Source organism: Rhipicephalus microplus, chromosome 3 (assembly GCF_043290135.1).
Source record: "Rhipicephalus microplus isolate Deutch F79 chromosome 3, USDA_Rmic, whole genome shotgun sequence".
Lineage (NCBI taxonomy): Eukaryota > Metazoa > Arthropoda > Arachnida > Ixodida > Ixodidae > Rhipicephalus > Rhipicephalus microplus.
In genome coordinates, this window is record NC_134702.1 from 59793436 (window position 1) to 59865524 (window position 72089).

At 43.9% G+C, this 72089-nt stretch overlaps 2 non-coding genes across 2 annotated transcripts; both read right to left on the reverse strand.

The window, feature by feature from the left end:
- Positions 1–49011: 49011 nt before the first annotated feature.
- Positions 49012–49084, reverse strand: TRNAT-CGU (transfer RNA threonine (anticodon CGU)). The gene has a single exon. It is a non-coding gene; the product is annotated as a tRNA-Thr (tRNA).
- A 383-nt stretch (positions 49085–49467) lies between these two features.
- Positions 49468–49540, reverse strand: TRNAT-CGU (transfer RNA threonine (anticodon CGU)). Its single transcript has one exon. It is a non-coding gene; the product is annotated as a tRNA-Thr (tRNA).
- Positions 49541–72089: the final 22549 nt, after the last annotated feature.

The window sequence follows — 72089 nt, forward strand, 5'->3', positions numbered from 1 at the left end:
TCTGCCTGAGACAGTGCACGTGGTCCGCATGAAACTTTACCACTCTCAGTGATGTAAACACCCACTGGCCGCATCTCTACCAGAGTGAGCATTGGGACGACGCTCACTCTGGAGGAGCATCGGGACGACGCTCACGGGAGGGTAATGCCGCGTGCATAGCTGCATCTAGCGGAGAGATAGCGACGACAACAAATAACGCGGATTTGCTCGAGAGGCGCAGCGCAGGCGACTGAAAAAAACGACAATCTTAGTGGCCTTCTCTGAGAGCGTCTCTACAAGTTCCACTCTCCATGTTTTTAAATTAACCCCCTGTAATTTATAACCCGCGACAATATATATATATATATATATATATATATATATATATATATATATATATAGACATCTTTTTACACTTTCTTTCACTAAGTTAGTGAAAGGGAACATACACAGACCGCTGACATCAGAAAGGTGAAGGGGAGAAAGGGAAGAGAGATGAAGGGGGACTTGGAAAGAAGAGTGGAAGGGGGGCGCACGGAGGGAGTCCACCTGATATTCTTTTTCTCTTTTTTCTTTCTTTTTCCTTTTTTCTTTTCCTTTCATTTTCTTTCTTTTTTCTTTTTTTGTATTTTTTCCTTTTTCCCTCTGATTTGAGATTGTATAAAGCTGAGCACCAACAAACTGTACCTCCAATCCTGATGATGGCCAGACTCTAGGCCGAAACGTCGAAATAATGTGACCGCTCACGGAGGAGCTACTTGACTATATATATATATATATGTTTATAAGCTTAGGTAGTGATCATAAACACATCAAAGTGAGTTTCGGAAGAGTAATGAAAATAGAAAAAAGGCGTTATGAGCAACCATATGGTAATGTTAATTCAGAAAGACAAATTGAAAAAGCAACTAAAGAAATTGAGAAAATATTCACCGAGAATACTAAAACAGAGTGGACGTACACACATCTAACTCGATTGTTTGAGTTAGAACGTGCTAAGGTACGAGTCAAATCAACCTGAAAAAGGACACACAAACCCAAGAGCTGGTGGAATGAGGAAGTTAAGAGAGCCATAGTAAGATGCCAGGAAGCCTCCATGGATTATAGGTATGCTAAACAGAACGGTGAACCGGAAGACGATGTCAAAAAGGGGGGGAAATCTTTTCGAGATGCGGAAGGGAAGCATCCGATCAGATCAGTGAAAAGATTAAAAGAAAGGGGACCGAAACAATGGAGGAAGAAAGAAGAAAGGGTAGAAACGCAGCTTCAAAGTTTTGGAACCATCTCGGACAAGCACGAAAGAAAGGTTATACCTACAGTTCAAGGGGTTAGACTGCAAGAGAATGAGACAATAGAATATATAAGAGCAATGATGACAGAAAAATTTAACCACCAAGAAAGCGCTGTATGCACCGTACATGATTATGATGTTTCAATCAGTGCATTGGCTCCACTGAGACAACGAAGGTGGGAAAGAGCTGAGAAAATGGTTCCTAATAGCGCATCAAGAGGCCCTGATGGCATCCGAATTACGCTAATAAAGAAACTAGGAACAAACTCTAAGCAGACATTAGGAGAGGCAGTGAGCAAAGCAATACTGTATGGGGAAGCTCCCAATGGGTGGAAACTAAGCAGGATGAGCATGATCTATAAAGAAAAGGGGGACAAAGCTGATATAAACAACTACCATTCTATAACAATGACATCGTAGTTTACAGGCTGGTGATGGAGATAGTAAAGCAAAGATTGCAGACATGGGTGGAGAATGAGGGGGTGCTGGGAGAACTGCAAAATGTTTCTGTAAACGAAAGCGGGTGAAGGACATTTTTTTCACTGATGCAGTGTATTGAAATAGCAGAAAAAGAACACAAGCTCTTGTCGCTGGTATTTCGAGATATCCAGGGAGTGCGATAATGTGATTCAAGAAGACTTGTGGGAAATTCTGGATCCACTAGATGTCGAAGATAGAATAACTAATCTTCTAAAAGATATCCTTAAAAGTAACACGTTAGTTGTTAATTGGGAAGAACAGGTATCTCAACCAATAGAGATGCAACGTGGGCTTCGACAGGGATGTGTCTTGTCACCTTTGTTATTTAAGCCATGTCTGCAAGGATTACAAGCCAAATTATGCGAGAGTCGACTTGGTCTCAGCCTCTCTTTTGCCAAGCAAGGAAAACACATTAAACAGTCATCACCAGCATTGATGTATGCAGGTGATATAGTATTACTAGCCGACATCAAGAAAGATCTGCAGGGATTAATAAACATCTGTGCCAATGAAGGAGATGGGTTATATTTGAAGTTCAGCAGAGAAAAATCAGCAGTTATGATTTTTATGATAACAAAGGCAGTAAGCATAAGATACAGGAAGTCACGCAATAAATATACGTTAATGTAAATAATTGGGCGTATGGATAAATAAAGGAGGTGATCACCTTAGATAGAACGAAAGATACGTAATAACTAAGGGTAACAGGAATGCAGCTGTAATAAAAAATGGTGCACTGTGGAATACCAATAGGCAGGACGTTGTGAGAGGGATTTGGAAAAGTGCCATGGTCACGGGTTTGACGTTCGGCAATGCCGTCTTGTGCATGAAAGAGAGGCTTAAGTAAGATTAAAAATTAAACAACGCGACATAGGTAGACTTGCTTTGGGAGCACTCGGGAATACCCCAAATCAGGGTGTACAGGGTGACATGGGATGGATATCGTTTGAGTGCAGGAAAGCTAGCAGCAAGATAGAATTTGAGGAGCGATTCAGAAAAATGGAAGAGGAGTGTTTGACTAGGAAAGTTTTTAGCTACTTGTACAAAAAGAATGTTGATACTAAATAGAAGAAGCGAACTCGAAAATTGGCAATCAAGTATTCAGGCAACAGCAGAATACCAAACCAAAAACAAACATCAGTAAGAAGAAGGTGAAGGAATCGGAGACGGACATATGGAATATTGCAATGCTTAAGAGATCATCCCTAGAGACCTACCGAACTTTCAAGCAGGAAATTGCAAGAGAAAATCTCAATGATCATTCTCGGGGTAGTTCTGTGCTGAGAGGACTGCTGGCGAGAGAACAGAAAGTTACAAACAAGCAATAGTGAAGAAAGTACTGGAGGCGGACGCGTTGGCACCACCACCTATATAACACCCCAAGGGGCACTGGTCTGGGTCTAGAGCGAGTGCAGCCGATCGAAGAGCAGAAAATAGTTTCAGGACAGGTCCTCAGAATCTTAACGCAACACGCCAGGATCTGCATATCAGACCGACCAGCATCACCACCCTGGGACTGATCCTCAGTAAAGAACAGAGCCGCAAGTGTAGAACAAAGCCGCAAGCGTAGGGTAGCAAACTAGGCATGTACCTGGTTAACCACCGTGCCTTCTCTCTGGTTTTTATTTCTTCCTTTTTACCAATCTTCACCTTCTTAAAAATACCTGTTACTGTCATACGAGGTTTAGGCTCATACAGGCACCAAGTAGGTGTCAAGATTTTTTCAGCAAGCGTGTATTCTGCTGGCACGCTTTCTCAGTAAGCCGAGATCTTTTGACAAAGGAAGCACACACAGGGCCAGTCTTCCGGAAAGGAAGCCAAGTTGTGGGCGGGGGCAAAGGAAAGTGTCTAATGTGTTCTCAATTTACATCCTGGGTGATGTGAGTTCTGGCACGATGGCCCTTTGTAATAGCAATGATCTTTGCTGTTTATGTGCAGCCTCGTTATTTGAGACGAACTCTTAGTGCCTGACACTGAGCAGTTTATATTGTATGTATGTCGCTTTTGCAGCTGTTCATTCGTACCAGTAAACTGCACCACATGTACCCTACAGATAGAGTTCGGTGTAATTGCAACATAGCCTGTATTGATACACTCCAAGTTTTTGCTCCAAGGATTTTCTACTCCAAAGAGTAGCCGCTGCACCTAACGAATGTGCAGGTGGCACATCGTTTGTCCCCAGAAAGGCTAATAACGGTGTAGCGGCGCTGTCTTAATTTCCGAAAGAAATATAATAATTTATTGCGTAGTATTTCGATTGCACAGAATTTCCACAATTCCAAATAAATTTAGCCTCCCCCCAAACAAAGCTGCTCAGAGAATTAGCGTTTGATAGAATAGTATTCGGTGAAGTTTTCTTTCTTTCTTCTCTTAATTTCTTTTTGTTTCTTGTATCTGTTTTGGGGCTCATTGTTTTCTATGTCTTTATTTGAGTTCCACTCTCTAGCTCTCTCTTTATTGAATTCTTTCTTTTTCTCACTGTTCTTATATTTATTCCCTTGCGTTCTTTATAACTTCCTTTCCTTTTTTTCTTAATTTCTGTTTTGAATCCCCATTTTTGTGCGTACTCCTTGCTTTCTTTTGTTTTCTACTTTTGTGCTTTTATATATTTTAAATCTTTATTCTTCTCGCTTCCCTTATTTTTTCTGTTTTTCCTTTTCCTTTCGCTAACTCTCTCTCTTGTTTCGCTTCCTTCTTTTCTGACTTCTTCTTAATTTTTATTTTCCCTCTCTTCCTTTCTGCTTCTCTCTCTTTCACTTGTTTTATGTGCTGAACTTCACCGAGTAGAGTTTCCGCTTAACGGTCGCATCTCCTGTATTCGGTAGTGGTTCTCGCCCAATTTCAATGGCGCACATTCACCTCTGTTTCTGCGGACACTGTAGTTCATAGGGCCGAGTAAAAAAATCAGCTTTGCCATTAAAACCACAGGTAGGAGAAGTTGACCGCAAGACTATTACTGCTGCCTAATAATCCCATCTTGCGCTATGTGCACATAAGTCTCCGCAACGTAAATTTATAGATAATCATCCTTCTGTTTTAAACAGTCATCATGAACGCAGTTCCGGTTTTTAATAAGAATAGAAAGATTCCTAATTGAATCAAGGTGACATTGATTGAAACACTCTCAATTAGTAAAATTTAATTTTTTCTGATTCATTAGACTTGCAAGAAATATGCGATCACCTCTATGTAAATACTCGTTTCTGGGTTAATCCCCCAGAGTGAGTGGGAGCCATGCATTGAGTCTATAATCATCATCATCATCATCATCATCATCATCATCGTCAATATTATTATTATTATTATTATTAATAATATTATTATTATTATTATTATTATTATTATTATTATTATTATTATTATTATTATTATTATTATTATTATTATTATTATTATTATTATTATTATTATTATTATTATTATTATTATTATTACAGCACCAGCAGCAGCAGCAGTAGCAGCATCATCATCCTCATCACGATCATCATCAAGAATCAAGTCAGCTCAATTTCTCTACGTTTTACAGCGGAAGCTTGAGTGAAGTAGAAAGCTCGTACCTCACCCAACACCATCTTTGAAAGTTTGCTTCCTCCAGGCCCTAGCTGTCTTACAGACAAAGTACGCTTTACAGGCACAAAAAAGTGTAGTTTTTTTTTTTTTTTGACGTTTTAAGTGGCCCTACAATGGTTTTGACAAACTTGTACAAACACATTGGGCCGTTAGACCAAGTTCTAAGGGTCAGCTAGAGACTGACTTAATTTTTTGTGTAAATTCTGCCATTTATTTTAATGTTTGGAGCTGCGAATCGCTGCAGATCACTGCTGCACAGCCAAACGCGTTTTCAACCGCCCATTCACAGTACGATATCTACTGGTGGCACACGTCACGCAGGCTGCTTACCACATTGACCGAAGAATGCACGTGCATAAGGTAAGCTGGTGGATGTGGGGCTGCACCTGCCGGGGGCAGATATCAACCGCTCCGCGATCTTCGTCTATTAGCCAGACGGCGTGTGGGCAGCCAGGCCCGCTGAGCTGTGGTCTCCGAGATTGCGTGCAACCTCTCGGCATGCAATCTAGGAAACCATGACTGGACGATGCTCGAATCATCAAGCGCACTCATGAGAACTCTGCGATCGCCAGTGGTGTCAGTGTGTTTCACGAGTTGAGGAGGCAAGTTAGGTTGGAAAAAGAGGGTACGATAAAATTGCCTGTAGCGGGCTTGGTACGTGACATGTCGCTAAATTTCTGGTGCAAATGATTTGATTATGTTTTAATGTATATGCTCAAAAACATCAAAAATCATTTCTATTTGAGAGTCCTAGAATGGCTTTGCTGTATAAACTTCAGCTGTTTCAACTTTCAATAACGAGCAGAAATTCGTTTAGGTACTTGATAAAAGCATGTGTACCCCATTTTAAGATTTTGTGGCTCTGTTCCTGAAAAGTGTACAGAATGTTTGAGAAAGAAAATTTCCATAAAATTAATGACACCACACACTAAAGCCAAACATATTAGGTTGCCTGAGGTGCTTCGCCAATGCGCTTTCCACGATAAAACTTATGCTTTGATGTTTTAAAATATGTCTCTATGCAAAAGATCATGCTAATCCAGACAACAAATAAATAAGAAAAAAATGTGATCTTCAGTATGTTATCATGTAGACTTTTATCTGTTGAAAACTTTTTCAATACAAAAATAAAGGCCCGTTTCTGATAGCAGCAGGCAAAATATTGCACCTCTAATGAGTTTTGTAGGAGTTCATGGTTCGTGTGCCCTGTATCAGCCGTCATTTTGTGTGGGGTGGGGAAAAGCTCAGCCATATAACGCAAATCATGGATTTGCAAAAAAAAAATCACATATCCACAGAGTTAATGATGATGAGTGGGGCGAAGTGTCCGTCACCCGTCTGTGATTCACCCATCCGTTCGTTCTTGCTTCCGTCCGTCCGCGCGACCATCCGTGCGCGAATCCATGCGTCCATCCATTTCCGTGCGTCCGTCCGTTCATGCGTCCGTACGTCCGCGCGTCGATACATCCATCCGTCCGCCTGCTAGTCTGTCTGTCCATCCGTCCGTGCGTTCATCTAGTGAACACCCCATGTACCGCCATCTCCCATCTCCCACCGGTGGCTACATACATACATACATACATACATACATACATACATACATACATACATACATACATACATACATACATACATACATACATACATACATACATACATACATACATACATACATACATACATACATACATACATACATACATACATACATACATACATACATACATACATACATACGAAGGAGCCATAGACCCCCGCAATAAGGAGTTTCGCTCATAAACCTGACGCAACGCTCTGTACGTATAGGCATAATTGAGTCGGTTGTGGGTCAGATTTACAATCACCGCCACGACCGACTGTGGGGCTACTCAACGATATCATAGTTGCGCTTTTCTCACTTAACAGTTGTACCTCTCGAAACTGATCTAGGATGCCATAGAAAGTTCGATCTCATTGCTATCGCTTAAAAGATGAAGAGCGGCAACGTATCGGGTATGGCATTTTTTTTTGCTTTTTCGGACATAAATGTCATTCATTAAAGTTTCAGAAAACAGTTGAACAATTTGCAGTTACAACGTGTACAGTGTACTGACGAGTGTGTCTAAATATAGTCTATATGGAGTAATAGAAACGTCGTCTGAGAAGAGTGACTGTGCATGTCAATTGTGCCCCGATAGGAGCCAGAGAAGCGCAAAGTGCGTGAGTTACACAAGCGCGCCTTCCCTGAGCTCGCCTCGAACACGACTAATGACGTGGTCACTTCGCGAGTGGACTTTATTAGAGCGCCAATCCCCCGCTGAGCACCCGCCGAGCCAGGATTGCCCGTGGTAACACGTCCCGTACCCGCGCTCACCAGTTGCAGTTTTAGTATGGCATCTAGCGCCATCTGTTGTACCAGAGACGAACTACCTATAACCCCCGTGTGGCAACATGAGCTTGATGTTGGTAATTCGATTTGTTTCCGGCGAGACCCAGTTATCGAAGCTTTCTTTATTTTTGGGGGGCGAAGCTCCCTAAAGCGGCAGCGCCATCTGTCATAGCCGAGACGAACACCTAAATCCCACCGGCGGCTACATCAGCTTGATGTAGGTAATGCAATTTGTTTCCGGCGAAACCCGTTTAGCGATGCTTTCTGTGTTTTTTGGGATGAAGCTCCTTAAAGCGGCATCCATTCGTCCCTAGTCGTAGTCGTAGTGCGTAACCAGTCTTACGTTTTGATTTGCAAGGAAGTGCTAGTGGGAGATTTCTCCTGTGCATGTTTGAACAATAAAAATTTCGCAGCGTGCACGTTAACTAAAAGTTGAATTCTCCTGTCTCTCATTCCCCATTAGCAGCCACTGGCAGGTACATTGAGCATTATCTGACAAGAAAGGGTTGGTACGTTATACTCGCTGGGCGTAACCTCCTTGGTTTTAGAAAGGTTCAGTGAGCGTTGGGCCGCAGTGCCGTGAATACAGTGAACTAGTATATACGATGAACTCGAGGGGGTTAAAGTTGGGAAGTAGACACGAAGCGCCAGCCGTAAGAAAGTGTGCGTGTGCCACCTCTCGTTTAGTGATTGGAATGTGCGCTGGATGGCGGTGCTTCTATATGCGGAATATATAATGAAAAGATGGAAGATGGTGGTACTTGGAGTGTTCACTAGATGGACGAATCGACACACAGACAGGTGCATTGACGTACTCACGGATGGGTGCACCTACGGATGGACACAAGGACGGACGCAGGGGCGGATGCATGGACGAACGCTGGGACGGAGGCACGGATGAACGTGCGGACGCACGAAGAGATGCACCCATGGTCGTGCTAATGGATGCACGGACGGTTACACAGACGGACGCATGGACGGACGGAAGCAAGAACGGATAGACGGACGGATGCTTCGCCCCTCTCTCTATCATTAACCCCGTGAATATGCTGTCATTTTTCCTTTCTTTTTCAAGTTGTTTTCTATTTATTGGCATGTGTCGCTTTGTGTTTGCTTGTTCGCGTGATGCCGTTCAGAACTATCTAGCATCCGAGTTGTGTTGGCTATCGTATTATTTTGCTAAGATCTCTCTTGAGTCACTGTCTACTTCTCTCATCTTTCCCAGCACAGTGTAGCCAGCCGGTCTGAGAACTGGCCAATTATCCCGTTCTTCCTTTCCTTCTCCTCCTCCTCTTCTTTTTCTTCACCCTCCTCTTCCTCCTCCTCCTTTAAGTGAATGGTGGATGTGCCGTGTTAGAAAAGGCTGCTGAGCTGGGTGCCGGTAACCATGGTTGATTGATCACCGAAAGCCTCTCGTTCTATTCTGAGTTCTGTTACTCCACAGTTTGTCGCATACAAAACGGCACCAAGAAATTTCTCGCTATTGGAAATAAGTGCGGTGGCTTAGCGCTTTGGTGTTTGGCTGCTGAGGCCATGATAGTGAGGTTTGATCACGACAGTGTCGGCGACTATACAATGAGAAGTAAATGAAGAAGAGCGCACTTGTATTTAAGTATAGTAATTGGGAGAGATATTGAGGTGCCTACACTAACGTTGAAATCTCCCCCACGCCCTGAAGCGTACATTTAGACTGACGCTGCTTTCGGAGGTATGATCTTGCATCAGCAGAATACGTCTGTGTTTATAGAGGTATGACAATAGAAGTTTATAACAAACATTGTACGTGCCATCTTTACGCGAGCATACTCAAATTACCGGTGAGCGATACGCAATGGTATAATTCCCTGCATAGGCGAGTTGATATATAAATGCGATTGCGTAAAATAGTTCGTTTCAATTAAATTCCGGCGTAGGCGTAGTCGCCGTTGATTGTGTGCGAAAATCATCTTGTCCATGACCGAAAAAACGAGAAAAATGAAAATAAAGTAAATAATGAAATATTCCGGGTTTGAGTAAGGATATAACTCGCACCGTATGCGAATCAAGCAGATGCTCTAACAAGCAGCCACGCATCTGCTTGAAAAAAAAATTGTCTTTTCCAAACACACGCGTTTTGCATACAGGCTTCACAATACAACATGCTAATCGCAATTTTATTGTGTGGTACTAGCGTAAATTGCCATCAGGCATCAGAAAATATCATTGTATACCTCGTGGTTCAAAGTGGGCTACCCCAATGTTACTGCGCCTATTCTCATAGGACTACGTTGTGGGTGCATTGCAAGTTTGAAAACATTTCACGTGCATAATACTCGTAGTTAAAAGCATGCTACCGATTACACAACATGCAGCAACATGCGAAGACTTCACTGACACCAGCCACTTTCCACCTCGTCAATTAAATTTTTCTAATCTACAACTTACCTTCCAGAGTAATATCACACAATAAAATACGCACTCAGTGGTTCAATTACGCGCTAAGCACACGATATTGCTATCGCGTTCAGCTCTTGAACGTGACGCTTAAGGAACCCTACCCCTTTTTTGTTGTTTTCATAGTAGTGAGTGATGTACCAGAGTAGCGCTACTTTGTTGCATTGTACGGTTTGTACGAGAGATAAAATGAGCGTGAAGGTGATAGCGTTAAAGTGCTCATTTCGCAGAAATTCTGGTGTTGGTAGCGGCGTCGTTGGCGTCATCGCTTATGAGCAAAATATCATAATCCTATGCGTGACCAAAAGTAAAAAAACGATGCAAATAATGTAAATGTTTAAAAAATCATGGGTCAGAGTGGGTCTCAAGTGCTCACATGCGAAGTCGGAGCTGTTGATGTATTTGGCCAAACGCCGGGGTGCCAAGCCCAAAGGGTGGAAACCTCAAGCGGAACGCAATATCACCCTCCACACCAGAGATGGTCGTACTATACCCAGGGTAGACACCATCAAGGTTCTCGGCATGATCATCGAGTCCCGCGGAACCAACACCCAAACAGTACACAAGCTCAGGAGTAAGACTGAGAATGCCATACGACTCGTACGTAGAGTAGCCAACAGGCACCATGGCCTCAAAGAAGACAACCTGCTGCGTCTCGTACACGCGTTTGTTTTGTGCCATTTTACCTACGTTGCCGCTATACACAAGGGGCTACGTTCTGAGCGCGATCAACTCAATGCGCTTATTCGCAAGGTGGTCAAACGAGCCCTTGGCCTCCCTATCACCACTCCAACGTACAAACTCCTCGAGCTTGGTTTACATAACACGCTAGAAGAGATCGCCGAAGCTCAGGAACGTGTGCAATTGACCCGACTCACTACCACCAAGGCGGGCCGCCATATTCTGCGCGAGCTCGGCTTCTTCTCCTCGAGGGCCAGGGACCCCCCAGAGTTGACTCTAATTCCCCGTGAAATCCGCGACCTTATCACGATCACTCCCATACCACGAAATGTACACCCCGAATACAACAGAGGCAGGCGCCTTGCGCGGGTGACCGCCATCCTCAAGCGCATAGACATGGAGGCGGACAACGTCTCCTTCGTGGACGCCGCTGCCTATCGCAACAACCAAGCCTTCGCCGTGGTCGCGGTACCATCCGCGCAGCAGACTGTTAACTCAGCCACAATCCTCACCCAAAACCCCGAAGTAGCGGAGCAAGTAGCTATAGGTATAGCTATGCTCGACAGCAAACGGGAATTCATCTACAGCGACTCCAGGCCGGCCATCAAAGCCTTCGAACGCGGAGTCATCTCCGACCAGGCGTTACGCATCCTGCGCAATGCGGACCCAAGTGCCCTGAAGCACCACACTGTCATCTGGTTCTCCGCCCATCTCGGCCAGGTGCCGGGTGCCCTATCCAACCTCAACGAGATCGCCCATGATGCAGCGTGCGCACTTACCGACCGCGCTGCCACAACTCAACCTCATCTAGCTGGGTTGGATACCCATCGGGATGCACCAATCACGTACAATGAAATTACAAAGTACTTTTACTCAGAACGCCGCATTTTTCCACCCCCACATCCGAAACCTAACCGACCGCAGGCATTAACCCTACGCCTATTACAGACACACACGTACCCAAACCTTGCCACGCTTCACATTTATTATCCTGATGCATACCCCAGCGACACATGCCCATCATGTGGACACACAGTGACACTCGAACACATGCTCTGGGAGTGTAGAACAACTCCTCCCGACTCTACCTCAAGCAAGTGAGAGAGGTCCCTCAGGAGCTCACTTCTCGCCGACCAGCAATGGGCTGTCCAGCAGGCCCACGAAGCGGCCGCCAGGTACTCCCTGTCGGTCCCTACGTGGGAGACGCCCGCTACGTGCTAAGCGCGTTCTGCAGGACCGAAATAAAGTTTTTTCATTCCATTCCATTCAGAGTGGGGACTGAACTTGGGTTGTTTGGGTCCGAGCCGAAATCAAACCTGGGTCTCTTTCTTGCGTGGCAAGCGTATGTTCTACCACACAGTCAAACTTCTGCTTGTGAATACAGTGAAAACAACTCCCTCTGCTTGAAAATGCAACAAAAGTAGCTTTCATTCTTTACGAACACGCGCGTCATGTATACATGCTTCACAATAAAACATGAAATATTGCAGTAATAAGGCGTTGTGCAAGTGACCATTGCCAGTGGGCGTGAACACAGGCTACTGCGCCTACTCCCTAAAGGCCACGTAGTGGGTGCACAGCAAGTTCAAAAAGGTTTCAAGCACTAAGTGTTAGAAGCGCGCACTAGAAACAGGATATCTCTATCACGTTCAACTGCTAAAGGTGAAGCTTTCGAGTCCCTTGATTTTCGAAACACAGTTGAACTACGGCATCTTGTCCACAAGCCTAATTTCACAAACACTGACAAAGCTCGTCCTCCTACTGAGTACACAGATCAGGCAGATGCCAACGGTTATTTAATAGCCATGGAAGTTTGTGGGCCGTAGGACTTCCCTGATGTACGGGAAAAAAATGGCAGCATATTTACGGAGTGAATGATGGAGAGTGGGGCGAGGCATTGGTCTGTATATTCGTTCTTTCTTCCGTCCGTCCATGCGTCTGTCTGTGTGACCGTCCATGCGTCCATCCACCCGTCCGTGCATGCGTCTGTTTGTGCGTCCGTCGCTGCGTTCGTCCATTCATCCGCCGCTGCGTCCGTTCACGCGTACATCCATGAATCTATCTGTGTGTCCGTTCGTCCATCTATTCAACACTCCAAGTACCACCATCTCGCATCTTTCCATTATATATTCCCCATATAGAAGCACCGCCATCCAGAGGACATTCCAAGGACTAAACGAGAGGTGGCAAATGCACAATTTTTTTACGGCTTGGGCTTCGGGTCTACTTTCAACCTTTAATCACCTCGAGTTCATAGTATATACTAGTTCACGGTATTCATGGCACTGCGGCTAAACGCTCGCTAAACCTTTCTAAAACCAAGGAGGTTACGCCCAGCGAGTATAACGTAGCAACCTTTTCCTCTCAGATAGTGCTCAATGTACATGGCAATGGCTGCTAATGCGAAATGAGAGACAGGAGAATTCGGCTTTTACTTTCTTACGGCTTGCGCTTCGTATTTACATCCCACCTTTAACCCCCTCGAGTTCATGGTATATATACTGGTTCATTGTATTCGTGGCACTGCGGCTCAGAGTTCATGGTATATATACTGGTTCATTGTATTCGTGGCAATGCGGCTCAACGCTCGCTAAGCCTTTCTAAAACTAAGGAGGTTACACCCAGCGAGTATAATGTAGCAACCCTTTCTTGTGAGATAGTGCTCAACGTACATGCCAATGGCTGCTAATGGGGATCGCAGCGTGCGCGTCAACTAACAGCCGAATGCTTCTGTCTCTCATTCCCTCTTAGCAGCCATTGGCATGTACATTAAGCACTATCTTTTATTGTTCAACAACGCAGAAAAGAAATCTTTCACCGGCACCACCTTGGAGGTCAAAATGTTTTACTTGTTACACACTACAACGGCTACAAGAGACGATTAAGTACCGTTATAAAAAGTTTTGCCCCTAAAAAACATTACGGATGCTGTCGTTCTTCAGTCTATGAGGTTATATCAAGTTGTTGCGCGAACTGCAAGAGCGTCAAACCTCCTTTACTTTTTGTGTACGTGTTTTGTGGCCCCTAGAGTCATATCGCGGAAGATTTGACGTTAGCTGTATAGACGAAATGATAATGTTCGTATACGTGATAAACCGTACCTTATGAGTGTCTTCCTAACCATCTCCCGCTCGCATTTCTTGCCCCGCCGCGGTGGTCTAGTGGCTAAGGTACTCGGCTGCTGACCCACAGATCACGGGATCGAATCCCGGCTGCGGCGGCTGCATTTCCGATGGAGGCGAAAATGTTGTAGGCCCGTGTGCTCAGATTTAGGTGCACGTTAAAGAACCCCAGGTGGTCAAAATTTCCGGAGCCCTCCACTATGGCGTCCCTTATAATCATATTGTGGTTTTGGGACGTTAATTCTCAAATATCAATCAATCTCCCATTTCTTGCCAAAAAAATCTTTTTCTTTTGAAAGATGAACCGTAAATTTTGGCATAATATGCTGACCAATGAATGTCTGTAAGCTTCATTCAGTATACCGTTGCTTAGAGCCTTCCCCGAGGCTTGTCGGGCCACATCTTGTGTTCTCTGATGCCCCTGAAGTTCTGAAGTTCTGTGTCCGCAAACGGTGTGTTACATTTTTCTCGAAGAAGACGGGGCCTGAATACATGGTCCAATGAATGAAAGCGAGAAAAGAAACACTTCGTAGGTACCCCGTAGATTCATTGCGCATCGAAGAGGTAAAAACAAAAAGCAAGCAGACAAGGCGTTCAAATTGGTTTTACGATTTCCTATAAGCTACATAAAATTCGCGCCGCTGTACAGAGAAGGATTGAGAGAATAAATGATAAAAAGCGGACCTATATTTGTTTCGTAAAACACATCCTCGATTTTACTGATTGCCGTTAAAGTGTCGTGCATCAGATATTTTGCAGCGTCGTAAAGTCTACGTGCCACGCACGGTCCTCTTAAATAATTAAAGGTTATGGGAATATAAGAGATGGCTAACAGGAGGATCACCATATAATACACCTTTGCATTGTCGGGAGTGCATATGCGCGCTATTGTTCGATGAATGCGCAGTTTCGTTCCGGAATAGCAATGGTGGTGGTAGAAACATTTTATTAGCAATGAAGAAACACCTATGATGATCTAGGCAGTATGCAAGAATAATAATGGTAGAGCCTTCGTGTGATGAAACTGAACTTAAAAAAAAAAAGATGGAACACTTATCTTTCACGCAGACTCCACTTATGCTTGGGGAAAGGTCTGCACATTTCCGGGACATGCGGAGATAAATTTTCGTGCCTTTTTTTGTTCCACCGTTAAGCCCATTTGTACTTGTCAGCCACTGTTTGCGGTGTCGTGACGTGTTGTGTCTGTGTTAGCAGACCCTGCCTTTTTAGTTGAAGTACTTACGATCTATCTATGCTTTCTGTTATTCTTATGTATATTTCTAATCGCGAAATTTGCATTTTTTTCTGCATGCCTTACTCCTCAGGCTCAATGCGGCTATGTAATATCTTTATTCGAAGCGTACTTTTATTATATACTTTCCAACTCTCCGAGTTTGCGAAGTCGGATAAACTAGATCAGAGGTTATTGATGTAGCCTTCCTAACCATGACCTATATGCCATCATTGGACTGACCTATTCATCCTCCTGCGGCTGCGGTGTCATAACAAAGGGAATGGTGACTAAGTCCGAACAGCTGACGACACGTTAGGTATCAGCATGTACTTTTGCCTACAGCATGCGACGTGAGAAATCGCTTCGGTATCGATGTATCGATCAAAACGCGCAGCTCCGTGCGACGTGCTCACTGGAAGTCAATCTGTTCTTTTCGGGGATGAAGTGAAGTAGTTAGTTGTCAAGGCTATCACCACATGCTGGATTCTGTGCTCCCACCAAACTTCCTTCAAGAATTCCGAAAATTCGAAATAAAACAAAATAAAATTGTTGCTTGATGATTTGTTTTGTCTTCGAATATTCCAAAACCACAAAACATCTAGACGTAGTTATTGATGTATACGCGACGTTCTTGAATAAAATTTAGTGTTAATATTTGCACATTGTTAGGTGTTTGATATTTTAGTGGAACGCTGACTTCAATTGCGTTGAGTATGAGCTACACCTTCGGGGCACGTGGCTAGGCAAACTGTCAGCTCGTAGAATATCACCGACCATGACATGTTTTCGAGTTCTCAGAAGAAAGCTTGGCTGTATACCTGCAAGTGTGCATCACCTCCACTTGCTTTTACCCTCTCCGTGGTTTTGTGTTCTGGGGATCTCAGCTTCCTTAAAAATGATATCTTACACTGTGCAAGCAAGCAATTGGGGGCTATGTGCATCCCCAGGTGCGACGAAACTCCCTCGCAATAACTCTAAAGTACGCCGTGATTGGCGCTACACTACAACTTTGCAGTCCGCTCGGCCGAGTGCTTCATCGCTCATACTGAGTGCGATAGTACCTCCAAAGTTTTTGAAATGGGCAGTAACTTGACTTCTTCAATAGGTCTTTCATAATGAAAGATTAACACGCCCACATATTGGCATCTAGACTGGCCGCATTATCTACTAAGTGTCACAGCTATTAGCAGAAAATTGCTCGTGGTACATTTTTCTAAAGCTACGTTTCATACGGCGCAAAAAGCTACATTCACTGGAATGAACCTGTTGCATACTCGTACACCAGTAGTAATAAATTGTATTTTCAGATGATTACACTCGCAATACCAAGATTTTGTATAATGTGTTGTTTGGCGTTGAATATAGTTTTATGTATTGTTCAGTATGCAATTTATTCAGTCGATATCAATATATTATTCCTCCTTCCACCTCTTCCAAAAATCGTATGTATCTAACGGGAATATGCTCTAGCTCATGTATCAGAGGCATCGCAACAGTCCTGGAGCCGATCTAGTTTTGCACTGCCTGCCTCCGTGATCAGTTTATGTATTGCCTGCCTCCAAGATTGAGGGTGTCATGCGGGGGCTGTGCCTTGAGACGTCTCAGCATGTAAAGTCACAGTGACATCATGATGGCATCATGATAGGAGATGGTCCGCGAGTTTATCATGACATCTTGTAGTGATGCTATCATGCGACGATGGTTTCTTGCATCGCCCGCGTGCACTTTTCTGCCGACGGCGGCTAACTTTCGCGTGTTATGGAGCACCTACCGTTATCGTCATAAAAAAAACTCTTAGCTTTCCTCAAACAATGAATACAAATAGTGTGACATGTTTGTCTCGCTAAGCGCATAGATAGGCAACTCTGCAAAGTGACTAGATGGTGTAGTACTATGATCTTTTTAAGCAGTCTTGCATGCACCTCTGCTAACGTGACAACGACGAGCTGAGCATCGCGGTTTCTTTATACCTTAGCGAATGTTTAGTCACGTGCCTATGAAGGTGCGCGTGAGCGGTGCATTCTCAGCTAACTTTTCCATTGAGCGCTTTAAGCATGAAAATGTATACTTTTATTATCAGGCTCTACGTCGTGAATTTACTCCCGCGATCTTGTTTTAAGGAGTGAATGTTTCGTTGCGATAACCACGGCGTTGCGGCTAACGTGCAAAGTTCACGGCACCCGCTATTCAGCGTAACCTTTTGGTGCCTATGTTGATTGAATAACTTGTACAATGGTCCTCACTTTTTTCTTTCTTCGCCGAAGAAAGGGGAGAGTGCCTTCCATCTGCCTAATTATTAATGGCTTCTTTTTTTATCTAGAGCGCAGTATTTTACAAAAGACAGACAATAGTATGGTTGTGTTACAGTGTTTTTCAAGAAAGGGGAGCATTTTTTTATGTGTGAGCGTATCTGTGGTTGCGCTTTCGATGTGTTTACAACTAACGGTGCCCTCTGTGCGCCACGCAGTGTTTCACTGTAAATGTGGTTATATAATGTCATAACACTGTCATTAGTCTGGAAGGGATATATGCGATTTCGTTTTATTTTGTTTGTTTTATTATTTCGTCACGTGCACTGATATCCTGCTGTGCTAGTGTTATGAAAACTATGGAGCAGTCGTGTACATACTTTTGCATACAAAACTTATTGCAACTCGCCATTGATGTATATAACAGATAGGAGTATTCGCTTTTCAATTATCGGGTGGGGTGAAGTTTAGGGGATGATTACCTAGTGTTTACTCGCTAATTTGCAATTTTTGATAGATCGGAAATTGCCTTGTTGGGTATCAGCTCTAGTGTCGCTGTTGCGATTACTCTGTTTCTATGAGCTGCCGATTTTGAACGATATTGTAACAGTCTTCTATGCTAAGTTATAAGCTTCCTTTTCGCCTTCAATACGGGAACAAAACATTAATTTTTTTTATGCTGAAGTACTCTTTACATGTTTGAGATTGCGCATATCTCTGAGAAATTTTGCCGTGAAAGAATTGAGATTGACAGTGCAGATGAAGCTGCTTGTAAATGTCGTTCGTGAATGATTTAACCGCAAACTTTACAGAGCAACTGTAATATTTTCGAAGGAAGTGCTATTTCACCAACGCAATCATTTGTGAGTCTCGATCGTTTGATTGCGTGATCATAATGTGCACGTCTGCAACGAAACATGAAGTACTAACACACGGTACCGTGTAACGTGTCCTAATGCAGTAGCATTGCAATAGCGTTAGCATCACGCATATCCTGGAGTGGGTAGCATTGTTTGTTGACGAAGGTAAAGCCATAAATAACCGTCCGAGTTCTTTGTGTTTCCTTCACATTTTTTCCGCTTGAGTTTTCCATGAGTTTTCTGCTTATTCCATGTGTAGTTCTTATTCTTCAGATTGACCTGCTTGTTTTAGAAAAACAAAAACGTTCGCTTGAAGCATTATTCACAAATGCAAACAAAGTTGTAGCCGCATTCTATATTTGCGACTTTCGAGTGAGTGCCGCGTCCGCTTAATGAGATGTTGTGCTTCTCAGTTTAGGCATCAATCACTTCGAGGTGCAATGAAAAATACCGTTTCTCCTATATTTATCTGTTTTTTGCATAGGTTTACTTCAAGTTTTTTAAAGCGCATACCTGCATCAGTAAATCGTCTTTTGCAAGGAACCGCAATCCGATTCCTGGGCGCATCCTTATTTCAGATGGTCTTTTAAGGGCGGCAAGCGCAAAATAGGCCAAAGGCTTCAGCATTTTGTCTCCAAGACCAGCCTTTTCTAAGATAACCCCAGGAAGTTGCTTACGGAAGGTTTGACGGCGTGCAGACGTCTGCGGTGAAAAGTGTGGGTGCTTTTAGAGAATAGTGGAAAGCGATACGCATGGATATCAGCGTATCCCTGTGACACCACAACAAAACAAGACAGCTCATCTGCAAAATATTCACGCCTTACAAGGATACAGTTTGAACAAAGCTACAAGAAAGGCAATAATAGTGATGACTTATAAAATTCTGGTTTAATTGTAGCCTACCGTCCTAGTTCCCAGTGTCTTTCACGTATGCATAATTATAGTCTTTCCTCAAGGCGTGTGTGCGCCAAAAAAAAAAAACAGAACTCTACCTCATTTGCGTCGTTACTGTTTGTCAACACTGTTCGCGTCATTTACTCTGTGAACATTTACTCTGTTAATAGCAGGTGGCTGCATTTAACGACAGGCGCTCAGCTAGGCCACCAACTTCTTTTAAAAGCCGGAACGGTACATTAAACGGGAAGTGTGCGAGAAAAATGTGACGCAATTTATTAGCCTGTTGGTGACAACTGAGCGCTCAATTCCCTGAAAATGGCATAGCGTTCAATTTCAGACGAGCTAAATTATTTAAGCCCATACAACAGTTTCTGTTCCTGCTCACTACTGCTCAAACTACCGGTAACACATATTTAAGTATTTCAACGATGCCACGACATACGTAGCTTGGCCGGCGAACCATTACACTGGACAAACAGAGGAACAAAAGCTACATGTGGATGTGATGAAGGAAATAAAACAGCCCTAGTAGATTGAGCTAGCACTGGTTGTAAATATGATTCATCGGCTTCTGAGCTGTAAACATTAGAGAAGCTAAACTGTAAAATGGCATACTGCACAGACAAAAGGGATACTTCTCTACCCTTTATCTCGCACAAGAAGTTAGAACGAATGATAAATTGCATCACAATGTATTGAAGCAAAACTAAACAGGTGAATGGTTATGTGAAGGTTGGTAATAGTGTGTATCTAAGGAACGCAAGATACAAATGGTATATTACACTCCCATGGCGCTTTACTGGTATGAACATCGCACCTCTTTTGGTGTGATTTTCGGGGCGAAACGAAATTATCTTGAATGGGGCACACACATGTACGTATTGCACTGCTGCTTTTCAGTCAGCCTTTGTTTTTACCAGGTGTAAGGGCGTAGGTGATTCTCGTAAATTGTAGCCATTCTCTGACCGCTTACTTTTGTTCAACTTTTCGCTGTTTTCAGGGCACCAATACTTTGTAAATTCTAAGGCCGCATTTTTATTTTTCGGTAAATCTACGACACCGAAGTTTGGCATGTCGTCTTTACCACAGTCGTAATTTGTTATAACGAACGCAGAAGATTTCTCTGTCGGGCTTGAAATCACCTTGACGAAGTTTCACGTGTAGAAGTATAGAAAGCGTGGACATTACCGGCTATTAATTTAATAATATGCAGAATATGTAAAGTTCCTAATCACAAGATGTGAACTCAGTGTAAAGTATTGCCAGACAGGATTCCTAGTTTTTTTATGTAGTCGGCCCTCTACACTTCCAAATACTGCCTTGCGCAAACCACACCCGAATACCTGCCATAGTAGTCTATGGCACTCAACTGCTGACTCGAAGGTCGTGGGATCGAATCCCGGCCGAATTTCAGATGAAGGTGAAAAGGCTCAAGGCGCGTTTACTTAGACCAAGATGGCCGTTGAAGAAACCAGTTGGTCAAAATTTTCGCAGTCATTGTTGTTTTAAGACCTTCAACCCCAACAACTGTTTCAAACGATGCGCGAACAGCCAAGAACCTTCTAGATGATTTTAAAACTCTCCAGTAAAACCACCCGCCCAACATGAGCATTATTCTACATTACACGCTTCACCACTGAAGCTAGAATCTTTGATAACACATGTATCAATACCGACGTGCTTTACCGCTTAATTAGCAGAAAACTCGTCACCTGACGACTGTTCTCGGTGCTATCAGTTTGCAATGGTAATTGCTTGTGCATTGAAATTTCAGTCTTGACACAAGTACGTCCCAATATATAATAGACTCGTCTTTAGGCCCACTGCCACCTTCAACATCATGACCACGTAAAAATTGGCTGCTAATCAGATTAACGCCAGCCGTCCTCTCAAAATAATTAAACACCACCAATTTTGCTCCACCAATTATTATTCACGAATTGCTACCGGTGAAGTTATATTAAAGATTAATTATATTGCTTTATATATTGAAATGAAGCCATCATATGCCTTATATTGTAGATACGATAATTCATTCTAGCCCCTTCCAAACAGATTGGCTTCAAGGTACCTTGAAGCAAGAGACGGATGCAAGTAGAACGTATTCCTGTTCGTCCTGCTTGCTTATAGGTTATTCAACAAGATCCTTCGTTCAATGTTTCCCACCTCTTGCTTCATCTACTAGAGGAGCTGGACAACTCAATTATTCTTTGAGTAGTTGAAACACTTATAATGTATAATTTGCTCCATCAGTCGAAGTCAACGTTTCGCACAGGCACGTTAGCAAAGTTTCTGACAAGTAGACTTTTCGGCTCCCTCGGTGATTCTTTGCAGCTTTGAAATATCAATATTTTAGCTATCAGTTTTTTTTTTTGTCGTGTTTGAATACAAGAAGTACAGCTCATGATTCGGGAAAGCTTGAAAAAATTCTCCTCGAGAGTGCATGTTCCCGTTCTTTTATAGAAAGAAAATGTTGTTTCAGCTCGATATGCACTGCCAATGTAGTCGCATGAAAAAAAGAAACACCATTTGCTTTGCAGTTTCCTCTCTTGTTTATTTTTCACTAAATGGATTAGGCGCAGTTTGAGTAATGTCTCTAGAGAAGTTCCACACAGAAGCTACTTGGGCAAAAGCAAAACATATTCATATCCAACTGGGTACATCCACCATTAGGAAAAGAAAATTAATTAGATTATACGCTGCGCTCGCTGCAGTTAACTTGAATATACACAGCGTCATGTGATATAGGACAACAAAAAAAGACAATAATTCCTCGCGCATTCAGCGAAGACGACTGGAGGGCTTAAGCCAACCTGCTTTTCCTTGTCGGTCGATATTGGTCCTTGCCCGCCCTCCTCTAAAACTTTTCGGTTCTTGAAGTCGTTTCGCACTGCCTCCATAAACGGCTTACCGTTCTTCAAGCGATGATGTCAACCTCATTATTATTATCACGGTTTCAAGCTTGAGATTGAGCGTTCGAGTCAATTAACTTCAATCAGCTCCGGTGGCTATTAGAAGAATTGGTGCTTTCCCAAATAAAAACTCATCTACATTTACAGTCGCATGTCTGATGGGCCGTTGTTTCACATTCCTTACTGCATCGCTATAGCAACAACCATTTATCCACCTATTTCTGACCCGTTCATTTGTTCATACAAGCTTCAACACTGCAGCCTGTTGCATAAATCCTTGAAGTCAATGTCATTAGTTAATTTACGACTATCCTTGCTGACCAACACTGCCACAGGGTCAAAATAAAAGCCCTTGCGACTACTTTTGTTGTCTTCAAGAGACTCGTTTTAACCCTGTGGCAGTGATTTCTTCGACTACCTGCTCTGCGTGTTTACAGTGGGTGGGTGGGTGTAAAGCTTCATTGTTGTCCGGCAAGACGCACGTTAGTGCGTAGTGAGCCACTTCCACGTCGTGACCATCAGGCGAAGCCTGTCAGCCGCTCCGCGGCCATGCGGCACGACTCAGAGTTGGTCGGACCGAAGAGAGTGGCGGAGGGCTGCCTCTCACCTGGTCGAAGTAGTATCGGGTTTAGTGTGCATTGCCTTACACTCCCAGAGCATGCGTGGAAGCATGAATACATGCCCGCACGCAGCTGCTTACGTGTTTACAGTGTTACATTATTTTATGCATGCTATCGTGATTGCACTCACTGTGTTGGTAAATAAAACTACGCTCCTCTTTTTTCCTTTGATAACACATAAAGAAAACAGAATTCACTTTTCACACAACATTTTTATATCAGGAAACTCTTGTGTAGTTGCCATACTGCATTGCAGATTTGTTTTGTACAATCAGCGCTGTGACAGCGGTCCAATGCTGGCCAGCTTCGCAGGGACTTTGTGCAGAGCAGTGTATACGGCTCTTAGGTTGTGCTGCCGAGATGAAATTCGTAGTATACAGTCTAGCCATGGCGGTCACCCCGGTGTCGGTAAGAGCAAAAACGAGAAACGCACACGTACATGAATTTAGGTGTACGTCAAAGAGTATTCCGGTGCACAACGCCATGGTATAGCTCTTAATCACAATTTTCTTTATTACTACGGTTGCTCACCGATTCTGAAAAGCGGAGGTATTCCAGTGAATCGTTAGTACATATAATGCGAAAATAAATGATTTACATCATGTACCAGCGCACACTCTCTTCCTCTTCATCGTCGTCGTCTTCATCACGCACTTCGCTCCCAGAACACGTTCGCAGTTTCTCTGGTGTTGTATGCGATAGCACTGATGGGTGAGACAAGGAGCAAAGAGATTGAGAGAAAGTATGAAAGAGAGTATGAGGAATAAGGAAAAGTAGAAGAGGGTAATGAGATAATTTCTTCGCGAGGCGAGATTCCAGCCCCCGTACTTACAATCTGAAAGCAAGCGTCTTAACCCTTTCAGCTATCTAGGCATGCTATACGAACATAGCAATAGCCATGTATAGCGCTTTTTACAAGGGAATGACAAAGAGAAGTGAAGGTGAGGACGACCGTTGATAAGAGTTCTAAAAAAGGAGAAGACATGAAAAAGAGAGAAAATAGACAGAAAGTCAAAAGAAGAAGTGATATAAATAAATAGACAGAGAAGGGCAAGAATGGTAAGAGACAAACATGCAACATTGAAACAAAACAGAGAAAGTACAGACAAGTAATTCATTAAATATCAGGGGTTAGGAAAGAAGGCGTCAGAGAGTAAATGTCTGTTCATGTCAGAACGAGCTAGGTGCCCACCAGCTCTGCTGTAACACGCGCTTGTGTGACTTAACGCCAACTGAGCTGAACTGTCTTTCATGCTACATTTTTCTGCGTTAAACTACTATTCTCTACTGCTTGTTCTCTCATTTGAAGCTCCATTGTTATGCTCGTTTACCTGAAATTATTTTATTTGATTCTTGGCTGCCCAATCCAAAACATGCCTTAACGCTAATTATTCAAAGAACCTAGAGTAGCTATGTGCGGCTGGCACTAGGTCTACATCTGCACCAGACATCTTAATAGTGTCTTGAAGCGCACACGCGAGCGCGCACGCACACCTCCACCCCCCGCCCCTCCCCCCCACCCACACGCACACATTACCCGCGCATTATTACGAGTTATTGACTAATAAAAATCTTCTGCGTATTTATTTTAGCAGGTGTCTGTAATGCGCAACTCTGTAATGCGCAACCCACATGACGCACATTAGCTACCCGCACTTTATAACGATGTCGCTTCATACGCCGAGTCACCACCGTTACTATCGTATATAGTTTATCATTATAGTTTTTGCGTAGATGCTCGTGATTAAAGTCGCATTTATGCCAACAAATGTGGTGGAAAACTCCTGCGACTGATAACAATAGCACCCCTGCTCCATTTTTCCGAAGTACATGAACCATGGCACCCGCAATGCTTGCGCGAGTAATTGCCACTGACTCATTTTTTTTAAACGCATGCCACAATTTTAACTGGTGCACTGTCTAAGTTCGCAGTGTCAAACAGGCTGCTCAAAGTTTTCTCTTTCATCGCTGGTTAGAACGACAGCCCGCCGTGCCTAGCTACACTGCTCCTGGTGAAAAAAGGAACAACTTTTGAGAGAGTACTGTTACCACACTCGTGCACGCTTAGCACATCCAGGCCACTGGATCGCATGCCACCTCGTCGTTTTGTTTGGACTTCACCGCATTGAACGGCAACGAATTTTAAGTAAACACGCAGACATACAGACACGCACACACACACACGCACGCACGCACACACGCACAATAGCACGAACCCCAAACAGTGCACTGAGGTAAATACACTACTGCTGCATGTTGACTTGCTCCTTCCTGAAAAGCTAATCAATTTATTGCTTGTTCTTCCATGCCGCACTTATTATGTTTTACCCTTGTTATTTTTGTTAACAAATTGACTCTATAAAAAAGAACTCACTTGGAAAAATTTCCCTCTTTATTTATGGTAAATTGGCTTGAGCACGTTATAATTCCTTGTGGTACGGGCTATTACCTTTTCTTTTTACTTATTTTCATATGTAGGGGGCAAAAAGAGCTCCCTCCTCCCCACGCACACGCACGCATACACACTAACATTTGCTGAGTGAGCTTGAGTCTTCCTTTGCTCTCGGCTTTTGCGTGCACATTTAAATCCGTGATGAATGAAAACCAACTCACCGAAATGGCTTAATAAAACCCGCCTTTTGATGTCCTCTTGTTTTCTTGCCTTGTTCAATCTATCTCGCTGCCTGAAAAAAAAAAACTAGTTGGATGGTGCTATTGCCCCCTGCTTTCACGCGTGTTGAAGTTTTGATCTAGTTTATGAGAACTAGAGAAAATGTTAACGCTTTCAGACTTAGAGGAGTCTAAAAATGAAAGTGAAAGAACAGATTGTGAACAGCTTAGGTTGGCTTTGACCTCTGGGCAACAATAGCGATTTCATTTAATGTCTCGCCCCCTAATACTGGCTTGTTGAATCAATTGGCGTTTTTTATTCAAACAAATTGATCGTTGAACTATAAATTCAAAAAAAGAAAGAAAAAAATTGCTTTGTGGAATACTGTGTGCGTTCCTTGCACCTACTTCCAGAATGACTTTTTGTGTCTTGTTCAACTTAATGACGCTGAGAGTTCAGTAAGCCATGCCGTAACACCCGCGCGACCATTCACACTTTACGAGATCTATTGAAAAAAAGGCAGAGGAACTTGAGGTCACATAAGGGCATTCACTTCAGTGAGACCAACGTACTCTAAAGCAAAATATCTTGACTCCCATTTTTCTGTCCCTGTTCAAGAAATTGATGGAGTAATTTTAGATATATTCTGGCATTGTGACGTTAAAATTTGGTTTGTTCCAATTTTGTGAACGTTTAATGAGGTTAGCCGCCGATATAATGAGCATCGATCAGCAGTCATTGTATCATATATCGGGAAAGCAACCAGATGTCGCTAAAGACACTTCTGGGTCGCACTAGAGACGGCACACACCATGCATGTCGGAGTACGTAGTCTGAATATTTTTTTCAAACGAGCGTTAGATGAACGTAGAAGCGATGACCCTGCGTCACGGTCATCAATGGTTTTAAAACAAGCTTTATGAAGCCTGCAAAGTGGGTTCCTGACCTGCACATGACCTTTTCAGGAGTGAACGAGATTCCGAAATTTGCATGTATATGTCTATTTTTCTGGTGGCAATCTGTTTTTTTTTACACACTGATAAAAAAAGAACCCTTGCTAGGCAATAAAGGTGTCATTGACCTGTGATGCAATGAACTCTATTGCGCCTTCGCAACGAAAGATTAATTTTTTGGCCAACTCTTGCTGTACAATTGCTGCAATTTATTGAAATTGGACAATAAAATGGTTTAACTTATCATAGGCTACTTGACTGAGCTTTTTAAGTGCTTTGTAAGAGATTTCAGTCAGAGTTCATTATTATTTATTAAGAGTTGAAATCTCATTCGATAGATGAATTGCAAGTTACATTATTATTGTTAAATGCTCAGTCTGGCATAAAATTGAAAAACAGCCCGGAAAAATGAATTTTGCAGCAGAGCGTCGTGATTGCAGAATTTCCGAGCACTGGGATGTATTCGGACGTTATTTGCTTCTTGTGCAACTCAAGAATTCACCACCCCATTAGTTGTACATCACATGCGCTGCCACTCCATGTAGACCACGAAGTGTTTGGTTAGCATTATTGTGCGATCTTTCGAACCTCGACTGCCGTAATCGCAAAACTTTCAAGATTAAAAAAAATGTTCAGAAGCCACTGTTGTACAGATGTTAAGGAGGAGGGCATTGTGCGACGTCGCATTAGTCGCTAAAACCGCTGTTCGTAACATTACGAACCCAGTGCATGCAAACATTTTCGCAGATTATTTCTCGTCTTATATAGCATTCTGAAAAAAAAAAAAAACCATCGCAGCCGTGAATGGTGCAGTAGTCCGTCTGCTACGTCTATTTGGCGTGTTGATCTCTGGTTTTCGCTACCCGATGATTGCGAACTGTGGCTCCGTGGCACATAGTTATAATAATAATAATAATAATAATAATGGTTTATTTCCACCAATACACAGTTGATGGAGGGGGTGAGAATAAAAGCGATTATCCGCTTGACTAAGTTCTCACCCCCGGCACATAGTTACACATTCGGCACATAGTTACGGCCGTAACTATGTGCCGAATGTATATCGCGGAGCAAAATGCCATAGGTGCATTCTCGAAGCATGTAGTGTGATTGCTGTGCTTGTGTACACATAATAAAGGAGATGGGCATCATCAACGTGCTTGTGCATACACTTGACCACAACACGCCGTGCTTTCTTGGATGAGAATACGTTTGAGCTGTTTCGACGTGAGAAACAAGTCCTTTATGGCGGGACCACTGCTGCGAGTTATTCCTGCGGTGCAATGGTGCACGAGTGAAGAGATACGATGATGATCCACGCGATGAGTCGCAGTCGCTGTACATCGTTTATCACTCATTCGCAGAGCGTAAGGGCACGTTTCTGTTGGAAACGTAGCATGCTCTGTGAGTGTAGCAGTGCCAGATATCAACACAAGGCCATTCGGAAGTGTACGCCATGCATGTATTTCTCTGAAGCGGAGCGTTATTTCCAACGTCGACTCAATTGCGGCGCACTTTTTAGAACCACTTCGCCAAACGGCCAAGCGTTGGCCATATGATTTAAGTAATCAGATAGATGGCCATTTCTTTCCCAATCATATGCACATGCGCAATGGCCTTAAAAACGTGCGCACCGCGAAGAAGCGTTAATTACCAACTGTTTAGGTAAACAATCATGGTGAACAAAAGTGTTACTGATATTCAAAATCTTGCAAAATACTAAGTGATTAGGTTTCGCTGGGTAGATGGGGCTGAACTGTGAGTGCACGTCTCTGTCAGTGTGTATGTGCGTGCTGGCGTGCGTGCGTGCGTGCGCGCGCGCGCGCGTGTGTGTGTGTGTGTGTGTGTGTGTGTATGTGTGTGTGTGTGTGTGGGTTTGTGTGTGTGTGTGTGTGGGTTTGTGTGTGTGTGTGTGTGTGCGCGAACGCACGCGCGTACTCACTCTTATTCTGTTCTCAACTTCACTCCACATTGCAAGAAACACGTAATGAGACAAAAACTAAAATGCGAATGTGCAAAAGCAGCACTTAGGCCTCCACGTCGTAAGGTTCCCTAATATTGTGGAAGACCCGCCACGTGCATCTCGCGTGCTATGCCCACAAGAGATCCAGTGTCGACGCCCACTCAACCAGGGGCGACAAACCACTGCGGCTCGCGCTAGCGCTTCGTCACGTTCTGCTTAAGCGTCCGGCGTCCGAGGTGCTCACAGTTCCCAGCGCAAGACGCCCTGTGCTTTATTGATTCGTTTACTTGGTGTGTGTTTACACCCCTCGAACGTACCTGCGTGTGGTGCTCTAGAAGATACACAACTTCTCGAAAGATTCGCGCCCAATACAGAGCAGTGACCTCCTCGTCGCGTACGGTTTGTCAGCGTTGGTTGTTGCAAGCGTGATGTTTTCCGGCAGCGAGTGCCACGTACACCACCACACTGCCACGCAGTGTAAGAGTCCGTTCTCGTCACCGAAGCGGTGTCGTGTTACCATCCGGATGTCAGGAGTGTGGAAGAGGACGAGCACTTGTGGCTTCACGTGATGTGCCCGCCTACAAAGAGCATCATTCGAGGCGTACTACAAGGCGTCTGGAAGTGTCTCGGGGCTCACTTGTACTGTCGTACGCCCAGAGCTCGTCGTCTGCCAGATTACGATTGTTTAGCGTTGCATGCTCACATACCGTCGGTTATTTGCCAATGTCTGGAGTGTTTAGACTTAACTAGGCTTTTTTTTTCTGGGGTAAGTTTATTTTTTATATAACCACGTCCCCTAAAGGCAGGTTACGTACTGCCAGCAGTACAACCCAGTCAAAGTAAGTGAGCACCACGCCTTAAATTACATCTTTACATATTTTAGTTTGTCTGCTAAGGTGGCTATGTGTTAAGGAGTTTTCAGCAATTCATAGAGGTTTGAAGTGTCCTTTTAAGTCCTGATTTTCGTGTATCTTTGGAATTGTTTCAAATAACTAAGAACTTGGAATAGGTATTTACCAAGTTTTGTAGTCTGAAGTGCAATAACCAAATTTCCGATAACTATCAGATTTTTTTTGAAATGACAAATAATGTCCTGTTGCTGGTTTACATTGAAAACATTACATTGGCATAGTGAGTGCCGTCATCACCCTGGTTGATATACATATGCGGTTAAAGCTGCAACCACAAGCAATACAAGAAAAATTCAAGTATTGGCGTTGTTATGTTTGTTGAAATATACGAACAAGCGGGGATGTCTAGCAAAGTCAGGCACAAGTCAGGCTCACAGAACTCATACGGCAAGTTTTACGCGAAGAACTTCGCAAATTTCATGCAGCGTCTCCTCCCAGTAGTGCTGCTCTTACGGACGTCGTTCGTAACGAAATCAGGCAGTTCGTTCACTCCTCACCACCATCGCAAGTCGAAGCTCCCATGCTTTCCTACGCGGATGCCCTACGCGTCTCTACGCCGTCGACGGCACATTTTGCTCATCCACCAGCTGGGACTCCCAGACGCTTTCCAAGTCCAGCCCATCGCCTGCCTTCTCAAGCCGATTTTCGTCCTGGCCCGTGGAAGTCCACCATCTGGCGTGCACCCGACAACCGTCCTTCGTGCTACCATTGTGGTGAAGTTGGACACATGTACCGCGACTGTTACTACCGTCGAATAGGCCTATGCGGATTCCACCCAGATGCACGTTACCCAGCACCTCCACCAGTCTGTCGCGAGAGGAAACGATAGGCAGGAACTCGAAGTAGAGGACTGTTTACTCAGCCACAGCTGCCATTCCCTTCTTCGCTCTCGTCTTCTGCTACCAACACAGCGCGTGGCATTATGTATTGCGAACGTGCGCGCCTGCATTGCCATCATTTAAACCTTCAAATCTCTAGTAGTAAGCTTAAAGGAATGCACCTTATAATATAATATTTAGCTGTCAAGTTTTTTTTGTCTTAATCATTAGTATTAGTGCGACAGTGACGGACAAATATTTTTCTTGTTCAGTCGTATTCTTGTTAATTTTACGCTCTGTGTTGATCATTTCATTGCAAAATGAAGTTAAGAATTTCGCTGGGGAATACCACGCCAACATTACAGCTCCTGGACATCGATGTCACATTAACAGTTTCACATTCTTTTTTTCGTATCTTCGACCAATATATATAATAAGGTTTCACACAGTAGCCTAAGGTAATTCAAGACACCCCTAGAACATAGGGTAATTAATTCTTACCGATTGTGCATTATGTGGACATGGAAGTCGTATTGCATTATATATGAATTTACGGCGGGTAGTCCGGATATCTCAAGATTATTTTTTTGTGGGTTTGGTCATTAGGCAACCATTTCTTCGTGGCATGGATGGCGCTCTCGTTATTGCGAAATAATAATTACTTGTACAAGCAATTTCTTTCCTTTTGTACCTCCCTAATTTATCCAAAGGGAAACCGAGGAGCTCGTTTCTGAGCCTTTGCATTTTTTCTCCATTATTTGAGTGTATGTATGCTATAGTTTAACTAACGTGATGAGAATATGCACACATTACATTCCTACCACTCTTTGTGCTCCCATCCTTGTATTCACAATGCCTAATCGTATAGGCTTGACTAATTTGCGCTGAGCATGCTCATGCGTTTAGTACCTTACCAGAATACTAAAAAAAAACATGGTGCTTCAAAATTGGAGGAGAGTAGATAGTTTTTTTTTATCTCCGGGAATCAAAGCTCTATTAGAAAACAAAACCAATTTTAAAGAAGTCATGGAAGTGCTTCTAATTAGGACTGAAGCTGCTGAGTGAAAAGTCCACCGTGCTTAACGCATTTGTTATCTGTTAAGAGCGTTCATTTAGTATTTTTCCCAGGTTCTTTCAGCCAATACACAACAAGATTTCTGGATACCTTATGAGACAAATCGCGTGTAGCATTTGAGCATTCGCGCTTAATTTGCGTTGAATCATTTGAGTTCGGCCTAATAAAAAAGCTGAAATTTTCGATCTCAAGCGGAGGATATGAATATCGTACAATAGATTTGTGTTTTACGACTCAAAAGCCAATAATGACAAATTTTAAATAAAAATTTAATATCTAGTGATGCAAGCCTAATGATATTCTGAACAGCATTTGCGCGTGTCTGTGTATTTCTGAGGCCCATTTCAAATAAGTCGTCAAGGTTACCTCTCAAATTATCAATTGCATTGTTCTGCGTTAATAAGAATTCATCAAGTCAATGCTTTTTAACAATTTAAAAAAATGGTATACCAAACAAATTTATTATGTCAAACAAAATAGCATGTTACGGTATTTATATAACACTATACGCAAGACCACCAGTAAGTAGCGCGACTTGCTACGTAAACTCAAAGGAAAAAATAGTTTGAATTGAGGAGATTGCAGAATACATACAGGCACTCAGCACAATAATGTGTGCACTTATTAAACGACCATCGTGTTAAGCGTTGTCTCTTTCGCAGATTTAAATACACCTTAGGCTCAAACATGTGTAACATGTTTTTTTTATTTAGGTCGCATGTTGTTGGGGATGTTATGTACTATATTACTGTTTTGATGTGCTATTGATAGTTATGTATTTCAGAGGCTACCATTTTTAAAGACTGCGGTAATATGTCAATGGCTATGGTGTTTACCGTCTCCTGTCATTTAACAGACAACTCCCCATTTTCTGCACATTTCCTTTATGTACTCTTAAAATACATATTCTTTTTCCCTTTTACACTTCCTTGACAGCGTTCCTTACACTCAGGAAGCGCATTGACCCACCAAAACCAAGCTGTTGGCCCTTGCCGGATCATTCGTCAAACGATTTCCTTTACCGTTTCCTTCGTTTCCCCAGCTGCGCATAGTCCCGATGGGCAGTTCAGCAAGCAAGACCGTTTCCGTGTCCCCCGGAGAGCTCACAAAAGCAACAGTTATTCACTAACTTCGAGGCGGCTTCACGACCATATAGTAACGTTTAACAAGAAAACAGAACAAGCGAAGACGTTTTGCGCGATCGCAGGTAACGGCACAATTCCGGAACAGTTAGACGTGACAGCACTGTACAAAAGAGTCTAAACGAGCCATCTTATTGCCTCCAGTAAACCAGCGCACCCTCCCAGTTCTCCCTTGACAGTTGCTGCGTCTTCGTGTTTTTTGCCCTTCGTAGCCTATCACTACCTTTCTACTGTCCTGGCCTCGAGCCTGCAATTGCCTTTCTTATTTTTTTTTGTTTTCACAGCGTTTAGCTCTCAGAGCGGCCTGCTGAATTTCGCGCCTTTTTTGTCGTGCTTTTAAGATAGTATTGACCAAGCTTCACAATCTGTTCGACTTACCCTCCGGTGTGGTCGATATAACTGAACTTCAGTTCTCCCTCAGTCTGGCTTCCCTTTGGCACACTGGTTCAGATCACATCCGGCCTTCGAGACAGAGAAGAACTACTTCCGCACTGACGTTGTTTTTGCGCTGCTCTTTCTTCGTTGATGTAAGTGCTTCACGTTCGGTGTACTTTTTCTGCTCCCTGGAAGCTCTTCGATGAGGTTGAACAGACTCGGACAAGCCGTACTTTTTCCGAGTGCGGCATTGTTGGCTGCATTTTCTATGATGCAATGGAGGGGATACTTGAAGTAATCTATGTGCGTTTGATACTTACTCTTCTGGCTTTCCTTGAAGAGTTTGTTGCACAGCGGGGTTGTTTCAACTGGAAAATCGCCACAGTTCTAATCATTGGAGTGTAACTATGATCTTGGATCTATCAAAATATCAACATACCAAACGACTTATGCTAATATAGTAAGAAGACTTATCCACAAAGCTTCATTCATACCCTCACAAAACACGTGGGCTCTGTGAACGTACATTCTATAGTCAATGAATGATCTGACCAGATGCTAGTGAACACATCGAAGATGGCAGCAATGGGAACATTAGCCTTTCGCAGACCGTCTTCATGGCAATCTTAGGCATGTACATTCCAGTTGGCCTCTTATATTGGTATACTTACGAAAAAGTATAATACTTAGCAGCAGGATGTTTGGCTGACGCCAAAGATGCGGCAACTTCTGTCCATTTCACCATTTTAATTTACCCACACGTGCACAACAAACACGGGTAGAATGGAGGCCATAATTTGGTGGTTTGCGATCTATCTGATCTGTGAGAAGTAAACAGAAAACGTTCTGTCTCGTAAAACACCTCGAGGGGTCATAACTGTATGCACTCAGGAATGAAACGAGTGCTATTGTTACCGTGCGGCATAGACATAAACCAAGATGGTAGTCTCCGAAGATGAAGACGACGAGTAAACGTAGAGCTTGCACGTCGTACTCATCGCGCATATCATCTGGCTGACGATGAACTGTTAGAATGAACCCTGATTTCGCCTCCGTCGCACTTTGTGGACGTGCTGGGTAACCGCATCAAAACGAAACTTCGCAGCGGCCGTCGCTTGAGGGGTCACTCTGCTGCAAAGATGACGGAAAATATGGCGTCTGCATTTACCCGCGGTGTTCTAGCGGCTGGAGAGGATGCGGAGAGTACATCTGCTCCTGCGCCTACAACTTTCGTGTTCGAACCCCCACGGGCTCCTGGCATGTTTAGCGATTCCGGCGATCCAGATGAAGTGGACGGTGAGGATTGGCTGGCAGAGTACGAACGTAGGAGTACTCGATACCGATGGGGCTTGACTCATATGCTGGCCAACCTGTTGTTCTGCTTAGAGGAAGCGCCAAAGTGTGGCATAAAAACCATGAAGCAGAACTTGGGAGTTGGGCAGCGTGCAGGCAGAAAATGTTGGACTTGTTCAGGAAGTCTCTTGGAAGTAAGATGGCTGCAAACAAAATGCTCGCGTCTCGGTCGCATACGTTTACAGAATCGTACATCTCGTACACTGACGATGTGATATGTTTGTGTGGGAAAGTCAATGCCGAGATTTTGGTGGCCGACAAAGTTGGGCGTAATTTTAAAGGGATTGCCGACAACGTCTTCAATATACTAATATGTAAGAATCACTAAGCTGTGGACGCCGTTATAAAGGAGTACAGAAGCGAGAAGTACTGAGATCGATACCCAGCCCGTCCACCAAGTGTAACGTAGGCGAGATCTAGGTTTATTAAAACAGCTGATTGTCAGCCAGACGATCTCTGTCACAATTTTTGTTGAAATGAAAGATGCCAATTTCTGTCTGCATTTCTGTTTGTGTTTTACTTTTCCTTGATTGCCTCGTGTTCCCGAGAATGTGTACACACTGTATAAGCTGAGCATGCTTACTTGTTTTGTTATCGGTATTCATACCCTGTATCAATTTCAAGTTTTATGTCTCCCCCCCCCCTACTGTAATGCCCAAATTGGGCGCTGTAGTATAAATAAGTATGACCGCGAGGTATGGCCGATGAGTACCGTGCGCAAGCTCTCCGTTTCTTCGTCGTCTTCATCTTTGGCGACCACCACACTGGTTCATGTCTATGTCGCACCGTAACACTATTTTAGGGGCGAAGCTCCTTATAGCGGCACTCGTTCGTCCCTCGTAGTCGTAGTAGTAGTCGTAGTGTGTAACCAGTCTTACATTTTGACATCCAAGGTGGTGCCGGTGAGAGATTTCTTCTGTGCGTTGTTGAGCAATAAATTCACAGCGTGCGCGTACACTAAAAGCCGAATTCTCCTGTCTCTCATTCCCCCTTAGCAGCCATTGGCATGTACATTGAGCACTATCTGACAAGAAAGGATTGCTACGTTATACTCGCTGGGCATAACCTCCTTGGTTTTAGAAAGGTTTAGCGAGCGTTGGGCCGCAGTGCCATGAATACAGTGAACTAGTATACACCATGAACTCGAGGTGGTTAAATGTGGGGAGTAGATACGAAGCGCAAGCCGTAAGAAAGTAAAAGCCGAATTCTCCTGTCTCTCATTTCTCATTAGCAGCCATTGGCATGTACATTGAGCACTATCTCACAGGAAAAGGTTGCTACGTTATACTCGCTGGGAGTAACCTCCCTCCTTGGTTTTAGAAAGGTTTAGCGAGCGTTGGGCCGCAGTGCCATGAATACAGTGAACTAGTATATAAAATGAAGTCGAGGTGTTTAAAGGTGGAAAGTAGACAGGAAGTGCAAGCCGTAAGAAAGTGTGCATGTGCCACCTCTCGTTTAGTCCTAGGAATGTCTGCTGGATATGCGGAATATATGATGAAAAGATGCGAGATGGTGGTACTTGGAGTGTTGAATAGATGGACGAACGGACACACAGACAGATGCAGAGACGGACTAATGGATGGCTGCACCGAAGGATGGACGCATAGACGGACGCAAAGAGGATGCATGGACGAACGCAGGGACGGACGCACAAATGGACGTGTGGACGCACGAACAGACGCACGCACGGACGGGCGGATGGCCGCACGAGTGGTCATACAGACGGACGCATGGACGGACGGAAGCAAGAACGAATGGACGGACGGATGCTTCGCTCCGCTCTCCATCATTCACTCCATGGATATGCTGGCAATTTTGTCAACGTGGCCTCAGCGAGTGTAAGGCGCACGGGAAAGCTTTATGCTCTCCCATAGTAGAGTATCCAGTACTCAAAATTGTTCACCACTTTTTTCAAACAAATAATATTGTGATGTATGATTGTGAAAATGGCGAATATATTCCTGAACACTGATTTGTAACACATAATGCATGCTCTGTACATATTTAAATATTTTTTCTAAACAGTGAAACATTCATTAATAGACGATACGTTAGTGGGAGATGTTATTACCCAAGTAAACACGGCGGGCAAGCTGAAATATGTATATTGTATAAATGATCAAAGCTGTTGAACCTTAAAGGCCAACTCTGGCGTTCTCTGATGTTGTTTTTTATTTGTCAGGGTAATGTTGATTTTATATTCCTGAAAGACCCTTGTCACGCACCCAATCGCTGAAATGCTCAACAAATTAAAAATAATTTTTAGTGATCAAAACACCACAATACCGAAACCAAAGCCCAACCGAGTGCACTGTCGATCTTCCACTTTGCCAGAGCCGGAAATATGGCAAGACATGCCAGTCCGGCCAGCTCAGAGCACGAAAACTGCGAAAGCCGCGAAGAGCAAACGCTCAGCTTGTATGTCATCGTGCCAACAACGCCGCACTATGTCTCTGACGGATCGTGCCTATGCTCATGCTCCTCCGAACTGTCAAACAATGAAAGCTACGATTCGGAAGCATTTGGAGGTGAACAAGCATCGCCGTTCCGCTTCGATGAAGCACAACAGATTTTCGTATTTGTTTGCCTGGTTGCGCATAACGCTACCGGACTTTTCCAGGCTATCCAAGTTCGTACCTGCGTGATCGACTGAAGCGCTTAAGCTGTTATGGTGAATATATGGTGAATCGTGTGTAGTTTGTGACGCAACACCACTTGTCACCTATCGCACGCCCACTCACACAGAAAAGGAAATCGCACCCTTAACCAAGGAAGCGCCGGCTAAACCTACTCAATTCATAGCGCAAAAGCGAGATGATGCCGTCACACATAAGTTCCGTCCCTTCCGTCGTTTGCAACAATCAACGTCGCACAAATATTGTTGCTGTTATTTCTGGCAAGTGAGGGGGGCGTTTGGAAGCAAGCTATGATAATTTCTTTAAAAAATTGCAAAACTCTTGAGCCTGCAATTTTGCATGGATGGCTGAACGTGCATAGGTGAACGGTACCCAGTGAATGTCTTTGAGATTCATTGACTTCAAAAAATCTCTGGAGTTGACATTTAATCAAACGTCTTCCAGATAATCACCTTGAGCCCAGAATATCTTCGCGACATCCGAACGTATAGGCCATACATTTGTGATGACCCTGCACCCCCCTTTCTTATTGTGGCTAGTAAGTGATATACAATTTAGCTTAAGCATTTGTACCTACGTATAAACTATTTATTTCACAATGTAAATTTTGAGTGCGTAGGTGTAAATATTCCATGTCTAACTCATATTTTGCTAAGTTAGAATATAGTTTATTTCAGGTTTGTAGGGTTAAACACTATTCAACTTTTTTTTTTGTTGGCCGTTCCAGTTAGGCTCACAAGTTATGTGCATTTATATAGATTGTCTTAGTTCTGCACTCATCGTCCATACGTAAATAGTCATCCTGTTTCATCTTCGTTCACGCCTCCCGTAATGGGGCTATTATCTATCGTGCAAAACATTATCTATCGTGCAAAACCGGAAGAAATAGCCATGCTTGTGAAAGTCAAAATTTATTGATAGCTCACCTGCCGGTGTCGGGCACAGCACTCACGAGTGACAGTGCCACGTGTTATCCCCAACCGCTTCCTTCTATGTTTATACAGTTGTTTTCGAGTATAGAAGGGCAGCGAAATTCGGCACTACCATGTTTTGCCTCGTCCTTGTCCAATTGACGAAATCCTGTTGTCGAAGGCATTTCTTATCCACCAGAGCATCTTTTAGCAGGCCATCAACGTAGTTCTTAAAATAAATATGTGGAATGTATAAACATGGCCTCTTAATGATGAGAAAAACGTTATCAAAAGAACACTATTGAAATCAACCACGAGTTTTTTTTTTTTTTTGAAGGAAGGTGGGGGGATGCATGCCTTCATAGGCCAGCTGAAGATTTCATGTGTTTTGTGCTTTGCTAGTAATCCCTAGCAGAACTGTTTAACTAGGAAACTTTACACGCGTTCAAACCCTCAGAGTCCTCCGGCTTGCACAGGAACATGGATAAAACACCATATACAAAAATAAACGCGTGGCTCTGTGCTCCGGTTACAGCGACTGTTTGTAAAACGGTCATTAAGCTGCCATCTTTGCCCAATTCTTTAGAGCTCCTTCTGTGACCCATTTGTTATCTTGATCAACTGGCCCAAGGAGCTTTCTTGTTCTGACTGAGCGTGGCATGAAGGCACCTATTAACGCTGTGTCGTAAAGAGAAGCACCACGTTCACCGGTGGCCTGGATGTTGCTTCGTTAGAATCAAACCATGACAATATGCTTATTTGTTTTTGTGCGAGTGCTGATTGTAGTGAACCTAAATTCATGCACCTGTCTTCGGTTCTTTTCGCTACTTATTTATTATAAGGCATAGAGGAAGCACGCCACTGACTTTTGTGATGTTTCCGCTGATCTAACGCTCCTGGTCTGGCCTTACATTTGTAAGAAAATAGTGGTGATGTGTTGAATTTTAATGCTGTTCTGTTTGTTACTCATTATTTTTCTAAACATCAATGCCAATGCACAAGGCTGACTTTATTCAAGTGTGCGCGGGTGCGTTGTCTGTGTACTTTTACCGAAGTAGGATTTCATTTGTTATGCTTTGTAAGCGTTTTTTTTTTCAATTCAGTATATCCAAATAGAGTAATCTGATCGCCTTCCTGATATATTTCGTGTAAATCACTCTCTTTTTTTCATTCTCAGTGGAAGATCAAATCACGTTAAGAGGAATGCTTGTCAATCTTCGTAGAGCCTTATTAGAAACAGCCCTAAAGTAGCATGTACACAAGTAGCAATATGTGCAAGTACTGAAAGTATTAGAGGAAACCTATACAAGGAGTCGCAAAGCTGTATGTCTAGTGCACAATCAGTTTCAAAAGAAAAAGAAAGACAGGGCAAGACACGTGCCGATATCTCTGATTTCTTTTTGACAGTGACAGGTTCATGCAGACAGCTTTGACATGTGGTGTGATTTCACATGCGTCTTTGTTCGTGACTACCTTAGGAGACACTTTAAATGGGGATCGTTGCTTGGCATGGGCTTTGCACACGCCTGGTTTTTCAGATTGGAGGGGCCAGCAGCCCCACAAGCGATAATTGTAGATGCGATGAAACAACCACCAATATTTTCTATATGGGCGTCACCATCCAGTTCGCCAACAGAAGAAACTTCCGAGAGTGTTATACAGACTCTACAATCGCCCACTGCTGGAGAAAAGTGTCCTGGTAAAATGCCTGAAAAGGGTCTTAGCACGCAAAGCATTGAAAACGTCGCTGCGCTCTTTAAGGACAACTGGTCTTAGAGACAAACCTCAAGTATTGCCTAGTTCATTTTCTTTTCATTCTTTTCAGTATTAATTTTTTTGTTACATCTCTTTTGCACTATCTTGTATGCCCCTTACCCTTTTCTCAGAGTAGGGTGGACAGCTGGACTGAGAAATGGCTACCAACATCCTCGTCTCTCCATCTATTTCTTTCGCCAACTCCTCCAGCCACCCCCCACCCCCGCCCTCTGCGTTAGTGAATAAATTGCCTCTTTCCTAATTTGCATCCTATCTCTCTCATGTTTATGTGCTCTGTTTTAATCTCCAAGCATAAAATACTCTCTCAGATACATTTCTTGTTAGCGTCCCAGCTTTTATTCTATCTTTTTTTTTTCTTTTATATCATTTCATTTTTAAAATCAAGAGCATGACGCTGAGCGAGTACCAAAGAAAAGCGCACTTTCTGAGCGGAAATAAAATATGCTCCTTTTTTTTTGCCTTTGGTGACCTCGTGCGCCCATTTATTTTCTTTATTTCTTTGTCTTTATCTTCTGCGCCAGGTCAGCTCTTTCCTGGCAGGGTACTAGTTCGATGCCTCTTCGACTAAATGCCTGCCACATGAGAAACAAACCAGATGCCACACCATTTCCCTCCTTCTTTTTCGATTATTGTACGTCACTAGCGCCACCTGTGGCAATCGGTGTAACAACTCAGCATTTTGAATAGCCTCCGAAATGGCTGTGTATAGGGGCAGATTTGAAATAACTCTACTGACGCACCCATATGGGCTACAAGTAAAAAACACCGTGTAATAGTGTCGGTCGCAAGCGCCACGCAGTGGCGCTTGCTCACAACTGAAGGCAGGCCGACTCCACTGAGAGCACGCGCCATTCGCCAGCCATCCTAATAAAAGAAGAAAGGGCAAATTTCATAGTGTTCCCGAGGTTTAACCACCAGACAGACACGGCGGGGTCAATGCCACTCGCAGAGACAGCTGATACCTTATAACACAGCAGTCTGGCCATGGACTACTGCGTGGTCGGCGAACTGTCTCGTCAATATGCGATGAAAAAAAAAAATCTTGGCGTTGACTTCACCTTGGTCCAGGTTGCCCTTGAAAGGAGTCAGCGAAGTGCGTCAATTGTCTCAGGTTTTCGTTTTTCGACATGAGGAGTATCACAAATAAAACTTTCCATACTTTTCTTTTGACGTGTTTATACGGTGAGAGATGAATGAGTAGAGATAAAGATGTGCATCGGTGTTATAGGACTATAGGCGTTGCAGGCTGAAATTCTTACTCTCTTTTGGCTTCGCATCGGGGAGTTTTCACGATCTCGCTTACGAAACCACGTCTGGAGTATGAAAGATTCAATACGTATTTTCGAAAGGATTCTCTTTGAGTATCGCGGGGCTATAGTATAATACAAGCGTATGGAAATCTCCACCGTTGACTCACGACAGTATGAAGAGATACAGACATCTCACTATGCGGATGCTCATGCAACAGGTACCGCGTTTGACTAACCCGCTACTATATTCAACAGTTCTCACAGAAATTGACTTGGATGTGTGTCTCTTCTCTTATAAAGATATTTTCCACGGCATAAAAATGCAGATATCCGCTTAAACGACGTAGTGGTTATCTCCGACATAGGCAATGCCCTAAGTTTAGCATAATTGAACTGTCAAACAGTTCTATGTTGGGATAAAGTTGGCTCTTCTTTGAAAACAGTGCTGGTCGTACTTCACTGTAAAATAATGGAAGTATCATATATAGAAAGTGTTTGGTTGATTTCTTTGGGGGATATAACCATTGGTATAGCGTACCAAAGTGACTCAATAAGCTAATAGGTATGTAACACGGCAGCATGTTAACGAATACAAAAGAAAAGATGAAGACAAGGCAAGGCTGGCCCTGCCTTCATCTTGTGCTTTGTGTGCGTTTCCGCGCTGCCGTAATACATCGCTATAAACTCGAATCAACTCGTTCCCTAAGTCAGTATTCTTCAGTGTGCCATGTTTGTAGTTGAACTAATCGATCTATATATTGCCATATCTGTAAGCCGTAGCACACTTTGTACGCTGACCTAATATATGCTACAAATGCATTGAATTCGACAACATGTGGCTACGTCGGTAATAAATACAGATTTTTGTAGCATAAATCACGAGAATAAAAGAGAATTCAGACGCAGAGAATCGAACCACTTCATTCGTTTGACCCCCCCCCCCCCCCCCCCATAAAATCAACCCAACACTTTCTATATAATACTAAAATTTTTTTAGTGCAAAGTATACCCAGCACAGTTCTTTAAAAGAATGAACAATATCCCATAATGCCTATGGAACTGTTTGAAAGTTTATTATTACTACACTTAGGGCATTGCCTATGTCGGAGATCAGCAATACGTCGTATAAGCGAATATTTGCATTTTCATTTCCTGGAAAATGTACTTCATAAGACAAGAGACACAACTCAAATTCAACATCTGTGGGAAATGCTGGTAGCGGGACGGTTAACGTACAACGTACACGAAAAAAAAAAACAACTGAAAAACTTACGCGGATTGGGTGACCAGGGAATGACAGTATCTACACTTGCACAGCTTGTTTTGCAGTGAAGACTGCTTTGGACAGGTACTTAATGCAATAACGGATTAACTTTAGACCCATGCACGCTGCATTGATATGGGACAGCCAACACAGGCGGGAACCGCAACGCATATCTGCTGCCTTATAAAGAAGCATCCTATATATATTTAGCAAGTTTATCACGTTTTCTAAAAAATATTGCAGATGTAGTAAAAAACACGTTGGTTTAGATAAAAAAGAAGCAAAAATGAGGTGTGGTAATTTTAACACAACCTAATCGAACCAGATAACTGGGACGACACTAAATATTAGCTTATCAGGCGCTGCATATATGGAAACTTTGTTGTAAGTCTACCGCGTGAAATAGAATCTGTCGCAAAATAGCGATTGTGCTCTAAATAGGCATTGCTTTTGCGTCATACATTTTCCCGGCCAGCCTATTTTTTATTGAACAAACGCGCATGAACTATGCAAGGACCTGGAAAGAGTGCAAGAAAAAGAAGAAGAGTCAACACTATTTTTTTAAGTTTAAAAGCTCAAAAGTTCCTTACCGATCCTACTTTAATGTAAAAGTACGTCGACTATTGCAGGGAGTACAAGAAAATGCGCCTATGGTTGCTAAGTTGTGATTAAACTTTTCAGAACGGCGGGCCATATGCGGAAATTCGCGAGGAGCTCCTTTCAAGATGTGCACTCGGAAATGTCATAAAAAATTTGAATGAACTCGGAATATGTTTGTAAACATCAGAGTTAATTAGAATGGTGGAACAGTAAGTCGGCACTTGTTTTCCAGTGGCTAATAGTCAGTTTTCGCTCTGCAGGAGAGAAGCTTTTATGCAATATTCGAGGTACGTCACTGCCACACGAAAGTGAGTCTGCTTTAAAATGCGAGATCTTCGTCAATATTATTCGGCGTAACTTACTTACGGGCATGTTGTGCCCTTGTCCAAATCGACATTTAGCCAAATACTTTTGTTTGCAACCCCAATTAAAGCACGATACATTGTGAATCAGTGAATATAAAATGGAAAACAGCTTTTAAGTACTTTCAAACACAAGGGCTAGGGGGAAAAGGTGATCGGGCTCAATTATGTGGCTCGTTAAAGTTTTGTACTTATATCGCAAACAATTACTTGTTTATATTCACTTTGTTTCTTGTGGTACCTGTAGTATATTACATTGGGTCACGCCAGCGCTGCTAATATGTTGATTTCTAGAATGATAAAAATATTTCCTTAATTCAAATATCTTTCCAACGTGTCGGTGCGATTGGACGTAGAAATATCGTCTACCCTACAATAAAACAGGTGGCACTGGCCCATTCTTTTACCGATATTATTGTTTTTATTTATTTTCTTGCACTTCGAGCATCAAACTCGAGGAGAAAACGTAAATGTACAAAAGAAAGAAATGAAAACATTCACCCCTCGTAATAATGTCAGGAAGTATACAATGAGCACCTATAGTAGAACCGGGAGATCAAACGCTGTCTTCCGCTGTTGAAATTCTCTGTGCGCTGGCCTTTGTTTTAGTCTGATCTGAAGTTCCACGCGTGCAATAACCGCTTCAAGACTTTCCTTATTTAAAACGAAAATAACAGAAATAACACCAGCTCTACACATTGCTACTGCGTTTTGTAACACAGTTCAGATTGGCAACGCTTTCTATAGTTCGCGTTTCTTTCAATCGCAATAGTACGTACCTGATGAAGCTGCTTCTGTAGGCTGCAATGCACATGCTTGAAACATTCCGAACTGTCGAGGAAGGTCTCGTCCACGTTTCACATGAAACTCATAATATGCGTTTCATGTAAAACATGACTACATGCTACGCTCATAGCGTTCTCGCAGCCGTTTGACTAGTTACACATATCAAATTTGGTATTACGGGACGGGAATGGACGACAAGTGTGAATGACAAGTCCAAACGTGATAATCTTGATATGGGTGTCATGTAAAACTTGACTACATGCTACGCTCATAGCACCCTCGTGGCCATTTCGGCAGCTCCACACATACCAAATTTGGTATGAGGTGACGTGAATAGGTGACGAAGGCAAATGATACGGTCAAACATGATAATCATGACACGGAAGTCATGTACGGTAAATATACTTTCGCCTCGTAATGTTGGGCTGATTTTAGAATGACATATTAATCTTCATCATTCGTACTTCACCTATCATTGATTCCCACTGCACTTGGGATCTGTCAAGTTTTTTTTCACCTTCCATCTGGGAAAAGCAGTGTTATTCTCACTTTTACCACACGGCAGAACATTTTATCTTATCTAATTTTCTCTTTAGAGTCAAATGTGGCTTTGTGCCAAGGTCAGCGCTCAACAACGAAGCATGCTTTCACTACTGTCTTAATCCGGTCAATGACAAGTTATACGGACGCATTTTGCTGAAAAATCGCAAACGCTGTTGTAATAATCTTTCTGGCACTTAGGTATAGATTTTACACCAACTCTAACGAGGCTCACTAATTACTATCAGTCGGTATCATCAAAAGACTAAATAATTATAGTTGATTTATATTTACTTCACTGATGGAAAAAGAATTTCTTTGTATATCATTGACGTTAAAGTTTCCTTTGCTGGCCAAAAGATGAAGTTGTCTTTTTTGTCTTCTTAACAATTGTGTTAAGGATTTGGTTGATTAAGCTTTAAACATTTTCAGTTGATGCCAACTGCCAATTAGTCAACATAGTTTTTTTTAACCACAAAGTGCGCGCCATGTTGTTATCAGTCTTCCCACAGACGACTCTACAGTAATGTTTGCTACATTTATGCGAATATAGTAAGGAACTTTCTCAAGAATCTCAAGACTACTTCTCATATAATATAACAAAGATTCTGTTAGAGTCTGCGGAAAACACCACCCACTTTTTTCATATTAGGAGCTAGCCAGTATCGAATACAGAACAAGGCTTTGTGTAAAACCAGAAAACCGCCTAGGCAATGCAGATGAGGAGAAATGTCAATAGCCGTTTGGATTTATCTTCATGTCAGTGGGTTGAAACTAAGTGTGGTGTCGCATCACGCTGTGACTGCCCCCTCGACATATTGTTCCTTGTGTCTGTCAGCGCTTCAACGTTGTCCTTTCTTTGTTGCCTTGATCTCGATGGGCTATTTCAAAAATGTCAACAGTATCGGCTGACTGAATCGGTAGCTTTTGACTGAATAGGAAAGCTGTGGGTGGTAAAGAAAAATCAGTTTTCAGACATCTCGAGCAGCAGTAATTGTAGAGTTGGTATTGTAAACAAATGTTTTTTTAGCTTCATATAGTTTATTTTGGTCATTCAGAATAGGAAGCTTAATCAATACCTTCGAGAGTATGCGATTTCTCGTCGAGTGATCCAGCTTTAACCAATGAAGATTTTGAACCAGTAAGAAGCTATTCTGTAGTGGCACAGTAAAACGAGCAAGAAAAGCACATAACGTGATAGGTTTAAAAGAGAAAACGTGCAGATTCAAAACTCCTCATGAACAAAAAAGCAGGCCACACTGCTCGTGAATTTGGTTGTAAGGTGCCACATAGTGAACTAATAATCGAATTGCCTTAAATTTATTGCTTAGGCATATGTGAATGCATTTTACATTTAGTAGTGACGATGTGCGCAGACAATAGAGAAGTTCAAGAAAATTTCATTCAGAGCGCATATTCTTCTATTTTTCAAATCAATAGCTTGAAACGCCGATTCTTGGGGCTTAAACCACACACAATCACCAAGCATATAGTCGCCAAATGTCGAAGGCTGAAAATCCTGTTCTCATTATCATAAATCTCTAATTTCTTGGCTTTAGTTTAAAACCACAATTTAAAAGTAAACATGATGCCCTTACTAAAAATTGTATCAACCTTCAATAAAATTTTATTTGCAACAGTTGATAGAACCTACCAACGGTAAGTTGAAAGTCGTCAGACTTTCCTATATACCAGCTACCGACAATCTGTCGACTATTGGCCACTGATGACCACGAGAGATTTCCCAAACAACGTTCAATAGACGCTGAATCAGCGTGCTAACGACAGTATAAAAAAAGGTTTCCCGGTGCTGTATTGACAATCTGCAAACAATTTACCAACAATCTATTGACTATTGGCCGCCGGTAACCAATAGAAATTTTCCTAATAACGTTCAATTGACACTTAATCAACATGCTAAAGTCAGTATAAAAAAGCTTTCCCAGCCCTGTATTGACCATCCTCAATCTATTTACCCAACAATCTATCGACTATGGACCACCGATAACTACCAGAAATGCCCTTACTTACGTTCAAAAGATGTTCAATAAATGGTAAATTAAGATTGTCACAATGTTTAGCAAGCATACCATATACGAGTTAACAATGTTTTGTATACTATTGGCCACTGAAGTGTTATTGACGCACCTAGCCTAATGAGAATTATTGTTGGTTTAAGGGAACGATCGAATGCAAATTCAGGCACTTCTGCGCTGCATGCTCTAGTCATCTTTGTTAGCCTTTAAGTGTCTACACCTACACTTGGCCGCTTGAGAATGATCTCAAGCAGACAACACAGCTTAAAAGCTTTTAGAAAATGCAATAAAGCCTTTTACAACGTAGTTTCTAAATGCACAACATGTTTGACATTGTGTTAGCTACAGCAAGGCAGTGTTTCAAGTTTACTGAAAACATTTATTTTATGCAAAGGAAGAAGTGTTCAAACCAAATATATTTTAAAAGTGTGTCAGCACCTTCGAGTACACGTAAACTTAATCAACGCCTGCAGTTAGTGACTGCTCTTCTGATTGATGTTATCAGAGTTCCTGGTAAATATAAAAGAACACATTTTTAAAGTAACAGGTGTGTTTGCTGAGACCATGTGGGATGGAATGTATATATGAGTGTGTTTATACAGCGCAGAACTTCCAAAAAGGCATATCATGCGTCAAATGCCTACAGCATGGCTAAATCAATTCAATTGTAAAAAAGTGACCATTCGCAGAAAGAGGAAATTTTTATATTTGGCACAACATACGAGAGGAAGTCAAAGAGTAAAGTAACTTACGCTATCTGTTGCACCGGAGTTTGTTGAAAATGGTAGCATCCAGAAATGAATTACTGTTGCAAGCAAAAATTTGAATAGCTGGAACACCTACTACGTGGTCCAAACTTGGCTTCAAGCAATTTTCATATGCTGGAAACATTCACGGAAGATATGCCATCGATGCTGTACACAATGGGCTTCAATTAGTGCAATAAAGATTTCTTCCAGCGGAATAAAAAAAATGCGGATCGTTGACATAGTGCTCTGTAGTGCAGAAAAGATATAAAGTAAAAAAATAAATGTTTCAGTTTATCATGACAATAGTTTCCCCTTTTCTCAACAATGTTTTTGCATTTTTACTCCTTATGATACATCATAATTATCAAAATAACTATTTGGAAGCACACAAATATACTTTAATGACATCAAAAGTCAAAAAAGCATAATAAAAAAAGCACACACAGTTTTAAGAGAAAATTATTCGCGAAATAAGTGTCTGGTGCTATTCGTAGAACGTGCCTGCTAATAAAATATTTCTGGAAGGCATGAGCACAAACTTGTCCAAGGGTTGTATACAGGTCAATATATCTTAGCATAAACTTGTCGGTTGCAAAATGACAAATTATGACAAGGTATTGTAAATGGCGTTTCATTATACTATTTGACCGTTCAAACACTTCCACATTACAAAATCACGGCTTTTCCCAGTTGCTTGCACAATCTATCTTCAGTGGCTCAGGTGACTTTGGTCCTTTCGACAGAAGTGGAGCCAGCGTGCTTCTTCTCTACAGTACATTCATACCCGGAAGTCTGTAAAGAGAAAGGAATAATTAGCAAAAGTTTCACAACACAGAGTGTATTGTACAATGTGTTCCCATCATGCTGGAGTTAGCTTTGCTCTGTGTAGGTTAAAATGCAGTGCATGGCCAGCATATCCAGGGTCACTTGACTGCAATCCACATTCGCCCTTATGGTTTTTTGGGACACAGAATGATGCTCCGAGATTTAAATCTTTTATCTACCCTACAAAGTAGGTGGAGCGATGGCTGATGCCTTAGCCTATTGGTAAAAACACAAATCACATGCATAATGCACATTTGGTCACAACGAAGTACACTTAGTGAGATAATAATAGTTTAAGGCAAATATCACGATAGCTTTCATCACAGAACAGGGGCGTTACCAGAAATTTGCTTCGGGGAATGGGTTCAACCATGCTTTAGGTATGTTGATGCTGACGTTTGTATTTGTGCATGTATATACGCAAGCAAAATGAAAAGTTTTGAAAGAGGGTTCGAACCTCCCCGCCTCACAATCCTCTTGGATATGCCTCTATCAAGAACATTTCTTTTAAAAATTTTGGCAAACAATATTTTAAGTTTTTATAGAAAACGTAGCCTAAACAAAAGCAAGCAAACTTTCTTTTAACTTTCTTTAGAGAAAGTCTTTTAAACAATAGTAGGCAAACCATATTTTATTTTACAAAGTTCCTTTAAACAAAAGACTTTTTCTAGCTTGGTTTACGGAAAGTTTCTATAAACAAAAGTATAACTTTCTTTTAAGGGTATGTTAATAGATCTTCAAAGTTCATAGGCTGTCACTAAAAATGTTATAACCTTCGTTGGTCGTTTAAAAACGGTGAATATCAATTTTTTAAAGGGTGGTTTGTGACGGCATACGATGAATTAAAGTTCTGTAGGGATTCAGCAGGGTATATGTGTTTTTACTTGAATTATGATATTGCTTTATTGAAATTACGCAGCCAGGTAACAGTTTTACTGAATCGAAATATAGGTAATGCACTAAGCTTCACTCCACATCTGAATTGTAAATGAACATTCACTTCTGAATGCGAAGCTGGTTCAACCCAAGCTTGCTTCCAACAACTTTCATCGGTTGTGAACGAAAATACGCTTGATTACACTTTCCACATTCAAATTTTCTTTATAGTAAAGTAAATAATAATAAACACCACACAACATACCCCGTAGAAATTTCGTGGCAAGCACTCTCTATTGTGATGTTGTTATATATATATATATAACTATATATATATATATGTATATATATATATATATATATGTATATATATATATATATATATATATATATATATATATAATGAGATATAACAGACAGTAATGCCAAGGAATGTACAGGGGAAGTTATTAACATTAATGGAATGTAAATAAGAAGAAAGAAAAGTGGATGAAAAAATTACCAACTGTAAGCAGGAATCGAACCTACGACCTTCGAATTACGCGTTCGATGCTCTAACCACTGAGCTATTACAGCGGCCCTCCCTCCATCCACTTTTTTGGGTTTATCTGTGAATTTAGAAGTAGGAGCGACAGTCAGCGCCATCTATAAGCCAAACAACGAGTGTGAAAACACTCTTATGCGCATGTTTGGCGTCACGTAGCACGTGAACTTATTATGAGCGGGCAGCTGATTAATTGTCCCTCTTATACAACCTAAACACACCAAGTCTGCCAGTACGAGACCCTCGTTCAATGAAATAAGGGAAAGAAGTGTATACCTAAGGGCTCGTTTTTCCGTGTTTTCAACACAATAATAATGAGATATAACAGACAGTAATGCCAAGGAATGTACAGGGGAAGTTATTAACATTAATGGAATGTAAATAAGAAGACAGAAAAGTGGATGAAAAAATTACCAACTGTAAGCAGGAATCGAACCTACGACCTTCGAATTACGCGTTCGATGCTCTAACCACTGAGCTATTACAGCGGCCCTCCCTCCATCCACTTTTTTGGGTTTATCTGGGAATTTAGAAGTAGGAGCGACGTTCAGCGCCATTCCTGCTTACAGTTGGTAATTTTTTCATCCACTTTTCTTTCTTCTTATTTACATTCCATTAATGTTAATAACTTCCCCTGTACATTCCTTGGCATTACTGTCTGTTATATCTCATTATTATTGTGTTAAAAACACGGAAAAACGAGCCCTTAGGTATACACTTCTTTCCCTTATTTCATTGAACGAGGGTCTCGTACTGGCAGACTTGGTGTGTTTAGGTTGTATAAGAGGGACAATTAATCAGCTGCCCGCTCATAATAAGTTCACGTGCTACGTGACGCCAAACATGCGCATAAGAGTGTTTTCACACTCGTTGTTTGGCTTATAGATGGCGCTGACTGTCGCTCCTACTTCTAAATTCACAGATAAACCCAAAAAAGTGGATGGAGGGAGGGCCGCTGTAATAGCTCAGTGGTTAGAGCATCGAACGCGTAATTCGAAGGTCGTAGGTTCGATTCCTGCTTACAGTTGGTAATTTTTTCATCCACTTTTCTTTCTTCTTATTTACATTCCAATAATGTTAATAACTTCCCCTGTACAGTCCTTGGCATTACTGTCTGTTATATCTCATTATTATTGTGTTAAAAACACGGAAAAACGAGCCCTTAGGTATACACTTCTTTCCCTTATTTATATATATATATATATATATATATATATATATATATATATATATATTATACATTGTTGGAATTTGGCCTTTTAGGGTAGTGATTTCATCAAAGAATTCCCTCGCCAAAAAAACTGAGCCTAATCAGCTGACATTACAAGTCCACTTGATGTGCTTGCAGTTTATATTTTCTATAGTGAACTAATCATTTTACGTGTAACACGCTGTTGATAGATACTCGTGCCGAGTATCATTATTTTCTTATGGCAAAGAGCCTACCTCATCCATGGATTTTATTTAGCGTAGACGTAATCGTTCACTATGCAAGTTAGCAGAAATATATTCGTGCTTGCTTGCGTGCGTGCGTTCGTGCATGCATGCATGCCTGTGTGTGTGTGTGTGTGTGTGTGTGTGTGTGTGTGTGTGTGTGTGTGTGTGTGTGTGTGTGTACAAGCATTACGTATGTTGTACAAATCTGCAGGAAACTAGAATTTCCAACTACGATATGCACCAGCTACCCATACACTAAGCAAGCATAAATACGGACAGAGAGAGCAAGAGAACTCTCACATAAATGGAAAGAAAATACAAACATACTGTCTTCGCATAATAGAGGCATCTGAAACGAGAACCTCCGAGAGATAGCGGTATCAGCACAACATGCTGATGAAACCCTCAAAAAACATTTTTGACTTTGAATTTCTCTAAAAGTTTCTCAGTGCGAAATTGTTTAATGCCGGGGTTAACCACGGCATTGCCGACGTATTTCTGCGCGGATGTGACGTTTCGAATATATAAACTAACAGATTGAAACAAGAAAATCTCGAAGAAAATGTCATGTCTTGTGTTGGCTAAGCAATGACCTCTCGCGCCGGAGCGCCCGGCGCTAACCACTAGGCCACGGAGCTTACGTTGGTAAGATTGCTAACTATTTATATAAACCAAATACCGCTTAGAGTTCCTCGGAGCTCCCCAATTTCAGCGCGTTTTTATCATCAGTAGCGAGAGGGTAGGAAGAACTCGCGTTGGGCGCGCTCTCAAGGTTGCGACCTCTTACCTTACGATGAACTTGCATGGGCCTCCACGGAGTGGGGTTTCTCCGGCGCGCCCGCTTATCAGGCTCGAGATTTGGGAGAGCCTGAAGGTAACTTCGCTCGCTGCCGCGGATTCATTTACGAAAAGAGTACGCTGCTTGCACACGAGTGAGTTAGAATTGTGAAATTTCATCGCACTTATCTGCTGCAAGGGCTACTTGTGCGTTCTTTTGGTGCGTATTTCTTTCCGTTGAAACAGCGCACTTTATGTGTCGAGCTTTGACAATTGTTAGTCTGCATTAGTCTCGTGTATGCACGTTTCGTGCATGATTTCCAGCTTTACGTGTATGATGCAATTTTCGAGCTGCTTGCCGTTCTTTGCATTCATGCATACATGCATTCGCCCATGTGGCGCAACAATGTATAATGATCGCTCAACTTCTTTGCTAAGACACGTTTCATTTTTGTGTAATACCCATTCATAGAAAGAGAGATCAGTCACAATTTTTTTCATATCTTTTGTTATTATTGTGCCTCTCATAACTGTTACAGCTGCAAGAAACAATATCAGCCTACCACTGACTTATTCACTCCCCTGAGTGAGTGGTGCTTGGTGATACAAAAGACCGGTTATCTTTAATGCCCCGAATCAAATTGGCCGGTTGCTTTACGAGGCGATCAAGCTATTTGACCAGCATACTTCGCCCTATAGCATAGATAGCTTCGTCGATGCAGAACTTCAATACCCCTTGAGTGGATCTATTTTATTTCATTGTCGAGAGCCCCATGCTCTCCGGCGGGTTCGTGATCGCAGGGTTAATGCACCCGTTTTAAAGAAGAGATCAATAATGCGTTGTCTTTGACCTTTCAAATGTGCGATTCGCGTTTCAACGTCGTTTGCCTACCCTAAAATAAACAATATGGCCGTCGCAAGCCTCAATCATTCAAATTATCGCACTAGACAGCTGTAGTTTGGCGTGTGCAGCGGACACATACTGGGATTAGAAGCGGGTAACAGCCTGTGCGTACAAACCTACCGTGAATCGCCGACTATAAAACTGCCTGTATTCGTGTTGACTTTAACCTTCAATGGCGTGCATTCAGGCTGGTTGGACAAATGCTTGCTTTTATCAATCTCTATATCTCTCCGTCCTTTCTCTCTATAAGGGACTGTTTTTCAAGGAGTGACGAATGCACTTGAATGCTGCAATGTCGTTACTTCACTCACTTTCCTCATCAGCCACGTCTATTTATTTCCATGTGCACTGCAAGACGCAACCGTCTAACAATAACTTCCAAGTACTCTTGTTTTGAACAAGCTGATTCCATTCAGTAACAGGAAATTCGCCTATTCGATCACCTCAATTAAACTTCTGCAGCGATCAGCTTCGGTTTACCTGGGAACCGTTCGGTTTCTCTTATTGACGCGCGGCAAATATTTCCTGGTGCTTACGATTAGTTCAACGGTGGACGTTTTTTGCTTATTATTTGTGCGAGTGTAGTACACAAATGTCCTTGCAGACGCTACGTCCTCGTCAACGTGCTTGGATGTGATCTTGTGTTTATCATTATAAACGTACGGATCACTGTATACGCAGTGCAACGGTGTTCAATATCTATGGTCATTTACGGTAGCGCGAAATGAAACCCACAACTTGCTCAACCACCCTTATTCAGTGCTAAAAACCAACGGTCTTTGTAGGTCGCTTATGCAATCATTTCTAGTTTAGACCATCCCAGGACAGCAATAGCGTGAGAGACAACTGTACGTTTCAGAGGGTACTTGCCAGATGAGAACAGAGGCCACAATAGCAACATGCGAACCACAAAATTTTCCTCCTAATTCGTTTTTTTCCTCCTCTCCTGAGGTACACTACAGACAAAGAAAACTACGTCAGAACTACGCTAACGTGCAAAACATCCTAAGAACCGCTGGCTTCTTTACAGAGAAGCCATAGTTAGAGGTTTGCAGTGAGGCTAGTCGCTGCTTTCCGGTTCATTTTTACAACAGAGTTTTTCTCTGCACGAGTAAATGTAGTTAGGAATACCTGCAGCAAAGAGCAGCAGTGTGACGTGTGGTGTAATTAGATTTGCCTCTTAGTGACAGGTGCACAAGCGTTACAGCTGCTGTTACTTGAGCGTTTGTCTACTGATACCTGGTTATAGAGTTCCGGCCTTGACAACACAATGAAAGCCATGGTCGACTGATGCTTCGGATAAGAAATAACTATCGCAAACTGCGGCGCGAGATCCTGAGTGTCGCCTGTTGTAATCGTTTATCAGTATCAGCAGAAGAATGAAGTTGTCGGCCTAATGTAAGCAGCAATGTGAGAAGTAGGTCATCCCTATCCCCTAACAACGTGGAGCTCAGTGCGAATATTAGTGATTTGAACATTCTTGTAAACCTGTAAACGTTTTTTGGGGTGCCTGCGGAAAGACCTAGAGAGTTACGAATAATTTTGACATTCGAAGATATTAGATAAAAGGTTTCCGAATAGGAGGCATTTCTTGGCGAAACCAAGACACTCAATGTTTTATCTATCTATCTATCTATCTATCTATCTATCTATCTATCTATCTATCTATCTATCTATCTATCTATCTATCTATCTATCTATCTATCTATCTATCTATCTATCTATCTATCTACCTATCTATCTATCTATCTATCTATCTATCTATCTATCTATCTATCTATCTGTCTGTCTGTCTGTCTGTCTGTCTGTCTGTCTGTCTGTCTGTCTGTCTGTCAATTTATCTATCTATCTATCTATCTATCTATCTATCTATCTATCTATCTATCCATCCACCTACGCCTGGATGCTTTCGTGATTGCCTTTTTGTCGTGGTGTGGACCTGAATATGTAGCACGGAGGGGGGGAGGTCGCAAAATCAATCTATAGTCGCTACATAGGGATGATATGAATAACGGAAAAATTTATTCACATACCTCGTGAAACTATCTCCCGTCAGGTGTGGTGCGCACCTTATAGCATAGGTCGTCGTATGCTGGTAGGTATGCAGAACAGGGGATTGTCATTTTGTATCTATCCAGGAAGGGGGAGAACAGTGATCTGTAAGTTCAATGCGAAAGCATTGAGAAAAACCCACATCAGTGGTGCTGACCCACCGAATGAAAGGAATAAAAGTGAGGATTCCAGGAAGAATCGAACCTAATTAAGGTATCCTACTACAGAATTAGGTGAGGTATTAAAACAGCTTTAGAAAAAGACCCCAGAAACGCACAATGTCGGTGCAGCGTCAATTGTAGTTGCTGTACTAGTTAGGTCATTTGTAACATTAAAATAAACAATATATGTGTACTTCTGCGATACAGGTTTGACACCTGTTGTGGTTTTAATGTAATGGGGCTCCACTTTCATAGCCGTATAGTAAGCACTACCCTTATGTTCCTACAATTGAGTAAGCTGTATGGAAGCGTAGATCAATCCCGGAGGAATACGCTGACGAATAATTCGCATTACGTTGACAGCTTTCCACCATGAAATGCACCTCACATCAATAATACTGAACTATGTATACTCTAGCGTGAGTGCTATCGTTACGTCAGACCATAGGTTATCTTTTCGCCAGAGAATTCGATTTTCCTGGGCTGCCCAGAATGGTACAATGGTACGACTGGTACGTTTTCAAAAACAAGTCAGTTGACCTTGCAATGCTTGACTCAAATCCAACAAATACGGCATCGACAGTTAGTCGCGACTTCTACGCATGAAACCAAATCCCACAATGCCTGAGGTCTGCTGATTTTTTTTCTCATTTTCTCAGAGAAGTAGGGATAGGCATGTCAAGTGGATTACTGTCAACATTTTGTACTCTTAGTCAGATGTAATGGTGGCCTTCTTTCTGAACGTTTTTTTTGCCACTATCTTGTAATACATTCACAAAATATTGAGTACAATGTATGTACAGGATATTCGCTACATATATAATGCATTCCTAAAGCTATATATTTCATTATTCAATTCTACAGTTCATTATGCCCCGCCGTGGTGGTCTAGTGGCTAAGGTACTCGGCTGCTGACCCGCAGGCCGCGGGATCGAATGCCGGCTGCGGCGGCTGCATTACCGATGAAGGCGAAAATGTTGTAGGCCCGTGTACTTAGATTTGGATGCACGTTAAGAAACTCCAGGTGGTGAAAATTTCCGGAGCCCTCGACTACGGCGTCTCTCATAATCATATGGTGGTTTTGGGACGTTAAACCCCACATATCAATTCTACAGTTCATTTTTGGCTATGAGCATGTGGTACAATGAGACAAGTTGCTCTTTTTAGTCTCCAGGGATCTCTATTTTTGGTCTGCCTATGAAAAAGGTGACACGACAGCAAAGGTGGCTGTGAGCTGACGCACCTTTTGTCAGCAGCAGCACAAGCAACAGCCACTCAGTCTGTTTATCGCTGTCGCGAACTGATGCGAGGCTAGCATATCAATGGCGCAAAACGCGCAACCAACAACGCTGCCTCGTTGCCTTTTGAATGACAGCCCACCTGGGCAATGTTATTTACGTTTGTACGTGGAATGTTGGAAAACAGTGCTTCCACACCACGGTGGTGGGCATGACACGTCCTGCCTTTTTTTTTAATTTCACTGGCCTATGCAGTAAGCTGAGAAACAGTATTACATATAACAGGTAGAAAGCCAAAAGCTGCATTATCGGGTGTTTGCAGGCTGTTCTACAATGTTCTAATTGATTTTTTTGCCCAACATTCTTGTCTGACACGCTCGCTAATTAATTTAGCGTAGTTAAGTGCTTAGGCGTAACGCAACAATCAGCGTGATTTACATAATGCGTCGTCTTCTTTTAAACAGCAGTTAGTTAAGGCACCCTACATAACGCCCAATGGCTCACTAAGCAGGAAAGTCAAACCTTCGATTTTCTGCACTTGTTATAGCGCAAAATGTACGCGTTACTCTTGAAACCAGTGCACTCTACTGTGATGTAACAGAACGCTTGATTTACAAGCGTTGTAACATGACAGAGAATAGTATATTAAAAAGTGGAATGCTTATGAAAACTGGTCTGGGATTTGATAATAGCGGCGATGCCGGTCTAAAATATAGAGCATACGAATTATGTATCAAAATTTCCTAACTATAGAAATAACATACCTCTAGCTACTGGACCTTGCTCAGCCGCCTTTTCAAGCTTATGGACATTAATTGCGTCACTTCTTAGCATTGCACAAACATGGAATGTTTTTTAAGGCTTTTCACAAGGTAAATTTATAGCTTAAGCAAGCGCACAATGCAGATTATTTACATTTTCTTAGAAATGGTGATGGTAGCCGGGGGTTTTATATGCCTTGGTTTTAAGTATTTTTAGGGGGGGGGATTCGTACATTATAGTGTCATACTATTGCCATTACCACGTTTTTGGGTCTCAAATTGTTTTATTATAGTAAGTTTGAACGCAAAATAATAAATTTCACACGCCAGGAAACATATTGCTGTTTCTATAGAAGTGCCCAAACGCTATATTATTTTACTAATGTTAGAAAGCAGATAATTTTTATTAGGGACTTCTGTTTTTGTTAGACACAAGCAAATGAGTTCGTAAGTGAATCATGCCAGAGAAATCCTAAGAGCCCTTAATTCCTGTTTTAATTACAATTTACTAACAGTGACGCAAATTTAAATGAATATAAGTGAACGATGCAATCACACATTGCGTGGCAATAGAAAATTTCAGAATCGCACCAAGCAACAAAGCATGCGAACAAGAGACCTGTTCAGCGGAGTTTAAGTACAGAAGTTCCAGCACAAAAAGAAACAAAATGTGGCACCTTGTTTGCTTGCTCAATGCTGTCTCTGTTTTATGTGAGTTGAGTTGTTGAGTTGAATGAACTTTATTTGTCCAACGGCTGTTGCTGTGCCCGGCGGGGCTAGGCTAGCAGGGACACATCGTTCGACGAACATCTTCCGAGGTGCTCGGTGAAAGCCTTGGCCCGCCGGACGGCCCACACCTGGTCTTCGAGGGCCTCGCTGGGAAGAATGGCTTGCCATCGCTCAACAAGGCACTCCCATTCCGAGGGTCCCTCAGTTGACGCGGTCCTTTCTCGTGGCTTATCTTCGTCTTTTGCGCATTGCCAAAGTTTATGTGCCATATTTGCCCGTTCTAGCGCACACCACGGGCAGCCAGGCGACGGGTGCAGCGTGGGCCATAGGCGGTGCAGATGGTAGGGGTTGGTGAACGTGCCCGTTTGCAGCCTTCCTAGGTGCACCGCCTGCGAACTGTCTAGGCGCACGTAGGGTTGCGGAAATTTCTTCCGGTCTTTCCTACAGTGCTCAAGCACGTCGTGTACGTGGCAGCAAATTATTCTGCATAGCAGTCGGCGCACCTCTGTTGCATCGCCTCTTCAGGACCAACTTCAGTTGCCGCAGCAACGAAGATGTGGGGGGCGGGGGGGTGGGGTAATTGCGGCAGTGCCAGTACCTGTGGCCACCACCGTACCTTCGCCGTGCTTCCGCCCGTGCTCCTCCTAACCACAGTGGCGGCTGCTCCCTGGAGGACTGCGTCACGGCGGGTAAGTTGCCTCGCGACCAGGTGGTTGCACTCGTTTTAGTTGGGTGGGATGCCGGTGAGTCTTTGGCTGTTGACGTTGTGGCTGCTGGTTTTACGGCTGTTGGTGTTGATAGTCGCAATGTCCCCCATGGGCACGGGAAATCCTTTGGGGGCCTTGTCAGTAATCTTGCCTGATGCGAAGTTCCCAGCCCTGGCGTTAAGCATGCGTGCCACCTCCTCGGACAACCAGCCTTTATTATAGCTCTGATTCTCTGATTTAGAATCGCTAATAATCAGGATGTCGTCCGCGCCACTGTGGAGTACCGCTAAAGCTACGGCCATCTCTTCTGCAGCTTCGGCTGATGGCAGCTGTGTGATGCCGTAACCCGAACCTTTCCCGCTGTATCCAGGACCACCATGGAGAAAGCAGGTTTCGCCGCTATTGACAGGACTTGCTGTTGATGTTGCCGCTGTCGCTCCAGTCATTGTTGTCGTAGCAGTAGCAGTGATAATGGTGTTAGCACCTCGACTTCGTCTCGCTTGTTCATGGGTAGCGGCGGGGGTTCCGAGTGTACCCCATCGCCACCGCCGGCCGACAGTGGATACCTGGCTGATTCGACGAAGAGGACACCTTCTTGACTTTCGTGCGCCTTCAGGATTGCTACAGTTCTGCATTTGGATCGTTGCAAGTCGTGAACAGGGTGCATGTTCCTGGGGATGTTTTCTGTCAGTATGACGTCCCTGACTTCTGGCAGCAATGCTTCCTTCAGTCCCCGTGCTTCAAGACATCGAATCCCGAGCAGGTCGAGAATGCGTTTTCCCGTTCTTGTGCCCGACAACCTCTCGAGCTGCGCGATCCTCTGCTATCTCGTCGAGGGTGTTGTGCAAGCCCAGCTCGAGAAGCCTACGGGTTTTCGTGTACCAAGGCACACCCAGGGCTACCTTGAACGCTCGACGAATCGCCGCGTTCATCTTCCCGGTTTCGCTTCTGTTCCAGTCGTCGTACGCGGTGACGAACGCTATGTCGCTCAGTGCGTACGCATGTATTAACTTCGTCACTTTGTGTTATTTTAGCCCTTTTCTTTTTTTCGCTACTCGACGCACAAGGTGCGTTGCGGCGGCCACTTTCATTTGCAGCCGCGCTACAGGCTCGTGGTTCGCACCGTTCTTTTCCAACCACAAGCCGAGCACTCGTATTTTGGGCACCGTTGGTATTTGGGTCCCCTCCTTCGTCGTGACGCGGATGCCCAAGCGACGAGCGCCCAGTACAGCCTGTGGGTGAGGTCTTTTTTGCGTGGTCTACGCAGGAGTATTTACAATTTATCGGGAGTGCAGACGAATCTCGTACCTTCGAGGAGCCGCTCCACCTCCCAGACGGCCTGCTACATTCTCTCTTGCATTTCACCGACGCTCGTATTCGCTGTGGTACACACGGTAACGTCGTCTGCGTAGATCGTATGATTGATGCCCTCTATTGCGGCGAGACACTCCGGTAATCTGATAATGATGAGGTTGAAAAGCATGGGAGAGAGGACCAAGCCCTGCGGCGTGCCCATACCCCCTATGTCAGCTGTTCGTGGTGGGGCACCACCGACCTTCAACGTCATCTTACGTCTGGTCAAGAAGCTGCTGACGTACCGGTGGAACCTCAAACCAAGATCTAGTCGGCTGATCTTGTCAAAATGGCCGCGTGTTTCACTGTATCAAAGGCGCCTTTGAGGTCTAATACGAGCAGGGCATGCGCGTGCGTGCTTGGTGCGTTAATGACCTGTTCCTTCATCGGCAGCATTGCATCCTGCGTCGGAAGTCCTCGGCGGTAGCCGATGCTGTGGGTGCCGAAGGCATCCTGCTTCTCGAGGATCATCGTCATCCTGCTGAGGCAGGCGTTCTCCATTACTATCCCGACGCAGGACGCCAGAGATTTCGGCCTCATATTTCGAACCTCGAGCGGTTTACCTGGCTTGGGTATTAGTATGACATCCGCTGTCTTCCAATCTTGTGGAATACGGCCTTCCTTTCAGCATGCGTTGATATACTAACATAGCTTCTCGGTGGCGTCATCGTTCAGGTTCCTCAGGATTTGGTCGGTGACCTTGTCAGGGCCAGGCGCCGATTTAATCTTCAGTAGCTGGAGGACACCTCTAATTTCCTGCGTAGAAAATTCCGCATCTTTTTCTTTGTTGGGAGCCCCGCGATATTCCACGTGACTCTCGCCTGCCAGGCGAGGGAGTTGTGCCTGGATGATCTCCTCCACGAAGGCCTGCGGATCGTATTTGTACTTGTGTCGCAGCTTGGCCATCTGCACACGAGTCGCCATTCTCGTGCTGGTTGGGTCCAGCAGGTGCCAGAGAATCTTTCATATATGCCCTGCACTCAAATTTCCATCCATCGTATCGCACAGCTCCTGCCATTACGATTTGCACAGTCGAACGTAGTGGGCCTCAATCTCTCGGTTGATCTCTGCAATCTTCTTGGGTATCATCGTGTTTAGTTACTGCTGACTTGCTCTTCGCTGCATAGACTTGTTGGCCGCTACAAGATGCGCAAGCCGGTTGTCCATCCTGGACGGCTCGAGAACGCTGTCGTCGATGCTTCCGCAGGGCGCCCGTCGCCACCTTGAGGTTCTTTTCGCCTGTCTGGCCATTCTATTTCTTTTGTAGCATTTCTACGTCCGCTAGTAGTTCCCCGCACCATTTCCAGATATTCTCTATCGGCCCTTCATGCTTCTCTCGTTCTCTGTGCTATCAAAAGTTGTCCTAGTCAACGACTCTAGCTTTTTGGCAGCCGTCCACCTTGCCTTCATCCTCTCCCATAGTCACGCACAGGATTCTGTGGTCGCTCCCCGAGATATTCAAAGGTCTTCGACCAGGTGATCGCACCCACGTCTGACCAAATGGAGAGACCAGGGGACGTGTCGCGGCACGCTCCCTGTCTGATCCGGGAGTGCGATGCCGGTTCATTGAGTAGAACCAAGCCAAGCTCGTCCTTCAGTTCGGCTAGCCTCTTCACTTTGGGCGAGTCGGCTCCATATCCCCATTGCGTGTGCGGTGCATTGAAGTCTCCGCAGATTAGGAGGCGACTGGAAGCAGTCTTGGCCATCGCTTTACGAAAAAGGGCGCCAAAGTTGTGTGTGAGGCCCCTTTTTGAATGGTGGCTGTACACGTTAAACACTAATAGGCCGGTCTTCCTGTTTCCAATGGAGGGCATGACCTCAATGAGGTTGTGGTTTATGTCCAACTCCTCACTGATATCAAGTGAATGGCAATAAAGGCCGTGCCTGTCTTAACCAGGGTATACACCTTAATGTCCTTCTTGTGCATTCGCGCGGAAAACCACACACCAAATAGCCAGGTAGCTGAGCCCGATCGACACGTTTTTGCAAAGCTATCACGTAAGGAAATTTGCTTTTCATTGTAGCAAGTTTTCACCATTGTAGCTTTTTTTTGTTTTTGAAGTCCCTACAGTTCCATTGCCAGACGATGCGTCTGCCGACAAACTTGAGGGACGCAGCCAAGGTTCCTAATCCAAGTCCTTGGGGGAACGCAACTGTCCGTGCGTCCCTCCTTCATCAGTGTAAGTGGCGTTGACGTTTCTGCTTCTGTTGATAGTGGTCGATGCATCCCCTCTCAATTTGTGGTGGCCTTGTCGCTGTTGCTGCCACTGCGCTGTCCCGCGTTCCAGATATTCGATGCGCTTATTGACGGCTGAAAGTTGGGTATTGACCGTGGCTTACTGTGCGTTCCTTTCTGCATCAGATTCGTTCAGCCGAACGAGCAGCGTCTCAAACAATCGCTCTGTCTTCTTGGTTAGTTTGTCTACTATTTCTTCGATCACGTCTATCTTTCGGGGTCCCCGTCATGCCCACTTCGTTTCTTGCGTGTGACTTTCTGCGCCTTCAAAATGTTAAAAATCGCTTGGGCTCTTAGCACCACCATCGACGCATCATATTCACCTCCACAGCACATGTGCGTGTCCCCGTCTCCTAGTGCTGAAGTTGTGTCGCGTTCATCAGCAGCTTCATGGGACGATGAGGCGCCAGAGGACGGGGTCTCTGCGGAGTGTCCTCCCATTCGCTTGAAGATTTCGTTCAGTGTCGGTTGCAGCTCTTTAATTTTCCGAGTTGATTTTTAAATGCGAAGCATTCCTTAGCGAACTTCGGCGACTTTGAGCGTATCTATCTATCTATCTATCTATCTATCTATCTATCTATCTATCTATCTATCTATCTATCTATCTATCTATCTATCTATCTATCTATCTATCTATCGATCTATCTATCTATCTATCTATCTATCTATCTATCTATCTATCTATCTATCTATCTATCTATCTATCTATCTAGCCGCCAATGACTTTTAGCTCTCCTGGCCGTTTCGATAATGGTATCGATACCGAACTTAATATGGCATAACATGACGGTTTCCCTAGTCAAAACATGAAAACCATGACACAGAGGCCTGAATGTCATAATTTGCATTTCATGGTGCTGCTGCTCTTGCGGTGCTTTCTTTCACATGACATGTTGCGAAGCTGGCATGGTATGACGTGATTGCATGGCGAATACAAGCGACAGACCCTAACATCAAAATCATGACATGTGCGTCATGTAACAACATGACTACATGTAACGCTCATGCTGCGCTCGCGGTCATTTCGCTAGCTTCACTTATACCAAATTTGGTATTACGAGACGTGAATGGATGACGAAAGTATGATACTGGTGCAAACATGATAAACATGGAATGCGTGTCATGTAACAACACGACTACATGCTACGCACATGATGCGCTCGCGGCTGTTTTAATAGCTTCATATGTAGAAAATTTAGTATTACTGGATGTGAATGGATGACGAAGCTACGATATTGGCCCAAACATGATAAACATGAAATGCGTGTCATGTAACAACATGACTACATGCCACGCTCATGATGCGCTGGTGGCCGTATCGCTGCCTTCACGTATGCCAAACTTGGTGTTACGGGGCGTAAATGGATGACGAAAGTATGATTCTGGTGCAAACATGATAAACATCAAATGCCTGTAATATAACAACATGAATACATGCTATGGATATTATGCGGTCGCGGCTGTCTCGCCAGCTTCACTTGTACCAAATTTAGTATTACGGGTCGTGAAATGATGACGAAGGTACGATACTGGCGCAAACATGATAAATATGAAATGCGTGTCATATAACAACATGACTACGTGCTGCACTCATGAAGTGCTCGTGGCCGTTTCATGTACCAAACTCGGTAATAGGTGACGCGAATGGAAGACATTGCTAAATGACACATCGAAACATGATAATCCCGACATGCGTGTCATGTAACCACATGACTACATGCCACACTGATGTTGCGCTCATGGCCGTTCCGCTAGATTCAGATATGCCAAATGTGCTATTACGTGACGCCAATGGATGGGGGAGGTACGTGACTGGTGCAACCATGATATACACGGGATTCGTGTCAAGTTATAACATGGCTACATGCCACAGTCAAGGCGCCAATACATTTCGACGTGACGCGGTGCGCGTGCTCGCCGGCGTTGATTTCGTCGTGTCATGCCGGCGATGCCACGCCAGGCGCCGGTCCTGCTATATTTTCGCAGGCACGCACCGCGCTGCGTTGCGTTGACGCATGCATGTTTCAACGCGGCCAGCGTCCCTATACCACGAAAAGAGGGAGACGCAGTGTTGTGTGGATAACGCATCGGCGCAAAATGCAGCATGTTGCATTTCGCGCCGGTTGCTGTCGGACCGCGCCGATGGACGCTGGTTACGCCTGGCATCAAACTGTAGATTGCTCGCTTTTTGCTAACATTGCGTCGTTGTGCCCAGCGTGCGCGCGCGTCAACGCTACATTGTAGCATGCTGGGTCCTTCATGATGCGCTCGCAGCCATTTTGATATCTCCACATAAAGCAAATTTGGCGTTACGTCACGTCAATGGATGATGAAAGTATATGACTGGTGCCAAAATGACAATGCTGAGAAGCGTGTCATTTAAGAAAATGACAACATAACACGCTCATAGCGTGCTCACGGCCGTTTCGCTAGCTTCACATATACTAAATTTGTTATCACGTGAAGTGAATTGATGACAAAGGTAAAATACACAGCCAAACATGAAAATCATGACACGTAAGTCATGTACGGCATCATTTACGTCCACCTCGTAACATTGTGCTAAATTTAAAGGGACATATCTACCTTCCTCGTTCATGCTTCGCATATCATCGACTCGCACTGTACGTGGGATCTACCAATTTTTCGCTAGCTCCACATATATCAAATTTGGTGTTACATGACTTGAATGGACGACGAAATATATGACTGGTACGAACATGATATTGTTGACACGCGGGTCGGCGTCTCTCATAATCATATCGTAGTTTTGGGACGTTACACTCCACATATCATCATAAATTGACACGCGTGTCATGTAAGAACATGACAACATACCATGCTCATAGCGTGCTCGCGGCCGCTTGGATAGCTCCACATATACTAAATTTGGTATCCCTTGACGTGAATAGATGATGAATGTAAACGACACATGCAAACACGATGATCATGACACGGAAGTCATGTACGGTATTATTTACCTCCACTTTGTAACGTTGTGCTGATTTTAAAGTGACATATCAACATTTCTCATTCGTGCACCGCATATCATATATTCCCACTGTACGTGGGATCAGCGAATTTTTTTCATTCTGCTTTCATGCCTTGGACAGCTCTTGTCTAAGTTCCCTGTTTTCTTTCTCTATGTTCTCCACCCTCGCCGCCAGGCCGGGGTCGGTGGCTGCTCACGGGTGGCCGGAGAGATGCTGCCCCTGCGCAAAGTCTGCCTTTGTTCCCGCGACTATGTCGCGCCAGGTGATTTTGCGTGACCCTTTCTGTTTCCCGCCAGGTGTGGCTGTTCCTATGTTTTGTTGGGGGTGGTGTCGGTTCTCCCTGCGGATTTTGCTCCGACTACGTCTACTGCTCGCACTATGACACTTGTTGCGTCTTTTTACTGGCTAGGGAGATCCGGAGCTTGTTGAACGACCCATGACCAGTTGGCACTGGGTTCTGGGTCTCGAGCAACTAGGGTGGCCTTCTTCTACCGTACCAGCATTGCTATCTGATTGTGACGGGGTTCACTTTGGAAAGTTTCTGAACCTGGCCTTCCACCTTTTTTGCCTCACTATGTGTGGCACTTTGTATTTGGCCTTGCACGTCCGGTCGGCCGTAAGGTGTGGTTCACCACATATTTGGCTCTGGGGCGTGCACTCGTGTTCATTGATGGGGGTTCGTAAAGCCGCAAATTGGGCGCAGTGTGATCTATGGTTTTGGGCACACGTCAGGTCTACGGCCAAGCCTGCCACAATCCTTGCAGAAGTCTATTTCCGGTATAGAGATACTCTTATCATAACGCTGTTGAAGTAAACCCGCGTAGGAACTTTGTTTCCTTTATAGAGCTGTATCACGTTCTACGTACTACCGAGCCTTTTCGCATACGTTAGAGAAGGGTTTCTGGTGTTCACCAGCGCTTCCACGAGCTGATCTCGAATATATTTAAGAGGAACATTGCGTATAATTCCTTTTGTCATATGCTCAGGCGCCGAAAAGTATGCGTTTGTTTCGTACCTCTTTCCGTTGATAGTCAAAACCTTCATCTTGACGATTTTCATCGCTGTGCTTTCCTCCTGTGTGCTTATCACCAAAATATTTTACGTGGTGTTTGGGCAGATTGTGATCATCTCGTCATCACCCACTCCTGCTCCGTTGCGTATCGCCTCATCAAGACTCACACCGCACGTGCTCCTTATATTCAGCTCGTCCCTGGATCGAACAATTACCTTGATATCGTCCCTAAGCAGTCTGGACATCTTGCTTGCTCGTATAACCTTGCTGACAATGCTTCGGCGACCTTGGCACATCAGGCTTTGTGAACGGGCGTCTTCTTGTCTCACCACCCTGTTCTGGCTCGTGCATCCTCTTTTTTTCTGTGTAACTTCAATCCATCCCTCTGCAACGCTGTCAGCGTCTTTGTCTTCACTCGTGGAAACGCTTCTTGTTTGTTCAGTTCCGTGGTCCGTGGCTTCCCCTGTCCCTGCCTCATGTACGTCCATCTCGGTTGTTCTTTCAGTCTTCGAGTTCGACGCGGTATGTGCCAGGCCCAACCACCGTTAGGCATAGACACTCACTCATATAGTTCTTGCAGCTTACGAGCCTTAAATATTGTAAAGCTTAAGCTCACCGAAAAAGCTGGCATCCGTGGGTCCGCGATGGTTTGAACTGTCCGATGATGTGCCACTTTCGAGGGTAGAGTTTGAAAAACCTGCTAAAACATTCACGAATTGGCAAAGCCGACGTGATATGCGTTTGCTCACGCTGGCGACCGTGGTGGCTTGCATATAATGTGCGCCTTGCTAATAATACCGGAATACTCGAACACTGAACTCGTCCGGCACAAGTACTTATTGTCGTGTGTAGCAGCCTGTATGTAGGCAGCATCGTCTGGGCAAGGTTCATCATCCTCCTCTCGTCCTCAACAGTTTGAGTTGCCTCCGTGACATGGTATGACGCTCCGGTTTCCCTCAGGGAGTGACACTGACGTCCTTGCAAAACCATTGACCCCACTTTTTGCGCCTATGTGCACATGCATTCTATTCGCAGAGCCAGAAAAAAAAACTTCGAAAGTGTTCCTAGTCGACAGGTTCGTGTGAAGATTAAAATTGAGGGCGTCGTTTCGCATCGTAATTTCGCGAAGCCACACGTATAACGTGTCCTTCGAGAGGCGTTGAACTTTGAGTGGCCGATTAATATTTCATCTCTCATACCAGGGCTGTCGTGCGAAAATGGCTCTCTATACGCGAAGTGATCGCCGACGGTGTTTTGAGAGAACGAGTGGTATGGTGCGACACGCCTGTGAAACCGCAATGTTTTGATGGATCCTGCGACGAATCTTCATGAATAATGACAAGCGCAATCAACTGCAGACGCTCGAAAGTTTTTCGCAAGGCGTTGAGGTGTATGTTCCAGGACACATTCTTCCTACGTACGCGAGTGTGCCTCTGTTAAATTACATAGGAATAGCCTGAGTTCAACACGTGCATACGTGATTTAGACTTATCCACGAGATACGAAGTGCGGTGGAATGCACCACACATGTTCATTCGCATATACTTGACTAAGCTTTCTTCATACTATTTACGTCACCATTATTTTAACAATTTGAATAAGAACCACAAATTTCATGAATTAGAACACTCCAATTTACTTGTCTAGCGACTGTTACAATGAAACGAAGCGCCCTATCATTATTCAAATATTTTTTGTTTCAAAGTAGCCTACAGGTCCCCAGGAAGCTTTGAGTACCGAGCGGGGGGTACCACTGAGATAAGGTTGAAAATAAAACCACCCAGTGAATTCCAAAAATGTTCACAATAACAGCGCTAGTATGTATAAACCACTCTTACAAATGTGCTATATATATATATATATATATATATATATATATATATATATATATATATATATATATATATATATATATATTTATTTATTTATATATATATGTATATATACATATTGCGAGGTTTAAGAGAGGTTTATTTACAGGAGATGGATCGCAAGTGCGTGGCGGAACAGCGCGTCGTTCTTCTTTTCCTCGTTTCTGTCATTGTTGTCGCTGCTGTTGGTTCAATCTAGTGAACCCACTGTAACATTGCTTCCCTCGCAGATGAAGCCCTCCGGGCGAGAAGTCAGCTGGGCAGTCGCTGAATGAATGGCTAACTTCTGTCTTGGATGACCTTCTCCCAAAAGTGAGATGTGCAATTCGATAATTCACCTTACTAATACACTCATTTATAACAAACGGCTCAATGCAGTCCGCGAGTAGCTTCTGGCACAGTGCACGTTTGCGTACGGGAATCCATAACCACACTAATTCGCCAGGCTCGTTAGTTACTTGGCAGTGCCTGCGATCGTATCGTGAATTCGACCGTTTTTGAGAAGCCAGAGTTCACAATCTAGCAATTCTCCGAGCTTCCTCCACCCGGCAGAAAGCTTCCGCGATGCAAGCGTCGAGATGACTTGAGAAAGAAGAGATTGTATCTAAGGTGTGCCTCGCTGAACGAGCGTAAAGAAGGAAGAACGGGCTGTAACCAGTGGTCTCATGTTGCGTGGTGTTAAAAAGAAAATGTGACAAACGGCAGCCCTTCGTCTCAGTTTCTATGGTCAGAGCTTACGTGCATAGATATTGCCGCATTCAACCTGCAAAGGAGAGCTCGCGCAGCCAGAAAGAAAGACGAAGCTCTTGCCCGGTCCTCTTTACGAGCGCCTTTCATTTTAATTAAAGTGAGCTCTTCTATATCGGACTCCTGCTGTGTCTGCGTCGTGACACTGGTGGAGGAGCTGGGTACATGTCCCGTACACTTTCCAACAGCCCGGGTTCTAGTCCACGAAGACTTCCGCTCGTCGAAACACCCGTTTACCGCACCAGCCGCCGCCTATTAGGCCTGAGCCCAGAGTTCGGTCCTTGGACGGAAAGCATGACCACGCCGGGAAGCAGTTGCCCCACCATGACGAGCCCAAGCACGACACAGGTGGCTGTTTTCACTCCTAAAACTCTTGTGGACTTCCATGGCAACACATATGAGGACGCAGATGACTGGCTTGAGGAGTTCGAGCGCACAGCCAACGTTAACGGGTGGAACGCCGCACAGATGTTGGGGTACGTGTATTTCCCTCTTAAATACGGGGCTCGCACATGGTTCACGAATCACGTGTGGTCAAAGTGGGACGAGTTCCGGCGGAAATTCCTGGACACCTTCGCAAACACCGAAAGGCGGGAGCATGCACAATGACTCCTCGAATCAAGGATTCAAAGGCCCAACAAAACTGTTGCAATGTTTGTTGAAGACATGGCTCGTCTCTTTCATCGAGCCGATCCCGATATGTCCGAGAACACAAAGATCAGCCACCTCATGCGTGGTGTTAAAGAGCAGCTGTTTGCTGGTCTCGTACGGGACCCACCTTCAAGCGTCGACGCATTTTCGAAGGAGGCGACCGCCATCGAACGCGCACTACAACTACGGTACCGCCAGTACGACCGTCCAAACAACAGCGGACAAATCAGCACAACCGCTGTAGCCACTGTGACACCTGACGAGCGTTCTTTGCGTGACCTGATACGCGAAATTGTGCAAGAAGAGGGGAAGAAGCTCGCCGCCACATCGAATGACTGCGCGATTGCCTCGGTCACAGAAGTTGTTCGCCAAAAAATAAGGCAAGCGCTTTCACTTCCCGAGCCGAACACTGAAATAGTTAGGTCAACATATGCAGATATTCTCCGTCAACAGCCTAGATCTAACGTGCCGCCACCTCAGCAGTACCACCAGCAACAGCCGCTGACAGTGCCTTGGTACTACAGGGAAACGTGGACGCCGATTGAACCCCCACTCCGCAAAACCGACATAAGGCGTACCCCTCACTACAAGCCCCTGTGCTCCCATTGTGGAGAAGCAGGCCACATCGTGCGGTATTGTCCTCGTCGCGTTGCCGGGTATCAAGAATTTCCGTCCACTACCCCTCGGCGCTATTTCGACGGAAGACGCAACGTTGAAACGAGCACGACGATTCCGCGGGACGTTTCTCCTGGGTTCCGGTCACGCTCGCCCTCCCCTCGTCATTTTCCCCAATCTATAATAGAGGTAGCACCACGGACATGGCAAGATGAAGATCGCTTGCCCGGAAGAGGAGGAAGATCCTCTTTACGAGCGTTTTTCATTTTAATCAAAGTGAGCTCTTTTATATCGGACACCTGCTGTGTCTGCGTCGTGACAATATCATGTTAACAAGTGTTCGATTCATGCGCTCAGTCAAGCCTTTGGTCTGAAAGGGGTAAGGGGTCGAATGTCGCAGATTGGAGGCACACAAACTCAGAAGTTCTTCAACCACATCAGCCATAGGCTGACGGCATTGTCACTAATTATCACATGAGGTGGTCTACGACGAAGTATTATGTTATGCAGAATGAACTGTGGCACGTCGCCTACAGTTGCAGAGTGTAGTGCTGCCGTCTCACAGAACCGAGTAAGATAGTCGGCGCACACTATTATCCAGCGGTTGCCTTTGGATGAACGCGAAAACAGCCCTATCAGGTCAATACAGACTTGTTCGAAAGGTGAGCTGGGAGGTGCTACAGGCATTAGACAACAGCAGGGAGCGTTGGTCGGCCTTTTATGACATTGGCACTCTGTGCAACTGGCTAAGTATGCGTGTCTGTTGTATTCCGAATTTCGGGCCAGTCAAACCTTTGTTTGGCGAGAGAGTGTCGCGTAGACCCCAAATGACCAGCAGCTGGATGATCGTGCACGACACGTAAAGCCGAAGATTGAGGGCTCCTGGCACCACCAGAGGAAAGCGCGCACCCGTGGCGGTGAAATTCTTTTTATATAGGAGTCCATCCCGAATACAAAAAACGGCCATTTGATGAGTCTTTCACAGTGTAAAAGAGCTGTTCTAAAGTTGAATCATCACGCTGCTGTCTTGCAAAGGTTGCAGCGTCTGGGAAATCTCGTTGTAAGGTTTCGATTTCCTGGTCGAAGCTATCAGCGTCACATTCTGTTGTAAGGAGGGGCAGCCTGGAAAGACAGTCGGCGTCAGCGTGTCGTCGCCCACTCTTGAACGATGCAGTGAAATTGTACTCCTGCAAACGTAGAGCCCATCGTGCAAGGCGTCCTGACGGATCGCGGAGATTGACCAGCCAGCCCAGTAAGTGCTGATAGGTTACAAATACGACAGGTACGACCGAAACCGCTGAACAGCGAAAATAACCGCGAGGCATTCTTGTTCAGTTACCGTGTAGTACACCGGGGCTTACTTAAGACCGACTTGTGTAGGCGATGACGTGCTCTCTGTTACCCGAGTGTTGAACCTACACAGCACCAAGACCAATGCCACTCGCAGATGTGTGGATCTCCATTGGTGTGGTAGGACTGAAGTGTCGTAGTATTGGCGGTGCCGAAAGGAACCTTAACACTCAGGCGTCCACTCTAATGGGCGTTCTTGTGCAGGATGCTTGTCAAGAAATAAGCGATATCACCAAAGTGAGGAATCAATCGCCTGAACTACGAGCACAGCCCCAAGAAGCTCCGGAGTTCTTTCACAGATTGGAAAGGCTGAAAGGCCTAAACAGCCTCAGTCTTCGCAGGGTCGGGCCTGACGCCTTCTTTGTACACGAGATGTCCCAGCACCAAGGCTTGGCGCTCTCCGAAATGACATTTCTTGAAGTTGAGAACAAGACAAGCCTTTTGTATGCAACTTAGTACAAAGCTGAGACACTGGTTGTGCTCCTTAAATCTGTGTCCGAAAATAATAACATCATCGAGATAGCACATACACATTTTAAACCCCGCAGAATTGTGCCTATAAATAGTTCGAAGGTGGCGGGCACGTTGCACAAGCCGAACGGCACAACATTAAATTCAAAAAGTCGATCGGGTGTTATGAACACCATCTTTTCTATACCATCAGTGTGCATCGGGATTTGCCAATAGCCGGATCTCAAGTCGTTGGAAGAAATGTAGGAAACCGAATGATGACAGTTCAATGCACGGTCTATGCGTGGAAGCAGGTATCCGTCTTTCTTTCTAATGCTATCAAGCCGACGGTAATCAACACAAAATTGCCAACTGCCGTCCTTCTTTTGACGAGAATGATAGGTGCAGCCGAAGGACTTGCAGACTCCTGATTGACTCCCTTTAGCAACAATTCTTCAACTTGCTCACTCATCACTTTACATTCAGTTGGTGACACTCAGTACGGCTTCTGTCATATAGGGTGCGATGATACGACGTTTATACAATGGCGTACTCGAGACGCTGTATTCGGGAATGTCTTATCATTTTGTGAAAAGTCAAACACTGGCGAGTGCTGAGATAAAACGGCTAGTAACGTGTGGCGCTCACTAGTGCTGAGGAACTTGCTCACCATCTGTAGAAGCTTCGAATCCGAAGGGCTCGAGTGAAAGGATTCGTCCACAGTGGCGTCAAGTACAGCAACTAAAGCCGGTGTTTGCTCTCTGATGAGTGCGAGCTTCATACCAGAAGGTAGAAGTATGGGCTGGGCCACAAAATTCATGGTCCATAATCCGGATCGTCCTTCAACTACAAACACCAAGCAATGAGGCACCAACACGCTCTTCTTCAAACAAGCTGAGTGTAGAGGTTCTGTTGTGGTGTCAAATATAGTAGGAGCGGCACCAGAGCAAGTTACCGGAACGCACATGCTACACTGAGCAGGAATCCCCACAT